General features: G+C 41.7%; 3 protein-coding genes, 3 long non-coding RNA genes and 2 other non-coding genes across 10 annotated transcripts in view; 5 read left to right on the top strand and 3 right to left on the bottom strand.

Annotated features, from left to right (window-relative positions):
* Positions 1-3,526, top strand: part of ccdc22 (coiled-coil domain containing 22) — a 29,643-nt gene extending 26,117 nt beyond the window's left edge. For both annotated transcript variants that reach the window (XM_063208777.1, XM_063208778.1), the window contains one exon: positions 2,352-3,526. In XM_063208777.1, coding sequence (XP_063064847.1) covers positions 2,352-2,465 — 114 coding nt within the window. In that variant the 3' untranslated portion in view covers positions 2,466-3,526. The remainder of the gene's footprint in view (positions 1-2,351) is intronic.
* Positions 3,527-5,007: 1,481 nt separating this feature from the next.
* On the top strand, positions 5,008-25,436 carry nt5dc2 (5'-nucleotidase domain containing 2). The gene is made up of 14 exons (XM_063208779.1): positions 5,008-5,760; positions 6,335-6,519; positions 7,693-7,767; positions 7,949-8,004; positions 8,236-8,329; positions 8,937-9,065; positions 10,380-10,440; positions 11,287-11,389; positions 13,877-13,978; positions 16,025-16,106; positions 16,991-17,077; positions 19,006-19,146; positions 23,656-23,720; positions 24,425-25,436. Exons 1-14 carry the CDS (start codon positions 5,409-5,411, stop codon positions 24,684-24,686), a joined length of 1,794 nt encoding a protein of 597 aa, XP_063064849.1. The 5' UTR covers positions 5,008-5,408; the 3' UTR covers positions 24,687-25,436.
* Positions 25,437-33,011: 7,575 nt separating this feature from the next.
* trnah-gug (transfer RNA histidin (anticodon GUG)) lies at positions 33,012-33,083 on the top strand. The gene has a single exon. It is a non-coding gene; the product is annotated as a tRNA-His (tRNA).
* Positions 33,084-33,967: 884 nt separating this feature from the next.
* tbc1d25 (TBC1 domain family, member 25) lies at positions 33,968-51,070 on the top strand. Of its 2 annotated transcripts, none has more exons than XM_063208780.1 (7): positions 33,968-34,165; positions 40,140-40,249; positions 40,654-40,808; positions 42,391-42,560; positions 43,899-44,087; positions 45,873-46,148; positions 46,754-51,070. In XM_063208780.1, the coding sequence occupies exons 1-7, from the start codon at positions 34,121-34,123 to the stop codon at positions 48,575-48,577; spliced, it is 2,769 nt and encodes a 922-aa protein (XP_063064850.1). In that variant the 5' UTR covers positions 33,968-34,120; the 3' UTR covers positions 48,578-51,070. The 2 variants fall into 2 exon arrangements, with proteins under 2 accessions (XP_063064850.1, XP_063064851.1); XM_063208781.1 differs by having other exon boundaries at positions 42,391-42,524.
* LOC134457042 (uncharacterized) lies at positions 35,648-38,871 on the bottom strand. Its single transcript, XR_010036394.1, has 4 exons — positions 38,601-38,871; positions 37,285-37,367; positions 36,603-36,701; positions 35,648-35,706 (listed from the first exon to the last, which is right to left on the bottom strand). It is a non-coding gene; the product is annotated as an uncharacterized LOC134457042 (long non-coding RNA).
* Positions 51,071-51,239: 169 nt separating the features above from the next.
* Positions 51,240-51,312, bottom strand: trnaf-gaa (transfer RNA phenylalanine (anticodon GAA)). The gene has a single exon. It is a non-coding gene; the product is annotated as a tRNA-Phe (tRNA).
* An 83-nt stretch (positions 51,313-51,395) lies between these two features.
* On the top strand, positions 51,396-53,101 carry LOC134456229 (uncharacterized). Its single transcript, XR_010036267.1, has 3 exons — positions 51,396-51,855; positions 52,457-52,542; positions 52,717-53,101. It is a non-coding gene; the product is annotated as an uncharacterized LOC134456229 (long non-coding RNA).
* An 897-nt stretch (positions 53,102-53,998) lies between these two features.
* Positions 53,999-55,114, bottom strand: LOC134456230 (uncharacterized). Its single transcript, XR_010036268.1, has 2 exons — positions 54,823-55,114; positions 53,999-54,132 (listed from the first exon to the last, which is right to left on the bottom strand). It is a non-coding gene; the product is annotated as an uncharacterized LOC134456230 (long non-coding RNA).
* Between the last annotated feature and the right edge of the window lie 3,761 nt (positions 55,115-58,875).

The raw sequence follows: 58,875 nt of genomic DNA on the forward strand, positions 1-58,875 counted from the left end.
CAGTGGAAACTCTGAAATCAGCCGGTTGCCTTCTCGGGCTGGCTGCCAGCTCTTTCCCCTTTGCCTCCGAGAGGGACATGACGTGACTGGACATTATCAATCAATTTCACCACAGGTGCTGCCCCAGTGCACATTGGTACTCTCACTCCGTTAGCTGACTGGACTCTGGCACACTGGGTCATCTAGTATTGTTTCTAGATGGAATGATGCCTGTATTGAGCCACTGATGGAAAAGCACTCTGTCATGATTTCAAAGCAAAGTAATCTGTCCTCCACGGTTCAGGCACCACTGCCACATGCAGAATAATGCCATGTTATTATTTTTTAACAAGGCAAATTGGAAAGAAGTCTGGAGGTGTCTATGTATGTACAGAAACAATGTTTGCTTTAAATGCAATCTTTTAACATTGGTTTCCTGATAAAGGTTTTCCAAACTTCATAAGCAAAATAAGAATCCCTCAGACCCAGAAAAGGGCTATGCACACCAGCATCCAAAAACAAACAAATTCCCTACAGAGGTGCATAACAAAAACGCATGGATACAAAAACAAACGATGTCTCCCTGTAGCGCAAAAGACAATAGACACACATGGCCCACAAACCCAGAAACAAAACAAATCCATACAGTTCTTAACTGCAAAACAAATCCACAACATGCATATGTTTGAAAACAAATCATTGTCTTCCTGAATGGGAAATGAACACACAAAAAGCAATGCACAAAGTTTGTCAGACAAAACAAACCATGCTTTCCTCAAGCAAAAACACATATGCACAAATAGTGATGTGAAAACAAACCAACATCCTCCTTAGGTACCTGACAACGGACCAGAAAATAGAACCTCAATAGAATCTTAAACGTCCCATCCAGTAGGTGGAGCTCGGGTGTTCTGAGGGGTCCACAACAAAGGGAGATTTGCTGCCTCTTGCTGGTCAGTTTGTATGGTCGTGATTTCCAAGGTTCACATCCAGACAGCCTGTTTTTTGTTGGCTTTTTAAAATGTGTATATCTGTACATTGAAAGTACGTTGAGTTGAACATTTCTTTCTGTATTTTCACATGACGGTGCAAAGCATTCCATTTTTTCCCCCATTGCACCGGTATGCTGGACCCTAAATTAACACCAGCCAACCAGCCAAATGCTGGTGAAAATTCAATTTGGCTGGTAGAAAAGAAAGCTTACTAGCCACTCTGATTGGTTGTAAGTGTATGTTTAGCTTGTACGATTAACATTTACTAGCCTAATTTGGCTAGTGATGAATAATGTAAATTTATAGCCCTGCCAATATGTCATTGAGCACGCTTTGACTTGCAGAGTATATAGGCTATAAACAGAGGGCAGCACACAACAGCTATCTGCTTTGGGAGGTTGTTTTTGTGAGTTGGACAGGACATCATTGATGGGGAAAATCTGTCTTTAGTTTTCACGTAACGGTGCAAAGCATTCAAAAAGGTTTTCCATTGTACTGGACTGGTATGTCATTGAGCACGCTTTTACTTGCAGAGTACAAGTCTATAGGCAATCAACAGAGGGCAGCACACAGCATCTTTCGACTTTCGGGAGGTTGTTTTTGTGAGTTGGACAGGACATCATTGATGGGGAAAATCACAACAGATTTAGATTACATTTTTTGAAGGCTGTGCGATAGATGAAAGTGATATTTTAATAATTTATAGCATGATTTCAGTTGAAGGCATCTCTGCTAAAGTTACTAATAAAGTACTTAAGTCCATAGAGTGAGGACGATTTCTGACTCGATTAGAGCTTTTACATTTAAGCATTGATTTCAGTTTAAAAAAAAACTGTGATGCCGACACATCAAGCTATGTTCAGTCTCAATTTATGACCGAAAGTTGCTGTAAAAATCTGTGCGTTGACGTCTATGTAGCCAACCCTTAAAAAATGTGATGTCAGTGTTTCTCAACCTTTTTTTAAGCGAGGCACCCTTTCAATTCATGAAAAATCTCAAGGCACCCCAAACCAACAAGCCGTAACATGACATCGCATTTGATACCACACAAGCTTAGAAAAGTAACACATTTGGAAACGTCACACAACATACGTTTGAAGTTGCAACTTTATCTCAGACAGGCTATGTGTAGGCCATAGCCTACTGGGGCGATGAAAGATTCCACTGACTAAGCATTAAATTATTAGACAAATATGTATTATATTACATACTTTATTTATTTTGGTCAGTTTCACATACCGTCAGTCACGTTTCTGCGGCACCTCTGAGGGGCACCCTGCTTGAGAAACACTGCTATAGACCAATCTTTATATAATTTCAAATAATGGCGTACTAATTTGTAATGTGTGTCAATCTGTGTTTCCCTCTGCTCACCTGCAGATCGAGACTGAGAACAGCAAGAAGACCCTCACCAACCTGGAGAAGATTCTAGAAGACTACAAGGCCATCAGGCAGGAGAACTCCACCCTGGCAGCCAAGATCAAGGAGGCCTGAGTTCCCATGGAGACAGACGCCCACCACAGTGCCCTTTGAGGATGTTGGTGCCAAACGGCAACAGCGAGGTAGATCGCCCAGAGAGAGAGAAAGAAAGGTGTGCATTTGCTGCATATGGGGACACCACCACCGCGGACGGAAGAGAGGAGAGGAACGACGATTCACTATCTGCACTTACCAGCCACCCTCATCCACCTCATCGCTTCTCCTATCCAAGCACATACTGCACACGCTGGGTGTTATTTTTTGTCCCACAGTGTGTGCAAGAAGGAGAATTTTGTTGTTTTTTTTGTACTGAGGACTTTTTTGTTTTGTTTTAAGGGCACAAACTTGAGGCAATATTAATGCTGGAGATATGAATGAGATTCTGATAGTCTAGTTGGTTCGAATGTTGAATGACAAGAGGCCTAAAAGAGAGACTGCTTTTTTGCATCATCACGCAGTAATCATTTGATTGTCTATAGATTTGTTATGGCAGCAGTTGATCCCCCCCCTCTCTATATTTATCAAATTGCCTCATTAACAATGAGAATGGAAGAATAAACTAAAACCGAACACGTGATGTTAATCAAAATCAGCAGACTCTTGGAAAATGAATTATGATTTTACTTGAATGTTAAAAACAAACAAAAAAAATCTTAACAGTTCTTTCGATCATTGGGACCTTTTTTGTTAAGTAGTGGTTGGATAACATTGTGTTCCTGACTAATCAGCATTTTGACTGTCAAGATGCAGAGCTCTCAACTGCCACGTAGTCTGTTGATGGCTCGCAAATGCCTTAGAAGACTGGAAAGGTACAATGTAAAGACTTATGGTGCAATTAATTCTACTACACCAAGCTTTGTACTCCAAACTGGTCAAACGAATGCTAAAGAGACTACCTTCTCGCTCCTGTTTTGTAAAATTTCCTTGTTTCATGACTCGCTGTTTCCCCCAGTGAAGCAACACACTTACCAGTGAGAAGAACATTCCGGTGCAATTTGCCGAAGACTGTGCCAAGATTTCTACATGTAGTGTAAGCACTTCCAAAACTTTGCAAATGGAGAGAGAAGAAAACAAAACAAATGTAGGGATTCATCTGGCCATTTCATACAAGGGAGTCCCTCCCCCAAAATACACATTTGCTTCTTTACCTCCATGTGTCCATCTGATGACAATTAAACAGTAGTCTAAGCAACCGGAGACTCAATGAAATATGTTTTCTTTGTGTGAAAAATTGTCGTTATGCACATTTGTGGAGATGTTTTTGGGAGTGAGGACAGTATTTTTTTTGTTTTATTTGTTACCATTTCAACGCATATACTGGGGTATTTACCTTATTAATACTGCTCCATTTGGACGCAGCCAACAAAAAAGCCTTAACCAGTTGGCCTACTGTTTTGAAATCATGGTTGGGATATGTTGCGATTTTGAAACAGATGTGATGGTGTATTAAGTATATCAGGTATTCAGTTTCCATTTGTTACAGTTCACCGGGTGAGCTAAAACTTAAAGTATTTATGTTGCTTAAGACAATAGAAGATCAATTGAACCTTTAACCTTGGACGTTAGTTTTGAAGCAGCATTTGTCATTTTCAATAACCTGGCAGAATCATGCAAATATGATGCCAAAAGCTTTAACTTTCATGGTTTATTTTTGTAGTAACCTGGAAAATGCATGACTGACTGGTCACCGGCAGTGTTAATTTCGTCAACCATGACTATGACTAAAATATTTCGTCAATGCCCTTTTTTGATTTTCGTCATTTAGACTAAGACTAAGACTAAATTGTGAAGGCAATGACTAAAATATGACTAAGACTAAAATTGATTTTCGTCATTGTGACTAAGACTAAGACTAAATTTTAAAAAGCTGACGAAATTAACACTGGTGTTAAATAAAATAGAGAAAAAGAGCACAAGTGTGTGAAGAAGGTGTGTGATATATGTTAAAAAGAGAAGTTGTGTGCGGAGAAGGTTTATTCTCTACAGTCAATGGTACTGTATATGTTAAAAAAGAGAATCAGTGTGTCGAGAAGTTCTATTATGTACAGAGTTGACTAAAATGACTAAAATGGACAAAAAATCGACTAAGACTAAAATTGATTTTCGTCATTTAGACTAAGACTAAGACTAAATTGGGAAGGCAATGACTAAAATATGACTAAGACTAAAATTGTTTTTCGTCAGTGTGACTGAGACTACGACTAAATCAAAAAAAGCTGACAAAATTAACACTGGTCACCGGTGTACATTGCATTTTGTTGACCTTGTCTGTCAAGACGGATCTGTAAAGGCACTTATTAAGTGCATGCAAAGAAAACCTTATGTTGATAATGTGGTTGACAAAAAGATTGATTGAAAATATAGTTCCTATTTTCAATCAATCTTTTTATTCTACCAGATAGAATGTCGATAGAACGTGCTGTTCAGATGATGAGCAATGATGTATTGTTTTGATTAAAATGTACACAGTATGCTAAAACATCCTTCTCGGGTGGGGTGCCCTGGGCCCTGTCTGTTCCCAAAATCTTTACTCGAACCCCCCACAGTCTTCCTCGGCGTTTGTCACGTAGCACATGTAGGAGGCGTGAGGTTCCACAGGTTTGGCCAATCGAGCGAATACGCTTCCCGTCTGAACAATTCTTCTAGCCACGTATTGGCGAGGCTGGCACGTAAACACATTTTTGGTGAGCTGGGGCAAACCCTGAATCAGCGAGACTGATTAGTGGCCGCCCATTGGCCAAGAATAAAAAGGAAAACACAGTTCTCCCATTTGATTGGCGAAAGGCAGCAGAGAGCTCGCGCCGCACCACTGGATTCAAGATTATTTCCATTTCAGAGAGGAGTCACAGTAGCAGAACTAGACCGATGACCTGACAACAGCATTTTTGCAGACATTGTCTTTGTCGGAGTTGGTAAAGAGGGATTCAGAGGGGAGAGAGGGGCTGTTTTTAAACTAGAATGGCGTGCCAGAAAATTGGCTTTGTGTTGTGCAGGAACACTCATAGGACAACAGCGCTAAATGCTGTATCAAAAATCCCTGCATTCACATGTGCAAGCCTAGCATCGGGTGGCGCGACTCTTCATGGCGAAAAACCCAGCGAAGCTGTGAGGACCAAAAGTCAAGACAAAACAGTTAACGGTTCTGCAAGCTCGCATGGAGCTTCTGGTTCCCACCGACACCAAAATGTGAAGAAGAGGGGCGAGGAATTGCTCTCAAGATCCGGAAGAGCATATTCTTCCACTGCCCCTCAAGTCAATCCCAAAACGTATCTTTGGGCAAGATACAATGAGATGAAACGACTCGTGCACGGTATGCTGTCTCGCCTATTGCTTTTTTTGTGTGTTTATTATTTGTCAAAAGTTCTGCACCATCTACCAGACAATGGGTTCAGGACGCTACTCAACTAGCCAGATTATGCAATGCAATGGATGTCGTGTGTGTATGAGTTGCATGACAACATAATGCATGCATTCATCAAACTTCAAATCATTCTCTCTGATGAAAGCCCCTGTTAGACTAACAAATCTCACTAACATTATTTACACACAGCTTGAAGTGGAGAATTGACTCATTGGAAAGATCAGCCATAAACAGCAGTGAACTAGATTGTGCTGGTAGTCTACTAAGGTTACATAAACCATTCAATGAACATGTTGCATCCCCTTTATGAAGTACTTTTAGCACTATTGAGTTCCTGATGTGCTGTCTAGAAATAACAGTCATGTGTTGTGTTAGAGAGGATTAAATGTGATTTTATAAATAAACCCACATGATACACTGGTTTATTTATTACTATTATTATTATTATTATTATTGTTAATAATAAGTAGTAGTAGTAAATAATGGTATAGTGTATCATCATACATTCACTTTCTATCCACAGATTTAATTCCTCCAGGGGTCTGCAATCTGCTTAATCCTGCCACTATCTATGCAAATAATGAAGTACATCTAGATGAAGTGGACATCTATGGGTTTGATTATGACTACACGCTGGCCCTGTATTCCAATGCCCTTGATACCATGATCTACAACAAAGCACGAGATTTCCTCATAGAACACTACAAGGTTTGTTTGCAGTTGTCAACACTTTCAATCAATCAATGTCTGGAGTGCCTTTTATATCTCACATAGGCCTATAGCCTACTGTTTGTTAATTTCTTCAGTAGTTGTTGGCAGTTCCATAGATTTTTCATGGATGGGGATTTCAACAGGTTAATGGAGTTTGTCAGTTAGAGCAGTCATTCACAGCCTGCAGGTCATGGATCCCTCTTGATTTTAAGGGGTTCAATACTTTTAGTCTAATTACTGTGTTGAATAAATCAAAACATTTAATTAATATGTGTGACAAATGCTTAAACTCCACAAAGTCCACATTACACATCTATTTGAATAGATCAACAAAAAATTAAGTCAGTTAGCACCAGGAACTGAGCGTTTGTGGCATGAGCGCCTTTCCTGAAGGAAACCAAAATTAATAATGTTAAAAAAACAGGATCCATCAAGTAAATGGTTGGGAACCACTGAGTTTGGAATGCCACCTTTGTTTCATTTAATCACCTAAGCTGAACGCTTGAGATGAAGATGGATGTTATTGATTTTTCTGTTATTTTGCAAATCAATATGATATCATTGCATTGATAGGAATTGGAAAAATCGACTGTGCAAACATCACTTCCCCCATGTGCCTTATCTCACTCTGTTAGCAGAAGAGAATTAGGTTAAGCCAACATTTACAGTACTCCAGACACGGGCACGGAGAGTTGATCACCCATAAGTAGCCATCAAAATGCCCTTATGATGGCCCTTCTGTCAGATACAGTACTACAGTACATGAGGGACTTCAGTTGACTGGTCTGACATGGTGGAGATAAGATAAGACTGACTGACTGGGGCCCAGCTGCTCAAATTGTTAGGCCATTAAAATGGTGAATACTTTTCAAGCTTCTGTATCAAAGATTGGGGGGGGGGGGGGGGTGTAATTAAGTCTAATTATGAGTTAAGATATTGGACCTTAATTGGTACACGAACAGTAAGATCTACTTAAGAACTTGGAAGCGGAATTGTTCTTCTCTCAAAGTTCATGGATGTTGCATGGGAAAGTAAGAAACGTAATTTCAATTCTTTGTATGACCAGCGCATGTAAAGAAATTGACAATAAAACCAACTTGACTTGACTTGACTTGATGTTGTATCAGATACAAGGCTTTTGTTTAAATCTCTTTGTTTGTCCTCCTGCAGTATCCACAAGAGATCAGCAAGTATGACTACGTTCCCAATTTTGCTTCTCGGGGTCTACACTACGACATCCAAAAGGTAACATTCTGCAGAACACCCTTGCCTAACTGATGGTCATAACCATGTCATGACACATTAAGTTAGAGCTGTTGCAGACAGTATTATTTGGATATATATGTTATACTGTAAGATTGTTTCTGATCTACGGTATGTATGTATCTTCGAGCACTGTGTGAAATGTATTCTTTTTATTTTGAAGGGGCTTCTGATGAAAATCGACGCCTTTCATTACATCCAGATGGGAACTGTTTATAGGTGAGAAAATGTGGACTTTTTACTAAACTACTACTAAACTTGATCACCACCATAAACAATGTCTTGAGTTTCTGGTAAATGCATTTCAGGCAATCAAAACCAGGGCTTTTGCCGAAAATTTTTTGCATGCCATTATCAGGTTGTCGGTGTATGTATCTAAATTTAAGCGAAAGTGTGTCGTCTGCTGTTCCATGGCAACGTTGCTGACTTGTGCTTGATGAACATCCTCAGGGGTTTCAAGCCTGTGCCTGATGAAGAGGTCATGCAGCTTTACGGAGGCACCAATCACGTCCCACTTCATCAAGTCAGCGGCTTTTATGGGAAGGTCAGTAGAGGACACCAGCAAAGTGAGCCCACTGGGCCCATGTATTTGTGTGGTGCCTTTTTGCGGAAAGAGTTGCAATCAAGCTTAACAAGGCTCGAATTTTATAGTGTCGTTAAATAAGCACACTTTAGCATTTTCTTTGTTCTTTTGTTCCATGAAATACAGTGGAGATACTGTATATTCAGTTGGTGGTCTTGTTCAGCTGTAATTCCCCTGCTTTTGTGCCCCTGTGTAATTCGAGAACTGCAAAATTAGTATTGCTTAATCATTTAGGCACTGATGCTAGTCTGCTTGTTCGGGAAGCTGAACTGACACACTAGCTGTGAAACATGAATGGAAACCTGTTGGTAGGATTTGACCTAATTGGCACAGCCAGCCGTTGTTTAAAATGCATCAGCAGTAACTTCCCTTGGCATATAACTATAGAGCTATAGGATGCATAGGCATGGCACTATAGGAGTGCTTAATTCAGTCATTTTGTTGTTTTGGAATTCACTTCCCTTCACCAGCCTGTTGACTCGACAGCTTTTGTTTTGTGCTCTCTCTCTCCCTCTCCCTCTCTTTCTCTTTCTCTTGCTCTCTCTCTCTCTCTCTCTCAATCTGGCAGGGCCCCAAAATGAAACAGTACATGGATGTGTTCTCCATCCCAGAAATGACGCTGCTGGCTGCTGCTAACGATTTCTTCATCTCCAATGACATTGAGTACGACCCTGTGCACCTCTACCGGGACGTCTCGGTGAGGATGTTTACTTGTGCACTGTGTTTGCCTTAGCTGGCCTTGGTATGCAGATCATATGGACACAGCAACAGCATACAGCTTCTTGCCACTCTTGTTGTGACTAACGTTTGTGACCCAGTTTATAATGTGTCACTTAAAAAAAAAAAAAACAAAAAACGACTACATTAACTGCGTTTGACCTGAATTTGTTTTCTTGGACAGCTTGGTGGAAGTAATTAGTTTCCTCTTGAAGTTTTAACTTGTTGACCGTGTTCAGAGCCATGTGGGGGAACTTCTCTGTTTTGTAGATATTTTATTCCGCCTGCCAAGGGAGGGAGTGCTCTCCTTTTGACTGCAGTCGCTCAGTCTATGTCAGTGTTCAACCCCAACTGCCAGTGCTATTGAGAAACCCTATTTAACTGCAGGATCTGGCAGCAGACCTCCTTGGCTCTCTCACGCTGCCAGACTGCCTGAATAGTATTATTCTGGTGTTGCACAAAGACTAATACATTACTGAACACTGGGGGTAAGAAAGGAGCGTCCTTCCACACTTACTCCACACGATCATCTTCTTCCTGCTTTAAAATGAAATTTTTTTTGGTGGAAGTGAAAGGAAAAACATACAGAGACCGCGTCCTGCTTTGCTCATGGCAAAAATCCTCTTCAGTGTACTGTACAGGAACAGAGTGTACAGTACTCTCTCTCTCTCTCTCTCTCTCTCTCTCTCTCTCTCTCTCTCTCTCTCTCTCTCTCTCTCTCTCTCTCTCTCTCTCTCTCTCTCTCTCTCTCTCTCTCTCTCCTGCTGAAGTGACTCCCAAGTGGTTTTGCTCTGCGGTGCTATTGGCAGCAGCTCAGATCTACAAGGTCATCTGCACTTCATCTGACATGGAGGGAGGGAGGGAGGAAGGGAAAAGTAAAGAGAGGGAGGTGGAGAAAGCTTTTGACCTGATGACAGAAGGAAAGACGAAAATGTCACGGTTTTCCAAGTGTTTCCGTCTGAAGATTTTTATCTATCCTGCTCATGGTAGCCAAACAAGCAAGGCTTAAAGCATCTTCAAAAAAGTTTTCTCAAACTCCAAAAAGTCCTGTCTTTGACCCGGTCTGTTTCGTATCTTCATCAGAGGTGCCAATGCCAGGCTCAGAAAGTAATAAGAACTCTGAATCAGATGATTGTAATGAGCACTCAAGATAGGCTAGACGAGTTACTCAGTGAGGTCAACTGTATTGGAAGGAAACGGTCAGGCTTTTTACGTCTGAATCGGGGTGTTGACACACTTCTGATTTTCATGTTGTAATAATAAACATGACTGAAGATGTGTGTGCTCTTTGCAGGAGGCTGTAGGAATGGTCCACATCAAGGGCTTCATGTACAAGTGGATCATGCAAGACCTTGGTAAGGACAACGTTGTTTTTCCCCTATTGATTTGCTCCCACATCAAATGTCATTTGTGCAGTTGGAAATAAATACCAAAAAATAAGGTTTTGCAGGACCATGTTATGATACAGTAATAACGGCATGACTTTTAAATCAGATCTGTTTTTGTTTCCTCTGACACTGAACAAAATATGACTCAAAGCATGAACCATGGCCACAGACTGGCAAAGGACAAAGCCCTCTTCGGTGTTCAGAATTAAAATCACAAACCAGCCACTATCATCTCCCCTGATCAAATTCCAATCCGGCTGTGCTTGATATTATTATAATAACATATCATTCTTCCCATGAGAAATAGTACCCTGTTCAATCAAGAGGTACAGCAGTGAGGGAGAGCATGGCTTGTTGTTAGACCAGAAGGATCAGTTTCTTAAATAAATTTGCAGAAGAACATAGTTGCACAATGTTGCCAGGCCTCACGGGAAGGCACATCCCCAAACCAGGCCCATTTCCTCGCCGAAACTGTTGTTTACAGTCCAGGCAATGGCACCAATTTTTATCTTGAAAATACAGCGTTCGGCAAACACGCCCCCGTGGCTTGGCCGACCTATTTCCCACAGTGGTGTGGTCAGGGAGACATTTTTGTCCAAGCCTCAGTCAGATATGTGCTTATATAAACACATGGACATGCAACAGTGCCGAAAGCAAATGTTGAGTTGTGTGTGTGTGTGTGTGTGTGTGTGTGTGTGTGTGTGTGTGTGTGTGTGTGTGTGTGTGTGTGTGTGTGTGTGTGTGTGTGTGTGTGTGTGTGTGTGTGTGTGTGTGTGTGTGTGTGTGTGTGTGTGTGTGTGTGTGTCTCCCCAGAGAAGTATATTCTCCGTGGGGATGAGACCTACGCCGTGCTGCATCGCCTTGTGAACCAGGGGAAGAAGCTCTTCCTCATCACCAACAGCCCCTTCAGCTTTGTGTGAGTGCTCTATGTCAGTGGAGACGAGTGTTGCTACTGCACACACTTTGTATAAAGCCTTGGTTATACGTATGCAGAATTGTTTTCATCCATTTACATATTTTGAATCAGTTCACCCGACATGTGAATTAAAAAAAAACACCATTCTGAACTAGAACATTCTTAACGTACAAACCCCAACTCCGGTGAAGTTGGGACGTTTGGTAAACAGTGAATAAAATCAAAATGCTATCATTTTCAAAACATTCAATCTATTCATTAGATGGAGAATAGTGAAAAGACAACATATTAAGTGTTAAAACCGAGAAAAAATATTATTTTGGGGGACATATGTACTCATTTCTAATTTGGTAAATCCAACACGTCTCAAATAAGTTGGGACGGGGATCAGTGAAATTTAGTAAACATCCAAATAAGATAAAGCAACAAAGAAGAACATTTCAAAATGAATTGTACTGACGGACAATATAGGTGTCCAGGTATAAGATCATCACAGAGAGTCTGAGTCACTCAGAATTAAAGATGCAAAGGGAATAATTACCATGGTTATTACATACATTTTTGAATTGCCTTTGATTTACTACGATTGAGTGTATATAAGACATTTTTTTAAAAATAAAATCATTGTATAGGTTCATGACATCATGAAATGTAAATTGGCTTTAGTCTCACTCTAATTCCTGGAGTGCTAGAGCTATTGAAAATTGACCATATTAAGAATGCTTAATGCGTGCAAATGATACAGGGGTGTAACATTCTCCTAAGCACATGAGCTCACTTGAAATAAACCCAGAAGACATGGGAAACTGTCATTTGCTTACAGAAGTCAGCAGAAGTTGTAGAAGTCCATTCTTTTTGACAATAATAGAGCATTGCACATCCTGTGCTACAGTGAAAATGGACCATCCAACTTGTGTTAGTGCTAGCTTCAAAAGTCAGCCTCCATGATGGCATGCAGGTGCAGTAGTGCATTGGTTAAGATGTTCTCACTCATCTGTAGAGTTAAATACAGTAGTGAATGGTATAAATGGGTTTTAAACAGCATGAAAAGCCACTCATGCATTATATTTTGAAGGGAGATCTTCGATTACTGCCACATAGTAAGGTCAAATTGCATTCTCTACTATGTTTTAACAGTTTGGCTCCATCATAAGGACCAGCAGGTGATAAAATGGTGGACTTTTGGTCAAGACCTGTCACACTGTAAGCACTACAGAAAGGAAAACATTGCAAAACATGACAAGGAATACACCCACCATTTAAGCTGGTGAAATCATGTCCAAGATAGGAATTAACACTGTTTTTTATACAAAATCATCTCATCGGTTAATGTATTTAACTGTTAAGTGTTGTCTTTTGTTTTGTTTTTAGTCTTCCTCAACATTTGCTGCCATTTATTGTCCCCGTCCCAACTCTTTTGAGACGTGTTGGATTTATCAAATTAGAAATTAGTACATATGTCCCCCAAAACAATATTTTTTCTCGGTTTTAACACTTAATATGTTGTCTTTTCACTATTCTCCATCTAATGAATAGATTGAATGTTTTGAAAATGATAGCATTTTGATTTTATTCACTGTTTACCAAACGTCCCAACTTCATCGGAGTTGGGGTTTGTACAAAAACCCAATTGGATGGGTTTACAGAAATATCCATATACACGAAACGGGGTCTAAATTTACATTTGTTTTGTAAATATTCTGGTGGTATGCCCGATGATTGATTTCAATCTCATTGCACATACTGCAAGTGTCATGTACATTGCAAACATGTATGGCAATTATGGCAGGTAGCAGGCTTCACTCAGGTTTCTTGATTCATTTTTTGAGGGTGCTGGCCCAAATAAAACACTTAAATTCGAACAGAAAGTGGTGCACCTTGCATCAAAACTGTTTTTATTTTTGTGCATTTTTATACAAGGTATGCCCCTTAAACATGTATGCCCCTTAAACATGTATGGCATAAATAAAAAGCATTCAGTTCTATTGCACTGTTGATGTGCTATGCATGCAGTTTGTTGTCTGTGCTACTGAGGAAGCCAGAATATAAACAGAAGTGTTCTTTCTCAGCTTATTTAAATGAATCTGGGCCCATAGGGAAAAGCAATGCAATTACAGGATGGTCCTAGTTCATTACGCAATGTGCCCCAAAGTATGTTACATAATGTGTTCTAAATGTCTGCTGATGTGTCCCATACATGATTGAACAGTCACACAGTGATGACACACTCAGCACTGTCAGAGTCTGACATCAACTATAATCACAGTCAGAGAAATTATGTCCCTTTACATTCATATTTATGCGAAATTCCTCAGTGTAGTGTCGGTTTTTCATGCATGAATCAATCTATGTGTTTCAGTTTGTTTTGCACGATTCTTTGGGATATATGGGATATATTTTAGACCGGTTTAATTTGACTTGTATGGAAGGAAAGGAAGTCACGGGTGTGATGCACTGTATTTAATTATTTTTGTATTTATTTTGTAGGGATAAAGGCATGAAGTACATGGTGGGCAAAGACTGGAGGGACTTTTTTGAAGTGATCATTGTTCAAGCGGACAAGCCCCACTTCTTTAACGACTGTGTGAAGTGAGTATCATTACAGTGCAGTAATGCAGTAATAAGAACAGAATATAAAAATATGTAATACTAGTACTTTTTGAAAACAGACACTGCTGCAATGGGTTGTTGGGTTCAAACTAAGATTGTCCCTTTTCCCCCTCCCTTCGCCATTCTCAATCCCATTGGTAGTATTTGGGATACTAGATTTAACTGTAATCCCTCGGTTATGTTACATTGAGCTCATCTCTGCATCTGTACACATCTCTGCACTCCTTTCTGTCCCTGATGAAAAGCCACTGAAAGCAACTGCTGTTTCACTCCCACAATATTTCATCCCGAATGCCCGTGTGCCCATTAAATGCTTCTTGTTATGTCCTTGTTGTGTATTTTATTGATGAGCTGTGCTTGTCTTGCTTGCATGTTTTATGTCCTGCATATTTCTATATGGTTATGTCTTGCATGTATTTATGTCTCAATCTTTTATGCTTTGCTGTCTGTGGATATGTTGTCTTTGTGAATTGTTTGTTTCTGTCTGTACTGTGAGTCCTATGGAGTGCGTTTTGCGTTTTTGCTGCTCTTTTGGCTAGGGCTCACTTGAAAAAGAGGCAACTGCCTCAATGTGTTTTTACCCTAGTAAAATAAAGGAGAAATAAAAAAATAAAAAATAAATATACATATATTTGGAGTGTCTACACAGGCTTACTGCAGTACAATTAGCAGAACAGGATGTTCTAAATCGTATGGTGCTTGAAAATGCATTGAAACAATACAATTATAAGATTCTCTTTAGTCTGTTTTTGGTAGTGGTGGTGCAAAATAATGCTTAGATTTGTTATTGGGAGCATGATTTGTCCAATTGATCATCAGACCATAGAAAAAGCTGTGATGAGAATGGTGGTGGGGGTTATGGTGATTTTAATGGTCCAAATAGATGTGTTTAACTTGCCTGATTATAAATCTCGTACCGAGATGTTGGTCTGACCAAGAAGATAACGAATAATGTTTCCTGGTTAACCTGCCTCCCTCGGTTTGCTACTGGTCGAGGCCAGAAAAGGCTGTGCCGAAGTTTAAACCAAACATTTTCTTAGTCCCAATAGAACGTCTCCGCTTAAACCACGTCACTGCCTTGAACGTGCCTCTACCCAGGGCTGTTGGAGCTGCTCAAAGTTGTGGAGTACCTGATTTCTTCAGAGCGAAACTATATTTGTATTGCTCCTGGCCTGACTAGAAGCAACGCCGAAGGTGTTGCGTCACTAGGAGGGCGTAGCCTGGCTAGTGTTTAACCATTTTGGGGTGAATTTTGCAGGGAAGGCAAGAATTTGAAAGTGTGAAAGTGATTTTAAGGCTAATGTGGCTGAGAAGCCTAGACCAGGGATGGGGAGCCTATGGTTCTGGGGCCGTTTACAGCCCTTGAGACCGTCTTATCTGGCCCCCCAATGTAATTTACTGTAACTAAGAAATTACATTTCTAATACAATTAAGTTATATTTTCAGGGGACCTAGTCAAGGTGAGCTCTGTTGTAAAGATGGCCGCCTTCAATATAGGCCTGAAGTGCAGGGGGAAATCCTGGTTTGTGTTCATAGTACGGCCCCTGGAGGACTTCATAACATTTGAAGTGGCCCCTCGAATGAAAAAGGTTTCCCACCTCTGGTCTAGACAGGATAAAGGTCCTCGTTCCCAATTAACATTCCAGCCTCCAGCCTGGCTTCTTTTAAAACAGTCAAGGCAATTTGACATGGCCATGCCATCTCGAAGAACAGAATAACACGTTTGTTATGTAATAGATGTAGAGACCACTGAGATCACAGCATGGCGGAGAGCTTTCTGCTTTCCTGCCTTCTCTAATTTGCTTGTGTCTGCTTGCCATCTCAAAAATATTACTAAAATGCCAAACAGACGAAGACTAAGGAATGAACTGGCACAGGTTGTTTTTAATCGCATGTGATTTTTGTTGTAACTCCAACCCTTTTCTATAATAATGTAATATTATGATTATATGAACTAATAATATATTTAACTCAGACCCCGATATGTATTTGTCAATCATAACTAAATCATTACGTTTCAAACAGACCATTCAGAAGACTCGATAGTAATGGGGATCTTCAGTGGGACAAGATCAAGAGCTTGGAGAAAGGACAGATCTACAAACAGGTAAAAAAAAACACAAATGTAAATGGAATCATATTGTTTTTTAACATTGTTTATGTTATTTCTATATTTGCACATTTTGATTGACTATTGCATTTTTTTAATCTATATGTTATTGCTGGGGTAAAACAAGATTTACAGCGCGCTATGTCCACAAAGCTCCCTAACTCATCAGTTTGGGTTAATTACAATGTAAACAGGGGCCAAACTGGTTTCCCGGGGGTAGTTGAAGCAACAACAAAGCTTAAATTGTTGGTATTTTCCTGGAGAGGGGAAGTAGGAGAAAAGAAATCAAAGGATCTATGCCTAGATCTGCCAGAGCGGAAGATATTCTGAATTGAACTGTATGTCCCAAAAGATACAACACCGTAGCCAGACTTAACAAGTTTCCACAAGATTTCTTGGGTTAAAAAAGACTGTTGCCAAAGTTGTTTTCCATGGATTCAACTTAACAGACTCAAGTTTGGAGGAGTGAACTGTCTCTCTGTGTAGGCCATCCTGCTTTCGACCTTTTCCTTCAGTTTCTAAGGATGGAATTTGGTCTCACCTCCTCTCCCCTGCCCCATCCCCAAACCTTGCACCAGGGCACTCACTGTTCTCTCATTTGTCTCATTACAAACACTCAAAGACTGTCAGCTCCACTTGCAGAGCCTGTTGTTTAGCAAGTCAATGAAGCTCTCTCTCCAGAATGAGATTAAACTGGCTTGTCTCAGGGTCCCTTTCATGAAACCTTTTTCCACTAAATTCATTCCACTCGGTGCATAATCTATCTTAATCTCTGTATTATTTGGGAATGAAAAAAAACAAACAAACAGAAAAAACAAAATGCAAATGTGATGTGATTTAAAAGCCTTTTCAAATGGTCGTCTCTGGTTCCATGGTTTCAGGGAAATCTGTATGACTTTCTGAGGCTGACTGGTTGGAGAGGATCCAGAGTGCTCTACTTTGGAGACCATCTCTACAGTGACTTGGCGGTGAGTAGTGTTGGCTTTGTCAGTTAATGATTTTTATTTAGTGTGAGTTCATTTTTTCTTTCGTTTTGGTTGGCTGAAGTAAGTTTTGGTCAGGTTTTGACGCAATCTATTTAAAATGCATGCCAGTACTGTTGTTTTAAGGCTTGCACAGACTACTCGCTACCTGCATAAAGTGACAATGATGTTTGTTTTGATTGTGTCATAAAAGCCCCTGTTAATGTCTATTCTACGCTTTTGTGGATTCAAGCAGCATAATCTTGTGTTCTTCTTATCTCCTAAATTTGTTTATTTGTGAAAAAAATATGTGTGTTCATCTTGTCCTTATAGGGTTAAGTGAGGTCTCCTTCTGCTTCCATCTTAGTCACGTTCATGACTCTAAGTCATCATTTCACTAAACTTAACTTAAAACTGAGTCATTCTCATCTCTGTGCGCACAGCATGTTGTGACGTTGTGTCTGTTTCCCAAGACACTTTCAATGTTTCTGTGGGTTTTTTTTGCTGACTCTGTGTCCATGTGATGCAGCCGTGTCTTGACAGCCTCTCCAGTTGTGTGCTCCATTTGCTATTTATAATTGAGGCTTCATCTTAGACACCACCATCATGTTGCTCTAAATATAGCACACAATTACGTACGTACCGGTACCTACTTCTAACGTTACATCTTACACTGCGTGTTGGCCTTAACCATAAGGGGTACCGTGTAAGCACATAATGCAACATTTTGTTCGAATGAAAACTTTTGTTTTCCACTGTACTTCAGGATGATTGTGGACTGTAATCTGGGACTGTTAAAATAAAGTGCAACCTTTAAATGTGAAATGCCAGGAGTCAACATCATTTTAAATAACATAGATTTCTGTTGTCAACAACATTTCACTTCTCGTAGATTAGGTAATGTCTGGTCATGAACTTCAAATCAAACTGCACTGAGGGTGAGCACAGCTGAAAATGTTTGCTCTGCATACACTGTACATTAGTCTGGCTGTCAGACGAACTTCATGCCTACACAGAACTAGGTCTGGCAAAGATCCCATAGACGAGAAGTTGGAATCAACAGTTGTATCAAATTCCAGTGTACCTTACGTATATACTACCGGGCAGAGCCATAACCAATCAAACCACTGCTTCAACTTGTGTACTGTATGATATAGATATGTTTTCCATGAGTGCTGACCTATATATCATGTTTAACCCCTTAACACAGTGACATTTAAGTGTCAGCCTTTGAGTGTAGTGTTTTTATTGCAATCCATGTGAAATCATTGCAGAAACCACCTTCTTGCTTCCCTTCAGGGTCTGATGCTTCTGTAGTTTTGTTTGACCAAAGAAGACCCATATTGTTTTCTTAACATTTAAGCCCTAGATTTTAGCACTGCCCCCTCTTTCTTGTGTGTTTTCTTTTTGGAACATGAAAGTTGCAGACTCTGGCTTGTTTACTCTCTTGCAAGCCAATGGAAAGCAGTGTAGAATTCTACCAACGCCGGTCACTCTAAGCCAGTGTTTCTCAAACCTTTTCAGACCGAGGACCACTTGGTCCCCTCCAAAATGCTCATGGACCACCTGTCAACTGAATTGATAGCTGACGGGTGCTAATTTGACAGCTCATTTAGGTTTGTAATTACTTTACAAATGTAGCCTATTGCTTCAGGTAGTTTGTCTTGGAAAAGCTTGCGGACCACCTGAGCTCTGTTGCGGACCACCAGTGGTCCCCGGACCACACTTTGAGAATCACTGCTCTAAGCACGCACTGTCTGTACTATTTTATCTGTGGGGTGGTGTGCGAATGTCAACGTGAACCTGAAGAAGCACAAATGAAATGTGTTGTTCACCAAAATAAAAACACAACAAATCTACGTCCACCAGTGTGCTGTGATTCATCCTCTATTCTATGGATTACTTATAGCTGCACTGGGGGTGCTGTGTTGCAGGACCTGATGCTTCGTCACGGCTGGAGGACAGGGGCCATTGTGCCAGAGCTGGAGGTGGAGACCAGGGTGGTGAACACGGAGCAGTACGCCCAAAGCCTCACCTGGCTGCAGGCCCTCACCGGCCTATTGGAGCGACTGCAGGTCAGCTCAGGATAAAAAATAACATTTGCTGTAACGTCGTCTGCAAGCACTCTGGATGTTTTCCAACGGACAGACCAAGAAACCAAGAAATAACCATAGAGGCAAATGTTTGCTGTCTGTTGTAAAATAGTTTTGGAAAATAAGGCACCTTTATGCCCTCGTGCTTGTATGAGCACTTGATATTGGCTCTGAAAGGGTATGAGGTTTTGCCAAAGAGGGAAAGTGCAGACATCCAATAAGACAGCACTGTTGTTTTAAGCCATTACTCAAGCTTGAGAACAATAATAATAATTTTAATAATAATAATTGTATTTGTATAGCACTGTGTCATACAAGGCATGTAACTCAAAGTGCTTAACAAATGGGAAAAAAACATTGTTAGAGATAGATTTAAAAGGAGAGGTATAGAGGAGAGGCAGAAAAAGCAGGAAGGCAGAGGAAGAAGAGATAGACAGAGAATGTAGAGTCATAAGGTCAACGTAGGTTAGGACCAGGATTCTTAGATGTGTAAGGTCCATAGTGGCTGGGCCTATCATAAGTCATAGATAGTCACACAGAGATTGGGCGCTCAGGTGCGGCCCCTGGTGGCATCAGGGGTGAGGAAAAACTCCCTTTCGCTTGAATCATAGTTTGTGAGGGGGGAAAAAAAAGCTCAGTGAGGTCTGAGAAAAAAGACCCCCTGTAGTCAGGAAGAAACCTCAGGCAGAGACCAGCGGCCACCTAGGGGAGCCCCCTGCCAGGGCTGGATTGCGAGTAGTAAGGGCGCTGCGGCGGCTGGGACACTATGACGCCTTGGTAGCTAGGAGTTGGCAAGGATGAAGAGGTGGGTCTTCAGCTGCTTCTTAAAGGAGTCGACGGAGGTGGCTGATCGGATCTCGATGGGGAGGGCGTTCCATCTCTTGGGCGCATAGCAGGCAAACGCGGCGTCGCCGATCTTCTTCTGCGGGGGGTGGGGGTCCTTTAGCAGCTTGGCATCAGTGGACCTGAGAGCTCGAGCAGGGGCATAAAAAGAAAGCATGTCTGAGATATAGCTAGGGGCAAGTCCATTTAATGCTTTAAATACTGTGAGCAGAATCTTAAAGTCGATTCTGTATGAGACAGGTAACCAGTGCAGGTCTGCCAAGACAGGAGAGATGTGCTCTCTCATTCTGGTTCTTGTTAGGATTCTTGCCGCAGAATTTTGAATGAGTTGCAATTTGTCAATTAATTTTTTTGGGAGACCAGAGAAGAGAGCATTGCAGTAGTCTATCCTACTGGTGACAAAGGCATGAATAAGTTTTTCAGCGTCTTGTCGGGGGGCCAAGCCGCGCACTTTGTTGACATTTCTAAGATGGAAAAAAGCAGATTTTGTTATCTTGTTGATGTGAGGCTCAAAGCTCAAATCCGAGTCTATGACCACACCTAGGCTAGTAACCTTATCTTTTATGTGTATGCTTAGGTCACCTAGGCTGGAGTGGAGTTTTGCACGTTTTTTTCTTAGGCCCAATGAGCAACACTTCAGTTTTATCTTCATTTAATTTTAGGAAGTTACTGTTCATCCAATCTGTAATGGCAGACATGCATTTAGTCAAGGCATGAATGGCAGTGGTTTGGCTAGGCTCGACAGAGATATATAGTTGAGTGTCATCGGCATAGCTATGAAAATCAACATTGTGCTCTCTGATGATGGAGCCCAGGGGCAACATATAGAGAGAGAAGAGGAGAGGGCCCAAGCAACTACCCTGAGCAACTCCAAAAGGCACATCATACTTGTTGGAGACGTATTCTCCGATGGTGACAAAAAACTGTCTTCCTGTAATATATGTTTTGAACACTCTAAGACGTGACCGGACAAGCCTACCCAAGATTCAAGGCGGTCAATTAGTATGTTGTGGTCTATCGTGTCAAAGGCGGCACTGAGGTCGAGGAGGATAAGTGCTGAAACTTTGTTTGCGGCAGTGTTGAGCCTAAGATCACTTATTATTTTGGTTAGTGCTGTTTCGGTGCTATGGTTGGCTCTAAAGCCTGATTGGAATTTTTCCAAGATATCATTCCCAGCCAGATGTTGATTAAGCTGTTTAAATACAACTTTTTCTAGTACCTTGCTTATAAAGGGGAGGTTTTGATATAGGTCTGTAGTTGTTTAAAAGAATTCTGATCTAAATTTGTCTTTTTTAGGAGTGGCTTTTACCATGGCTGTTTTGAATGAGCTTGGAAAAAATGCCTGTAAGCATAGAGGTGTTAACAATTTGCAGTAAAGGTGCTGCTAAGCAACCAAGTATGTTTTTTAGCAGATATGTGGGGATCGCGTCAAGGCTGCAGGTAGACTGCTTACTTTCCCTGACTATTTTACAGAGGTCGTCCTCTGTAATTGGACAAAACTTTTGGAAGCTCTCAGGTCTCCTAGGGGGGTTTAACCCTCCCCTCGGTGTATCGCCTGAGTGGGCGACAGAGGTTGCTGCGTTTCCACCTTGGATGCCTTCTCTAATGTCGGCAATCTTTTTATTAAAAAAAAATCTAGCAAATTCCTCGCACTTGGCATGTGATGCTGCATTTAGGTTGTTATTGCTATGTGTTGGATTAAGCAGGTGGTCAATAGTGGAAAAAAGAACTTTCGCATTATGCTGGTTGTCTGTTATGATTTTGGAAAAATATGCTTTTCTCTCTGAGCGTACCGCATTATTGTAGGAGGAGATCTCATCCCTAAGGGATTGTCTGTGGACTTCTAATTTAGTTTTCCTCCAAAGACGCTCGGTTACTCTGCATTTTCTTTTTAAGGCTCTAAGTGAGTCATTCATCCAAGGTGAATACCTAGCTCTGGTTCTTGTCGTCGTTCTGATTGGAGCTATGTTATCTAGAATTCCTCTTAAGTTGTTGTTGAAGCTATCAACCATTTCATCAGGTGTGCAGTGACCATTTAGTAGGTCACCTGATTTGATGAGGTCTGAAATCTTAAGCTCAGCAGAGGCATTAATGCGTCGTCTGTGAATGACATTGTTGGGTGTGCTAATTTGTGTTGAAAATGTCAAAATCAAAAAACACACAGTGGTGGTCGGAGAGGCCGACGTCCGTGACCGATATATTGTTGATATCAAGTGCATGTGAAATAACAAGGTCAAGTGTGTTGCCTTTTCGATGGGTAGGCTGTTCTGTAACATTCTGGACGAGACCGAATCCATTTAATGTGTCTAAGAAAGACTTGGCTTGGCTATTGCGTCATCTGATTTATTTACGTGGATATAAAGTCGCCAGCAATTATTGCTTTGTCATAGTTAGTAAGTACGTCCGACATAAAGGTGGAGAAATCAGATAGAAATGACGAAGAGAATTTCGGTGGACGGTACAGAACAATAATGATCAGTTTGAGGTTTGCTTGGACCCTCATTGCCATGTATTCAAATGAAGAGAAAGAGCCCAGATTCATCTTAGTACAATTAAATTTGTTGGAGAAAAGTATGGCTACGCCTCCGCCTCGTTTCTTTGGTCTCGGGGCGTGAAGGAATTTGTAATCGGAAGGGCAAGCCTCAATAAAAGTAGCAGCCCCGTCGTCTTTGAGCCATGTTTCGGTAAGGAACATAAAGCTTATGTTTTTGTCCGAGACCAGCTGGTTTACTATGAAGCTTTTGTTGGTCAAGGACTGCAAGGCCTTAGGGCTTGAGTTTACACAACTCCCTGACTGCACCTTAGTTGCAGTGTCTTTCCCTTCAGCAGGACGTCTAAATTAAAACATAAACTAAAGAACAAAGTCTGCACCCTGTTACTACTAAGTGGTCAAGAATATGGCCTACGCAGAGCAGATCACCACTGAAGCCTCAAGAATAATTTGTCTTTCTCATAGCCTCAGATCAGTTCATTTAATCTAATTCCTGTTTTTCAAAAGCTGTAATGTGCTATAGAATGGTGCTGAGCCAGATGCACATTTTGGACGTGGCAGTAGGACATGTATCCCAACACCCAAAATCATCAATGTGACATCTGAATCTTCTTTATAATGTCTCTGCAAAGATGTTGTGAAACCCCAGTGATGCACGTTGTGAAATTCACAGGAAAGCACGTAGGTTGCGGTTAGAGCATGATGGCAATATTCCCCTGAAGTAATTGCATGCAATTAGTAGGTTACGGTCAAAAGTCTTATCAAATATGGTTAGTGTGGTTATTTTTTGTGCAAACAGTCAACCACTGAATATATGACCTCATCAAAGTAGTGGTAAATCTGGTCAATATTTTGGTCAGCAGTTACTTATTCAGTGTTTTTTTTAATACAAAGCATGTTAAATCCCTAAATGGTTTCTTTTTATCAGTTGTGGTCACACACATAAAGAGGAGCAAACGCCAATTTTGATTGAAAAAATAAGTGGGAGAAATGGCAACCAGGCACAAAATAATTTAACACCACTCACACGACATATCTGCACACACAGATGCATAAGTAAATGTGTCACAACCAATATATGAGGGATTAACACTGAACACATAATAGTGTAATATCTTTATAGTAATATTTTGTCTTATTTTTTGTCTACTCGACAGATGCACAAAGACCCAGAGTCCAAGAAGGTTCTTGAAGACTGGCTGAAGGAGAGGGAAGAACTGAGGTCAGTGAGTCACTCAGGCATGAGTCATGCACATTGGAGGACAAAGAGATCTAGCTTACAGCTTTGAATACGCTGTAAGCTATTCAAAGCTTTTTCCATCAAACCACACTGTCAAAACCAAGTAGATTGTTTGTTGATGTCTGTTGGGGGGGATAAGGGTAGACTTAAAAGGTTGCAAGAGGTTGGGAGGAGATGATTGCGGATTACGTTGATGTTTGGCTGGTCTTTAGTTTTTATTATTATTATTTTATCTGTGTTTGGCGTTTGCTCCTTGGAAATGCATGCTCATCTTACAAGGCCTAGAGTTTACCGTTACCACTCAATTGTGTTCCATTGGAATGACATTTTCACAAATCACCTCTGAAAATACTTTGAACAACCATTGTAATGCCCTCTAACCTTTTTGAAATGACAGAAATTCTTCACAACCTGCTTCATAAACCAACCAGGCATTCTTTAGATTTTCTTTCTCTTATTGATATAGATTCCGGTAGATGTTAGTGGGATATTGGATATCTAGTGGGTTATTAAGGAATTGTGTGCCCACAGTTACCGATATGCTATTTCAGAGGGAAAAAAATGCATAGGAATCTTATTGTGTTCAAAAATTACTGATGGTGAATGATGGGTGAAGACTGGGTTCATTACCATCCGCTCATTATGGGATTTCCCCTTATCATGTCTGTGTGCCTCCAAATCCACAGAGCCGTGACAAAGAACCTGTTCAACCCCCAGTTCGGGAGCATCTTCCGGACGTGCCACAACCCCACCTACTTCTCGCGGCGCCTGTGCCGCTTCTCCGACCTGTACATGGCCTCCATCAGCTGTCTGCTGAACTACGACCTCTCCTACACCTTCTACCCGCGCCGCACGCCCCTGCAGCACGAGGCGCCCCTCTGGATGGACCAGCTCTGCACCGGCTGCATGAAGACCCCCTTCCTGGAGGAGATGGCCCACATCCGCTGATGCCATGGAAATCTTCTTCTTCTTCTTCTTCATCTCATTCCATGGCAACTGTGGTGTAGGAAAGACCTGGTGTAACTCCCCAAGTCATGTGCTAAAGCTGATGTAGAGCCTGAACAGGTGTGCATTTCGGCAGGGGCGGGGCACTTACCGAGCTGGACCCCGTTTCTCAACATAGTTGCCAACCGATTAGCAACTTAGTAGGTTGCCAATGTGAAATTGCATTGCAACCAAGTAAGTTGTTAATTTAGTAAGCAATGACGCTGTTGAGAAACGCACACGCCCCAGTTCAAGATGACAAAGGGGGTGAAACGTGGCAGCCTGGGCTGTGACTGTTTTTGAACTCTGGCGCCATCTACTGGACAGATGGAGATGTAGCTTTTTTCAATGAGATTTCAAGTTCATTATAGTGTTGCATAGGATACTTAATAGTTACATGTGCATCTGGTACTTCATAAGGAGTTTTCCGGATACTGGGAAAACATGATACTGGTATAATATATATTTTAATATAGTTGTAGTGTGTACTTGACATCATCCCCACTAACTTGGACAATTGTGTGAAATGTGCTGGATACGACTGTTACGACCCTTTGTATTGTTTTGATGGAAAAATGAAAAAAACTTTTAATGAAACAAAAAAAAACTTTTTAATTACTTATTTTTATATTAGCAATGAAAAGACAGTGCCATTGAATTCTACTCCTCTGAAGTCTTTAAATTGTGGAGAATAAATTCCTCAAAAATGAAAAGTTTGTTTATGTGCTGATACCATGTAGGCCTATAGGCCCTTTTACATTATGTGAGGTTTGCAATATCTCTCAGTGATATGGCTGTTTTCAAGTTTGAACACATTTCAGTACAATTGTTCCTTTCTCAGTAATGCATTGCACATGACATACATAGGCCTACTACCTTTCTCTTAGGCTGTGGAATGAGGTGAAGTAAATCACCAAAACAGCACACAATTGAGTGCTCGCTCTTTTTTTGAGGAGTTGGAGTCCGTGTCGTTCACATTGATTTGTGACGTGCAAGACATATGAACCATAGTGAAAGCGTTATCACTAAACATAATCATAAATACAATGCAATGAAGAAAACAGGCTGGGCTCTTTTTTACCCTAGCGGAGTCCCAACGCAGTAAAAAGCAAAGAATGTAGATTGGAGAAGATCTATCACTCAATGGAAAATGCATTGGCCACGGTGTAGTATGGGGATGTAGCCTGAGGACACAGTGAGCATGGTCAGTGGGTGCGACGCCATGATGGATAAAAATTGTGACTCCGTAAAATTGGTCGAAAGAGGATATCCGGTTGTCAGTGTTCAGTTTGTGGCCAAATTAGCATTAATTGCGGGGATAATTAAGGACAGCAGACAAAACATTCATGGTGTCCTAGGACCTGTTCCACACTCCAACCCTGGTGGTACTGGCATTGCACTTTACGATCATGCCTCCAGTAGCCTACTGACCGTGGAAGAAAAGTGACTCCCCTGGCGGCCAAGTCGTCTTACGCTCTGATGACGAAAGTACTTCCTCCTATCTCTATTCTCCTTGGTAAAAAGTGACACAGATTGTTTACATAATCATTGTGCTATTTTTGTCTCAGGGGTGGAGAGTAGCTAATTTACATTTACTCAAGTATTGTAATAATTGAGTAGCATCTATGAGTACTTTGAGTAATATTTTGAAATGATTAGCCTACTTTTACTTGAGTAGGGCCTACATTTTGAAGTTTTTCACTCACTTGCACTGGAACCAGGCCAAACTGTTCCCAGTAGGTTGGGAGTATGGAATTGTGCAAAATGTTTTGGTATTCAAAAGAATTCAGAGTTCCATATACTTAAACTAAGAGGCCAAACCCAAGTCCTACAACCCCACAATATAATAATTCGTCCTCCATCAAATTTCACAATCAGTACTAGGTACTGTACTATTCTCCTGGCAACCTGCAAACCCAGATTCATGATAGTTTATAAGTCACTAAATGGCTTGGGCCCTAAGTACAGTGTGGATATTTTAGAGCAATATCATCCTAATAGATGTCTTAGATAGATGTCTTAATAGATGTCTTAGATCTTCAGAGTCTCCTCTACTGGTTTAGTGCCTAGTTGTGCCTAGCGTCAAATCCAGACAGGGGTGAAATGGCATTTCAAATTTCAAATTAGAACCTAGAGCAGGGGTGGGGAACCTATGTCTTGAGGGCTATTTGCGGCCCTTGAAACCTGTTTATCTGGCCCCCGACATACTTTTAATGTTATGCAGCTTCATATGAAATATGACATATTTTGTAAAGGAACCTTAGAAATTCCATTTGCAATACAATTAAGCTATATTCAGGGGACCTAGAGAAGGTGGGGTCTGTTGTAAAGGTGGGCGCCTTCAATATAGGCCTAAGTGCAGGGGGAAATCCTGGTTTGTGTTCATAGTATGGCCCTTGGAGCAATTTGAAGTGGCCCTTCGAATGAAAAAGGTTCCTCACCCCTGGCCTAGAGTATAGGAATCACATTTGGCAGGCACTATCCCATGATCTCTGACTACCAGTAAAGCCTCTCAGCTGTTCCTATCCGGCCCTGACTCTTATCTCTCTAACATGCAGCACTTTGGGTCAGTGGTTGTTCCAGCAGCCGATATCTCTGAAGGTCACTAGCTTGACACAGCAAGCAGCACACATACGATACTGGTTTGTAAAAGTAAAAAAAGCTGTTTGCCATGGTCCTGATCAAAAAAATCAATTGAATTCAAATATCACATATTTTGGAACCAAACAAGTTTACCCACAGTGCATGCAGGACAGCTAGTTGATGCTGCTGCTTCCTAAAAGTTAAATTCTTACCATGCTGAATGCCCTAAATAGACCAGAGCCCTAGGGTCTCTGAAATAGACCATAGGCCTATGATTCAGATAGGAATGCCAATTCCTATCATATTTTGCAACCAAACTATGCCCCATGCAGTAGGCCTACTGACTTCTGGAGGTAGGCCTAGAAATCTGTGCTGCTGCTGTGATAATCCCATACAATTCTGAAATGAATAATCCTTACACATTTGGAACTATAACGTGTCATTTGTAAACGCTAAAATGATCCTACCATTGTGATAGTCTTCTTCGGCACATAACCCTGGTATTTCCAGCCACTAATCTAGTTTGAATGACTTTTCAACTTGTGCACAGCCCTGGTGCTGAACAAAAAGAGAGAATGAATAAACAGCCAAAACATAATAGAAAAAAAGAGTGTGAAGCTTTTTAAAGAGAACTGTATGTTGTTCAAAGACAGAACTTGTTCTATCATTTTATCATGTAGGATAAGAACCTGAATATCGCTCATTTTAAGCGAGGAAATATTCAGTGGATGGCAAGAGACCAAATGACCGGTACGGCAGCAAGAAGTTGCGTTCTAGTCACTTATAAAAGCCGCAGCATTTAACACAGAGCAGTATAGTCTAGGCAGAATTTCTGAAAATGTGCTTATTTAAGGTCCTGAAGGCAAATCATGTTAATTTTTGGTATACAACTGATTTAGGGGTATTCAAGGGTGCTGAATCCAAATCTGCTGTATACCGGGCGCAAAAATGTACGGAAATGCCTCAAACGGGCAAAATCCAATATGGCCGCCGACACCAGGTTAAAATCTTGCAATCCCTTTTCTTTTTGACTAAACAAGGTATGAATATGAAAATAAGACTTATTTTTAAGTTTTCATATATGGGGAACCCCATTCTGTCATCAGATTTAAGGTCAGATTTGAAGAAAATGCTTATATAATTGTCTGGCAGCTTTTTTAAAACAGGGAGCCTCATATTGTCAACGATTTTTAGCATTATGATCAAACTTTCAAGATCCACAGAAAATAATGTCTGATGTCTTTGTGAACACCAATACTACCAAACAATGCACTGAACTGTCTACTTTCACCTGAAAAAATAAGTTTGTGTCTACCTATTTCCATTCTTTAGTTATTGGCAGTAGAACATGGGATGACACCACCAAAAAAACACTGTTCTTTGACCCAAAAATGCTACACTTCTCTGTGTCCATCTTTTTGCTTCCAGGATAAAGTGTCTTTTAAGTGTTCATGTTTGGTTTACAGCATTTCCATGGGTTTTGAAATATGCTCAATTCAAATCTGTCGTATACCAGGTTAAAAAAAATCCTATAATGCCTCAAAATGAAGGAATCCAATATGGCCGCCGTCACCAGAGATATACATATCTTTGATTAAACAAGGTGAACTCTCAAAAACATTAAGATGCTTAACTCAAAAATCTGCTGTATACCAGGCTCAAAAAACCCCATAGTACCTCAAAATGAAGAAATCCAATATGGCCGCCGTCACCAGAGATATACAGTACATGTCTTTGATTAAACAAGGTCAACTCTTAAATATATTATGCCAGCTAGAGGTTTTCATACATGGGGAATTCATTGCTGTGCTCGGGTTTAAGATTTGGATGAAAAGACATGATTTAGACCTGCATACATGCTTAAGACTGGTAATAAATTGATCATTTATATTGGAATATTTCCCCTATTTCAATTTAATTCGGCATTAATTAAATGTATCGGTCTTAGAAAACATACCTTGTTTTCAAATAGGCCCCCGGGAGAGTCCATTACAATACGAACACTGTCACTGAAAAGACAACACTTCATTCACATACACTACATTCACTCCCTCATCCCCACCCTGTCGCCACACTAAATGTAAATAACAATCAAGCATAACATGGCAATGTTTGGACGGACCACACATTGAGAGAGTACATACACACACAAGTGTGGCAGAGAAGACATTCTTATTGGAACACCAACGTACACATACATACGTATACAGGCCCTTTAATATACACTCAGGCAGATTTCAATTCAATAATTAAGGCATTATATCATAATGAAATGTCTCCATCTCAAACCACCTCCCATGCTCCCATCTTTTCAACCATAAAAGTAAGTGCACACACGAGTCTGCCTAAATAATTATTTTTATACAACTTTACAATGGAAATCACTGTTTGCCAATTTTATTGATGTGCTCATTCAATCTATGAATAAAGGAGGATTGAGTGGCGAGCTGATGTGTAGAATGGAATGGAATAGAATAGAATAGGATAGATTGGAATATAATAGAATAGAATAGAATAGAATGGTGTTTGTCATTATGCACATGTTCAATGAGATTGAAAGCAACACACTTCAGAGCACACATTTAATTCACAAAACAGTTTAGGTGACCAGAATATAGGTGTGTGTGTGTGTGTGTGTGTGTGTGTGTGTGTGTGTGTGTGTGTGTGTGTGTGTGTGTGTGTGTGTGTGTGTGTGTGTGTGTGTGTGTGTGTGTGAGAGAATATATACACAGAGGACATACTCATGTATTGGTACTCATGTCATACTCATTGGTATCCAAAAGTTATTGCATTGATTGTCTTGCTCAATGTACGTAGATATTACAGTAGCGGTGGCCCACTCTGTGACAAACACAACCATTTTACATGGCTCATGTTCATTCTGTATCACGGTACTTAAAACCTCAGTTCAATAAGTTGTGCTGTATCAATTAGTCTATTGCAGAACACCAGATGGATGGAAAGAGATCAGTGGATTGAGGGATACCAATGAATGGTCATTCTGTGCATGTGTGTGTGAAATGTGGTTATGGCCCTTTGTTGAGTTGTTTGGTCCTTGCTTTGACACACCTGTACCAAGAGGACAGCAAGGCAAAGAGCTGAGGACCGGGTTGGAGGCTGTCCGAGATAATGTTTTAGCTCTGTTGATGCAGCAGGAGGATTAGAGAGGGGCTAAGTTTGTTCCTCCTGTAGGTGTGCTTCCTGAAGGCCGCAATTATCTCTTTGGTTTTCTTTGCATTCAAAGATACAGAAATTATTCTCTGTATACCAGACTGCCACCTTTTGCTATCCACAGCAACTTCCATCTGGAGCTACGCCATAGGCATAGAGGTCCAAGAGAGTGGATTTATTTAAAGAAATCCTTGCACTTATGACACATTTTATGTCACATTAACTATTCACAGATTCGAAAAGTGACTCATTGGAGCAGCCATTGTTGCTGAAAGAACTGCTTTTTCACTTATTTAACTTCTCACCACCATGCATTTTGACTATTTCACATCTCTGAAAAATAAGTGATCCTGATTGGTTCTACGGCATTGTGGTTTGGGATCAGGGCGAATCCGAAGGATTAGAGGTTATATACTGTACGTGATGGAGTGACCAAAGTGCCTGAAGTGTGATGGCTGCCTTGTGGCCATGGGAGGCACACCCATGAGTGAGTTGTAATACCATGTGAGGGACCCAAGTGATAGGTGAAGCTTAGATGATGGAGCACACTGGATGGGAGAAGCACAGTTGTGTGAGGGACACCATGGGGGTGAAGTGCAAGTAAGGGCAAGGCAGCGTGATGTTGACCATCACTAGGGTTATGGATGTGCTCTGACTGTCCCACTTATGATCCAAGCCCTATGGAGTAGAAGTCAGAGCCCTAGATTAGCTTATTCTCAATCACCTCTCCTCCTCTTCAGTGATTTTGAAGGAGTTGCTTAAATGCTGCAGCTATGTATGCTCAAGACAAATTTATCTTAGGATGAATAAAAAGAATCTTGAATCTGCAGCAACTGAATGACTCCATGTACTCCATGCCTCTTCTTGCAGATCCAGAGGGGGATGAGGCACTCCTTGGGGCAAGCACAAGTTGCGACGTATTTTCATGCTTTGTGAATGGCAGATACAGGAGTAGTGGGACTAATGCCCCATTCAATTTCATCCATCCCGTTTCAGTGACTGACAGGAGGACAGGGTGGAGTAGTATGTGATCCTGCCTCAGCACATTGGCTTGATAATGTGGGGGCACAATATGTCATTGTGTGGTTTCTGATGCAGATAGCAAAGACTCTATGACTAGGACTCATCACTGCAAAACAACTCCATTGCTTTCGCTACATCTGCAGCAAAAGTACAATGTAGTGCATGGTGTTATGTAGTGTCTAAACATGTAGTGGCCAAATCACCAAGGAGGAGGAGCTTGATAATGATTGGGAATAGCCTAACTATCAAGAAAGTAAATATTTCATAATGACATCAACCTGTCTTTTGTTCCACCTTACACCTTTCTACCGTTCAAGGATTCAATCTAAGCAAGGCAATAAAATCAGCAGACAATAACTTCCCAAAACTAGATATTCATATTAGATGAAGGTACATTCAGGCATACAGGCTTATCTGTGTATAGTTTTGTCATAATGGAAGAGGTTGGCTGAGGTGGACACACTTCATTGTGCATAAGCAATTGAAATAGACAAAACATTTCAATAGAAATTAGCCTGTCAGTTAATTGGCATGAAAAACAATGGTTGTAAACATGAATTCAGACTACACTGAACTGCCTGACTACACTGACTACCTTTGATTATAATTTTAAATTTGATTACATTCATTATTTCCCCATGTATGAAAAGAAAACATATTGCTACATAATGTTTTTAAGAGTTCACCTTGTTTAATCAAAGATATGTATATCTCTGGTGACGGCGGCCATATTGGATTCCTTCATTTTGAGGCATTATAGGATTTTTTTGAGCCTGGTATACGACAGATTGGAATTGAGCATATTTCAAAACCCATGGAAATGCTGTATACCAAACATGAACACTATAAAAAGGTACATTGTCCTGAAAGAAAAAATATGGACACAGAAGTGTACTATTTTTGGGTCAGAAATCAGTGCTTTTTTAGAGGCATCATCCCATGTTGTATTGCCAGTAACTAAAGAATGGAAATGGGTAGACACAAACTTCTTTTTTCAGGTGAAAGTAGACAGTTCAGTGCAGTTTTTGGTAGTATTGGTGTTCACAAAGACATCAGACATTATTTTCTGTGGATCTTGAAAGTTTGATCATAATGCTAAAAATCGTTGACAATAAGAGGCTCCCTGTTTTAAAAAAGCTGCCAGACAATTATATAAGCATTTTTTTCAAATCTGACCTTAAATCTGATGACAGAATGGGGTTCCCCATATATGAAAACATAAAAATAAGTCTTTTTTTCACATTCATACCTTGTTTAGTCAAAAAGAAAAGGGATTGTGAGATTTTAACCTGGTGTCGGCGGCCATATTGGATTTTGCCCGTTTTACATTTTTGCGCCCGGTATACAACAGATTTGGATTCAGCACCCTTGAATACACCTAAATCAGTTGTATACCAAAAATTAACACAAAATGCCTTCAGGGTTCATCTTTTGGGAAAACTGACCCTGACTATTAAGGTAGCCTACTTAAACCCATTTTCTTGCGCCTCCGCCACCGCCAGCAGATGGCTCGCCGTGATCGTATAGTGGTTAGTACTCTGCGTTGTGGCCGCAGCAACCCCGGTTCGAATCCGGGTCACGGCAGTCTGAAAAATGGCTACATGTTTTGAAAAAAAAAAAAAAACACAGACTATACATGTAGTTTATAACGTCTGTAAAAACTAAAAAATAATAATACCCGTAATAATAATACTAACGATACAATGGTAAAACAGAAATGCTGTTGGCTATGATGACTATGGCTCAGATAGCCTTGTGTGCGCGCGCGCGTGCGTGTGCGTGCACGCATTGCTTCCATGCGCATCTACTACCACTGCCTTTACTGTATCATTGGCATCCTCATGTTATAAGCAATCGCACATCAGTGATGATTAACCAATATAAATTCGAATTTGTCCACGACATGTCATTTTAACTGTATCCTATGTAGCGTCAATATTGCTGCTGCTGATGGTGGTGTTGGGTTGATGCAAAGGTGCATGGATCAGGATGCATACTTTTGAATACAGTCTGCAATATTATCTCTCTGGGCATTTCTATGTTGCTGTTCCTCACCGTGTTTTCATGCTGCACTCTGTTGATGAATGATGTAATGCATATTTGATGTCATATCCTGCTCAAAGGGGTGGCAGGAGAATCGAATGGTCCTGCCAAATATTTTTCCAAAATTAAAAAAGCACATTATGAAATATGATAGGGATTAAAAGTCTGTTTAGTGGTAGTAGAATTATATTTGAAGCCAGTCAAATCAGACATATCACTCCCGTTTGACCAATTTGCCTTAAGGTGTCATTTCTGCTTAAATAACAAGAACATTTATTACTGGATGGTCAATTATAGTGTGCCTGTGCATCGCCGTCGTGGAGCAATGCATGGCAAGGATTAGATTCTCCGGGGGAAAAATGTGCTGGAGAAAGCTTGTATTTTGAAACCATTTCTGCCTTGAGATACAGGAAGTAACAGTCCGCGATAGCGATGTTTTCACTGTACCAGACAAAGCGTTGCGTGGAGAGAAAAACGGCTTGTCCACAGCTGCTGTTTGTTTTCATCCTCATTTTCATGGCACTCTAACGTAAAGTGAAACAACAAATTCCGTTGGATTATCGAGAGGTCTCCCCATCATGGCAGCAGAGGAGGAGAGGTCGGTTGTTCGTGTCAAAGTCAAGGTGAGGAATTTTATGAAGCGCTATACAGATCAAGCTGCCAGAATCCCTTACGGTGACCACAGCAGGAAGAATTTAGCAGTAGGCTACTGTCAGCTTTTGCGCTGAGATCTTTGGGTCAGATCTTATTACACCGTTACTATTTTGCTATAAGGAAGGTTGCCAACAATTGGTAACACTGGTAAAAACCATCGTGCTAATGGGATGAGCTCCCCCATAAAGTGTCTAGCCGCGCTGTCGATCAGAAATCAAACAGTCGGATCATCAGAAATCAAATCTGCAAAAAGGCTATCTAGTTTCAAATCCCTAACCGGGGAACGCATCGAAAAGGCTAAGGTTTCCTTTGCTGTTGTAATAGACACGTCACTAGCCTAGTGAACGGCCTGCTGGTAATGGACTTCAGAAACTGGAAAGGAAAGTGTTTTGAGGGAGGAATTTATCGTCGATAACTGTCACCCGAACCCGATAACAAGTCGGTGCCACCGACCTCTCTACTGTATCTCTGGTCGGTTCTTCCTTGTGTCAACACAAAACACGACCAAAGAATGTAAACAGTCTCCAGCACGGCGTGGACTGGCCCAGAGATACTGTTGCTAAGGGGAGATAGAACACTCGGCGGCCATCTTGGCTACGCGTCGGGGCTTCTAATTCAGATTAGTAAGACTTTCGTGAATGGGGAGTTAATGGGGAGATCAAAAGTGGGACAACTTATCGATACAGAACTCACGGGGTTGGAATCGCAATGAAAAACGAATTAAAACAGCTGTCTTAGAATGACCGTATGTATGACTGTAACACCGTAAAACACGTTTTTTCTCAAGCTTAATTTTGAACTGCGCATGTGCAAGACTTCACGACATGACGTTCTGCTTTCCAGTCTGTTGGTTGTCTCCTAGATACCATCTCTGCCGGGTCTCTCCACTCCAGACCCATCCACATCTCCTCCATCGGCTGTCGGATGACAGACATCGCTTCCCAGACAGCACACTTACGTCTTGCCAACGTCGCAAGATGTAAAATACATCGACAAGACGTCTATAGAAGAACGTTTGCTCATCGGCAAGATGTTGGGCAGACGTGCGGCGTCCGATGGAACGCCTATGTTTTACCGATGCATTGGCTATCTCGACGTCTCCCAGCATCTGGCCGATGAGCTGCCGCTATTTCAAAGACATCCTGCCGCTGCATTTATTTACATGCATCTCGCCGACGTTTAGCCGCTTTATATCCAGCCAACATTTACCCGATTTAATTACGACCTACTGGACGTACCCCATCTGCGCGAGGAAAGCATCCTGACGTCTCGAGGAACAGCTGATTTTAGGTTGCAGTTATGAACCTAGCATACTAGAAAATCAGCTCTTTCCATAAACAAAAAAGACGTCTGAATGTTCTCACCACTGCAGTGGAATTCCGCCTTTTTTGAGGTCTTCCTGATCAGTGCTTAACCCATATGCCTCACCAATGAAAACACAAGAAACCATAGAAGTTTTTCCATTTATTTTTTTCCACAATTAAGCAAAATGTCCATCGTTGAATCATTCCTGCAGGAGAAAAAAAAAATCTGTGAACATGGGCCGGATGTGAAAATCACCCTTTACATAACATACCCTACAGTTTAGGCTATGACTTTGACATGTCAAAAGTTTACAACTATTTATTTAAACAGTTTTGTAAGCAGGATTTCACCATCTACTGTATGTAGACTAAGTCCTGCCAGTGGATGAAAAGTCTATCATCTATATTGACCCATTTAATTTAAAAGTGTACTCGCTGTGGTATTTTTTATACAGTCATGGATAAGTGGGGCAGTCATTGGTAAGCGGTTAGGGTGTCCTGTAGCCCAGGGCTGAACAACCCAAAGGTTGCTGTTTCATCTCCCAGCCCGCCAGGTTGGTGGAGGGAGTAATTAACCAGTGCTCTCTCCTCCATCCTCCATGACTGAGGTACCCCAAGCATGGTACCTTCCCGCCACACTGCAACATACTGCTCCCTTGGGATGCCAATGTAGGCTGCACCCTTGCACAGGTGAGGCATAAAATACAATTTCATTGAGTACAGTGTATACTTGTGTGCTGTGTCACAATGGCAAAGGTGGGCTTTCACTTATATACACCTAGAGATTTTTTTCCCCTGAGTCCAATGTTTTTAAACAGTTGAAACATGAACATTTCCAGTCAATATTTACAATGGAGTAGCAGGCCTCTGTGTCATATTCCCAAGGAATGGTAGCATCGCATCTGCTGTGCTGTGCTGAGTCAAAGTCATTCATAAGCCTACTGGTTGTGTTTTCCCTGCCCATTCACTACTTTGATGGCCTGCAATTTATGCAGATGTGTTCTACAACTTTTTGATGAAACTTACATTTTACATTTGATACCACAAACTAGGCTTACTTGTTGTGCTGTGTGGATTTTTGTTGAGCAGGGATCTCACTTACCAATCAGCATGTTTTCCTCTTGTTACCAGCATCAGTCTGAACCTGGCTGGACACCTGGGCACTTAACCATATGTGAACTCTGAGGGCAAGTGTAGAAGCCTGGCAAATAAAGACAGGAATAAGTCGGTCTCAGTATCACTGCGCAACTACATTCACAATGTAATATGTTGGTTTAGTTGATTTCTGCCCATCACAATTTAATATTATGGTTTACATTTAGGCATACAACTTTCACAATGCCATATTAGTTACATTTAGCTAGCTAGTGTCCTATTTGGTAAGAACATGTACAAGTGATGTAGGCTGTACAGCAGGGGTGGGCAACTTTCATTATAAGGTGGGCCAACATTTTTGCTTACCACAATCGGTGGGCCACATCACCACGCACTTGAGAGAATTTACAAAAGGATACTTCACTTTTTCTTTATTTATTATACCTGAATGATTACACTATTGATTTATAGGGGGTTAAAAACTGTCCTTTTTCTTTTTTTTAAAAAGTGAGAAGTTGGGCTGCATGTGGCGCCCGAGCCTCCAGTTGCCCATCCCTGCTGTACAGTATCCTAACAGAAAGGCTCTCATAGTATTTCAAATAATGGTCTATATAAAAACTGGTTATAATAGGTACAGTGCAGCATAAACAGGGTTGAGGGGGTGGTTTCTTTTATTTCGTTGTACCTACTGAGCAGTTTAGCCAATGTCTGTGTGACACGTTCATGCTGCCACTTCCACAGCATCCTCTTCACAACCGCGGGGGCAAAACACCTAAAAACATAATAAGGTTTTTTCAGTCCAAGATATAGACTAGAAAATGAGTGACAGCATCACAATCAGTTTGTATGCAAGTGTAGTGGACCCCCCATTTTTGTCTTTTTGTTATTCCCTTATTATTCCCTTATTCTCATTCCCTGTCTTTTTGTTGTCCTGTCAGAAGTTGTTTTTTAGTTTAATTATGCTGTTGCACGTTTTCGCCAATAGATGGCATCATAGGACCAGCAATGAGTGCAGAGACTCTCTCTGGTGCAGTAGCCACTTCGGCCACATAAGAGGAACGAAATGTGGAAGTGGCAGGCTTTGTTATGATACAGAAGGCAGCGGTGTCAGCTGTACAGTTATGCTGAGGAAAATGTAAATAAACAACGAACTCAGCGAAACTCTACACACTTGAGGACCTTATTCATTAAGTGTGCAACATAAGCATTCACGCAATAATGCCACAGGTCACATTTCAGTTTATAAGCAAGATTACGATATGCACTGTGCTCGAAACAAGCACAGGACAAAACTGTGAGTAGCTCTATGTAAACAATAGCAGGCACGATAGTTGAAATATGCTACAGTGCGGTTCGTGTGGAGGATGGACATGTCAAAGACTGAGGCGACCTGACACACGAAAACACTTTGCCGTGTAACATTAGCCAATCTTTATTTTCAGATGTGACTTCCGATTATTATTTAAAACACGACTACCTGTCAGTCACCTTAATGAAATTGTTAGCCAATGAATGGTTGGTGCAATTTCGATCCCACATCTTCAAGAATAATGAATGCAGGCAGCCAACTAAAATAGTCAGTAGGCACAGTTTGTAACTCATCGGATTTTTTAAATCTCACTTCAGGAGAAGTGGGTGGACTGCGTACCCCTGCGTACCATGCCCACTACACCCCTGACAACAAGCTAGTTCTAGCCAGAAGTTCTAGCCAAAGCAAGATGCACAAGCAACGTCAGATTACACAGACTGACAATATATCTGCCAAGACATTGAACGATTAAAGCAGCCTAGAATCAAACGCTTTTGTAAAGTTGAGCTCATGTTGGAAAACTTTGTCAGGTGAGGTGAAGTAGTTTTAGCATACAGTAGTAGACCTACCTACGGATGTCATGGAGTCTGAAACACCACATTATTAACACACACGACAAAAAAAAACAAATGTGGAAGCGGAGGATAAAGTAATATACGTGCCAACATTGACATATATTTCCTCCAAATCACGTACCTTTAGTCTGTATGAGGATTCCCAAGACAGTTGTACATCTAGCGGGTAGATCCCATTACCTGGTTACGGTACGGTCGGAAAACGGGCCACACACATGGCAACAGCTGATGAGGAACGAGCCGTCGTAAAAGCTCATTTTTGCGCTTGCGTCGATGCGATGAGATGATTGGATCAATGATGGCACAGCTCAGCAACCGATTGGCTCTTGTTGCGGGTAGGCGGGAGATAAGCAGGCATTCGACGTTTTGGCGTTACGATTTCACACCGTTTATTCCTATACTCATGAACGGCGTGACGTTTTCCATGTGCGTTACGCCCATTTGTGGGGGAAAACAACACATGCAAGTCAATTGGTGATGTTGGGGATTAATAAACGAAAGATACGGACCTGTAGACTAGCGTTGTTCACGCGCAACATGCCGAAAACGTGTTCCGTTGCCGGTTAATCAAATAATATAGCCAAACAGCCGTGGCTGAAGCATGGAATGTATTCATTTAGGCTAGCCAATGTAGCATGTAAGTCAATGAGACATTCGGTTTGTTTTCACCCATAAAGGGGCGTAACGCAAATTTAAGAGCAAAGTACCCGGATGACCGTTCATGAGTATGGAGACATTCGTCAGTGTTCTATCTCCTTGTTAGAGTACCTCTGACTGGCCTCACGAATCCGGGTTTCGTGAGTCATTTATTTAAACATGACGTCACTGGAAAGAGTCAATTATTTTATCTACCTCTAACCTTGTGTGTGTGTGTGTGTGTGTGTGTGTGTGTGTGTGTGTGTGTGTGTGTGTCACACAAGATATGTGCCCCAAATATTGTGGCCACATCCCTTTGGAATGGCTGGCTAACAGCTGATATTATCAGTTGTGATTTCAGCTGAACAGATCACTCTTTCTTTGTGTGGTTGGACTGTGGAACTTCTATGAACAAGGCACATAGACATGTTTTTATTACTGAAAACATGCAAGCTATGTCACTTGGTTACATTTAGATAGAATGTAGACAGAATGTAGATATTTAATAGGAATTTAGATATTGAATTTTGTGTACCCCCATTGGGCACCATTCCTTGGGAATACCTCAAATACCTTTATGTTGTATCAGTGCTAAAATGTCTGACCTAGTGTACACTCTCTAGGCTCTCTAGCTGTTGGCCTATGGTGAACTCTTCTTTGTTTTCACTTTTCAGTGTGCATGACTACCTTTCCTGCTTTTCTCTGCACCACATTCCATTCCAAAGAAATTGCACACTGGGTAGCATTGCCAGCCATGGCCTAGTATGGGTCAAGGGAGTTGTCTTGGTTTTGGAATCTTAGGAGGTTGCAGGTTCGAATTCCACATCATCTGTGGCTAAAGCAAGGCACCTAACCTTACTTAGCTACATGGACTGTAATCAATGTCATGTACCGTTGTTGATTTGAATTTTACTTGGATAAAATGTCAGCTAAATGTGATGAGTGTGATACAATGTAAGACAGTTGTTCTAACAACTGATGCATGTGACAAACGCAGATGAACTTTTGTGGGTCTTCCTTGTAGAAGTGTGAGGGGATGCTGCCGGTGGAATGCCGCACGTTTGCTGTGGACCCCCAGATCACCTCGCTGGAAGTCCTACAGCACATCCTCATCCGGGCCTTCGAACTCAACGGGTCAGTACTGGGAAGGGGGGGGAGAGGAGGAGGACTGGATGACTGTATTTTATGGTTCCTTGCAGAGCCATATGTCTTGAGAAGGGTCAATCCCGGGTTCAGAAAGTAAAATCTCTGCCATAAATGTTATCCAACCAGCTGTGAATCAGCTGACGGCACTCAAGACCGGTAGACCAGATGCTTGGTCAGCTATGTTGGAAGGAAACTGTAGCACAGTGTTTGCATTGAACCTCAGGTTTGATCTCTTCTGGAAAAAATCATATGAAAATGTACAAGTAGTAAGCTTAAATGTTTGATACCACTGTCTTTCTGTCTTCGTTTTGTGGCCATGTTTTTTTTTCTTCATATGATATGTGGTTTCGTTTCAGCTCTGAAATAATGTTTGCTGTATGTGTTTTTCACAGAAAGAGGAATTTCGGCATCAGCTACCTATCTCGCGATAAAGCGGGGGTGGAGGTGTACCTTACTCTCCTGTCGGACTGGGATTTGGACGCTGCCTTTGTCTCGGCAGCTAAGCCACACCTGCAGCTCAAGATGGACATCAAACCATCAGAAGACAGTAAGTGTCAAGTTCTGGTGTGTTTTGATTGTTTGTTTGTTTCCCTCAGTTATGCTTGAACTTGAAAAAAGCCCAGTCGTGCAAGGAACAACTCGAATGCCTTCTTTACTTTCAGTTCTCTGTGTGTGAGATGATGGACATAAAATATTTACATGAATGTGTCTGCCAGACCATTTTAAAGACAGTCAAAGGCATAGGCTTTTGTCCATCTGTTGCTAGGCCTTTGGGACATCAGTTTTCAAAAAGAAGAGTGCAACACTGCTTCTGACCAGCAATTGAGGCCTTTGGGGCATGAAATAAAATGTATTCAAGAAGTTGATTGAATTGTTTAGGTAACTTTATTATCAGCTACTTAGATTTTAACTTTTAGATTTAACTACTTAGATTTTAACTTCATAGTTTGTGTGTAGCATCAATATGAACACACCTGGTGTTCTACTAATTGTGGCCGCGGTTATAAATATGCTCTTGCTTCTTGCTCAATGAGCAAGACGTAATGTGTTTCTACAGGCACTCTGTAATGTCATAGTAGTGTAGTGCTATGGTAATAAGGCCTTTTAAACAACTAGTGTAGTGTTCCACTGGCGAAATAGTGCATATCATGAGGCTACATACATCATTCACTTGTAATAAACTGAGTAAAGGGTGTGGTGTTTTAGCTCTTTCCTGCCTTATATGTAAACAGAGAAGTTAATCCTGGGGCCAGAGTAAAACCTCAAGTCAAAACTTCCTTGTAACACCTCCAGGTGACTTGAGTTCACCAGTAGCTAATTTTCCTGACTGATTTTCCTGTTTTAAGAAGCATATTCATTACGATCAGCTGATTCAATGCTGGTTGGATCCAATTTGTGCCAGGATATTTACTTCCTGAACCTTGGCACCTCTGTATTTGAGAGTAGAGTAGTAGCAGAAGAGTAGAGTTTAGATACTTTATTAAACCTAAAGGCTGTATTGAAACCTCACTCACCTGCACCAACCTTGTTATGTGCATTCTGTATTGTACGCACATGATGTATGGTGTTTGATTCATGTACCCTGTTTTAAATTGTTTTATTGTTAAATTGTTTGATTAATTATGTAATATAGTATAGTATTGTGTACTATTATATACTATTATATACTATTGTATTAAAGTATTTCTAATCTTCTATTTTATATATAAAATGTGTATATTGTAATATTTATATCATTGTGTTGCCTCATAATGTGCACCGTTCCACCCATAGAATGCTGCAAAAGTCATTGAAAAGAATTACATTAACTACCGTAGTACTACACTACTACAACATAACAGAGAGCCTTTAGCAACACACCAGGACTTGGTCATTGCCAATCTGTTAAAAGCAAGTTTATAACAGGGGCCTTGTCTACGAGTTTATCTACTTAGTGCAGAGCCTCTGTTATAACCGTATTGTCTCCAAACTGATAATGACCAAGTCTTAATTGGTTACTTAAGACTCTCTGCCTTGTCATAGCAATGCTGTAATGATGTAGTTGAGTGTTTTCAGCAAGGCGTGAATAGGCCTGTTGACGGGTCCATCTGCAGTAAGAGGTTACTATGTGTTGTTGTTCCTCTTGCCAGGTCCCGTGCTGGAGGACTGGGACATCATCAGCCCCAAGGACGTGATTGGCTCGGACCAGCTGACTGGCGAGCAGCAGAAGCAGCGTTCACTGACGTCGGCGGCGCTGCCCTTCACCCAAACGCTGCTGTCCCAGGTCACTGAGCCCTTCACGCAGTCCCTGCTCTCCCAGGTTACTCCGCTGCTGCCAGCCTGCTCTTTTCTTTTAATTGGTGTATGGCATCTGTTCATTATGTCTAACTGTTAACGAATAACTTGAAGGTGCACCGTGTAATACTTTTTATAGTTTATTTCCAGAATTCATGCTGCCCATTCAAAAATGTTACTTTTTTTCATGAATACGTACCACCACCATCACCAAATTTTAAGTATTCATTATGACTGGGAAAATTGCACTTTTCATACAAAGGGGGATCTTCTCCATGTTCCGTCATTTTGAATTTCCAGCTAGCTGCAAAACTTACTGTACTTTGGTTATACTAGTAAATATTGGTTTGTTATTTAGTAAATATTCATGAAAAGATCAAATTTGGTAATAGAGGCAGCACAGTATCAATGAGCAGCATAGTACCCATTCTGGCCACATTCTACACAGTGCACCTTTAAGTTTTTCCTATACTTCAGACATTGCATTACATTATATTAAACTTAGCTCACGCTTTCACTTATTCAAAGCAACTTACAACAATTATTTTCAGGGTATTGGTTACCCTCCCTGGAGCAATGTGGGGTTTGGTGGCTTGCTCAGGGCACTTCAGCCATGGATAGAGATGTAGGGAGAGGTCAGGGGGGAATCGAACCGGTAACCCCCAGTTTGTAAGACCAACTCTCTAGCCACTAGGCTACGGCTGCCCATCCATCCATCTTTTACCTGACATGTTTCAACGGTATACGTATCTTCTGCTATACCATCGAAACATGGCAGGTAAAAGATGGAACTTTTATATGTCTGAAGTAAAAGGCAAACTTAAGTTTTCTTTTCCACTCAGCTTTCACTCGCTGCCCCTTTCAGTCAGGCTAATCTCTGTCCTCATGCCATCACGTTGTCCACGTCATCCAAAAATCAAACAAACAAACAACTGCTTACTACACGCTGCTTGCAACCAACTGCTTACTACAGAAGCTTACTGCCTTACTTTCTGATGCCATGGTCGTAATCAATCAACATCTGTCAATCTCTTGCTCTCTTGCTCTGTGTGTGTGTCTTTCTCCCACTTTCTTTCTCTGTGTGTTTTACGCCCTTTCTCTATTGCTCTTTTTCTCTCTCCCCTATTTTCTCCTGTCTTTTCTGTCTGTGTCCTCATCTTTGTTTCTTTCTCCGTCTCTACGTTTTAACTCTTTTTATGTCCGTCTCTGTATTGTGTATTCTTTTTGTGTTTTATTTCTCTCTCTCTCTCTCTCTCTCTCTCTCTCTCTCTCTCTCTCTCTCTCTCTCTCTCTCGCTCTCGCTCTCTCTTCTGTTGCCCCTCTCTCACTCAATCCCTCCCCCTCTCTCCCTCCCTCTCTTCAGATGGGTCGTACGTTGTCGCGAGTGCAGCAGGCCCTGAGCTGGTCTTATGGGGAGGAGGTGAAGCCCTTCAAGCCTCCGCTGAGCGACACTGAGTTCCACAGCTACCTGAACGGCCTGGGGCAGCTCACGCGGCCCGAGGAGCTCCGACTGCGCATCTACCACGGCGGAGTAGAGCCCTCGCTACGCAAAGTAAGTCTAGTCGGAGAATAACAATATTTAATAGGTAATCTATATTGGCTAATATATATTAACATCTATACTGATATCTAATAGCATAGTATCTACCACGGCGGAGTGGAGCCCTCGCTACGCAAAGAATTATGTTATTCAATATATACGGATGGCCCCTATACTTGCTCATTATACGCGTACTCCTTAAACACTTGCCGATACCAAGCACTGGTACTGTTATTACACGAAACAACGCAACATCTCATCACATTCCGTTGCTTTGAAAAAGCAAGCATGGGAAAAAAGCATTGCCTCATACATTTACTAACATTTAAATATAGATGGGATATACAGTACATGTCAATGGACAATAAAACAAATATCACAGGTGGAAAAAACAAGGTTGTGCATTTATTTTCATTGTATGATTTATGTACTCGTGCTCACATTGTTTTTCAAAAAAAGTGGTATCTTGCATTCCTATTAATATCTAATCTATATTAACATCTGTACTAATATCTAATAATATATGGTATCTACCATGGTGGGGTGGAGCCTTCCTTTAACAAAGCAAGTCTAGTGTGAGAATGTTCATGTCTAATCTGTAATAATATCTGTAATATTATCTAATATCTTATCATATCATGATATCTACCACGGTAGTGTGGAACCATCGTTACGCAAAGTGAGTCTACTGTAGTGTGGGAAAGGGAAGAGAAAGGAAGAGAGAAAAGAAGAGAAGATAGAGTGTGCTGTCATCATTAATTAGGCGAACACAGCAGAACTCACTCTCAAACACAGCAGAACTCTCTCACACACACACACACACACACACACACACACACACACACACACACACACACACACACAGAATCAGCAAATAGGTGTTGTAGAAGCTTATTAAGTATTATTTTTCTATAGTTTCTATATGTGGCATTTGTATTGATCTTGCCGGTCTCTTATAAGAGGAGTTTATATTTTTTTCTACTCGTGTCCCTGTATGCATCTCATACTATGCCCGTTTGTTTTCATTTTATTCTATCATGTTGTTGTGCTGTGTCATTGTCTGTTTTTTTACATTTAGAAATGGAATGGAATAGCACAAAATAAGCAGAGTAATGTAAAATATCAAGTAACCAAATGTTGTGAAAGCTAATAGTGGTGTAGGCAAGGACCATGACTTCTATATGTGGAACATTTTGTAAGTGCATAAGTGTAAGATTATGTACGTTTACATATAAAAATGTACTAGGAATGTACATGGCATCATGTCAATATGTGATGTGTTATTATCTTATTTTACATGTATTACCTTGCCAGCTCCATTCTGTACACCCCTAGATGGTGTGCCGATATCTCAGTAAAGTTTCTCTTAAGCATACAGTCAAAGAACCAAATGCATTGATTCAGTATGTGCCACCTATTTTTTTTAGCATGTTTAGTATATATCAAAATACAACAAAGAAGGCACCATATGTCAATGTCACTTTTTCAATATTTTTTTCCCAGGAAAGAAAGGATGAATCACCGCACACTGGTATTCTTTGCTGGTAGTTAATTTGGTGAACAACACGTTTTGCTGTTGCTTCATCAGGTTCAGCGTAAACCTCATAAAGCAACAGCAAAATGCGTAATAAACTACCAGCAAAGAATACCAGTGTGCTGTGATTCATCCTTCCTTTAATTGGATTACTTTTACTGCACATCACCAGCACCTGGACAGTGGTTGTGCACAGGGGCTCTACTTTGAATATTTTTTTCCCCATTCGTCACTTTCTCTATCCCCTCTGTCCCCTCTCCCAGGTGGTGTGGCGATACCTCCTGAACGTGTATCCGGACGGCCTGACCGGTCAGGAGCGGATGGACTACATGAAGAGGAAGACGCGGGAGTACGACCAGCTGAAGCGGGAGTGGACGGCCCGGGTGGGCGGCGAGGACCTGGAGTTCATCCGGGGCAACGTGATGAAGGATGTGCTGCGCACGGACCGCGCGCACCCCTACTACGCCGGCTCCGAGGACAGCCCCCACCTGACGTCCCTCACCGACCTCCTCACCACCTACGCCATCACACATCCACAGGTATACATAGACTCTAGAACTACGCCATCACACATCCACAGGTTCACATAGACTCTAGAACTACGCCATCACACATCCACAGGTATACATAGACTCTAGTACTACGCCAAAAGTAAGTTACCCCGCTGCCTTAAGTTTGTAAGTTACATCAACTTGTGAAAGCCTCGAGTTGAGTTTAGCCACAAGTTGAGCAGGGCAATTTACCTTTTTACGTTTAACTGGCTTTGCAATGTTTTACAGTATAGACTTGCATCACACATCCGCAGGTACACAGACCTTTGCTTATGATGTTGCTGTCACTATTGACAAACACAATGATAGTGACTAATATATTAGTTATAATACTTGAATTATTATAAGATGAATGTGTACTGTGTAATGTGTAGCATCTTAGTGGACATTGGCGGGCATTCAGTCTTTGCTAAAAAAAAAAAGCTTGACTACATCAGAGCAATATTGCTATGGGATTACCACAGGTCACAGGTCCGTTTAGTCGATTAGTCGGGGTAAATGATGGCCACTGGCCGACGAACAAAATCCTTGGTCGTGGACAGACCTAGTGTGTTCTTATCATCCTGATGTCTGTTCCTTGTGTGTGCTCGTAGGTGTCTTACTGCCAGGGCATGAGTGACATCGCGTCCCCCATCCTGGCCGTGATGGACAACGAGGCGCACGCCTTCATCTGCTTCTGCGGCATCATGAAGAGGCTGGAGGGCAACTTCCGGCCCGACGGCCAGCTCATGTCTGTCAAGTTCCAGCACCTCAAGCTCCTGCTCCAGTACTCCGACCCGGAGTTCTACTCCTACCTGGTCTCCAAGGGCGCCGACGACCTGTTCTTCTGCTACCGCTGGCTGCTCCTGGAGCTCAAGCGGGAGTTCGCCTTCGACGACGCTCTGAGGATGCTGGAGGTCACCTGGAGTTCGCTCCCGCCCGACCCCCCGGAAACCGAAGTGGAGTTGACCGGGCCGCCTCTCGAGCCGTCGGAGCAGGGAGAGAAGAAGACGTGTAGTTTGAATGTTCCGTGCGGCGGTGGCGGCGGAATGGGGGAAGGCGGCGTGGGTGGAGTGGGTGACGAGGGGACGGAAGGGGAACAGACGGAGAGGCAGAGGAGACGCCATCATATGCTGCGGCCCTCGCGGGATGAAGGGGACGGTGAACGCAAGACGACGCCGACGGCTTTGGAGGACGAGCCCAAGGTCAACGTTGCGGCCAGTCCGAGGCGAGACGGCGAAGGCGACTACTCCCCCGAATTTGAAGCGAAAACAAACGGCAATGCTTCTTCTGCTTCTCCTCCAGTAGTGGTTCCCCCATTCGAGAAGCAAACCAGCTTCGGGGAGTTCAAATACTACAGCGCCAGGAACGAGGACAGCTTTGAGCTGGCCAAGGAATCCGTGGTCTCCACCCCAGAGTTCCACTCCTGCAGCTCCCAGTCCCCCGTGCCCATTCGTCAGTCGACCGAGGACAGCGAGGAGGACCCTGGTGAAAGGGCACCTCTGATTAGGAGCCCAGAGTCTTTGACTCAGGAGACCGAGCACAGGAGCTCACCCAACGGCCAAGCGTCTCCAATTGTCCCCTTGCCTTCTCCTCAACTGCCCTCCTCCAAGAGCGCCGGCTCCAGCCAGTGTCTCACCACCTCCCCTTCCATGTCCAACTGGAGAGGAGCAAGCTCTCCAGAAAGCCCGCCATCCCACTACAGTGCGACTACTTTGGTCAACGGCAGACCAGCATCTCCAGAAGAACCATCTAGAAGACTTGCATCGCCCACGCTACCCGCTAACGGGGCATCGGCGGCTAACTCTCCTTCCACACTGCCTGGAAAGTCTATCCTCTCCTCCCCGACGGTGTCCTACCCTCAGAACCGTTCGTTACTGTCCTCTCCCGTGCTGTCGTTCGCCAAGTCTCCCTCGCTCCCCAGGCCCTTTTCCAGCAACCTCCCCTCGCCCTGCTCCAGAGCCACCACCGCCGTCAACTCCCCAAACACTAGCGGCACCCCCATCAAGCCTTGCTCCCTGCCGCCCCCGCAGGAGTTCGGCAAGGGCAACCCCTTCATGCTGTTCCTGTGCCTGTCCATCCTGCTGGAGCACCGCGACCACATCATCAAGAACAGCCTGGACTACAACGAGCTGGCCATGCACTTTGACCGGCTGGTCCGCAGACACAATCTGGGCCGGGTGCTGCAGCGGGCGAAGGCTCTCTTTGCTGACTACCTTCAGAGCGAGGTGTGGGACTCGGAGGAGGGTGACGAGGTGAGTCTAGACTCCCCGACTACGGCCGACACGAGTCTGCACTCGCCCACAAACAGGTCGGCAGTGATCGGCCAGCAGTCCCCGACGCAGGCCATGACGCCATCCAACTCCACCTACAACCTTGCCTCCACCATTCCTTCGCCTACAAATCCCACAATGCCTTTGGCTTCTCCCTCTTCCTGACTTGCGTCTCCAGCTTCCTTTTCGTCCACAGCCCAAACGAACAGATGTGCATTACAGATCAAATATTACTGGTGGTTTATCTGAGTTTTGTCCCTTCTACAGCGTTGGAATAAGCGGATTCCTACTTGATCACGGCAAAACGCCCCATCGCCCTACTTGTGTACTCTACTTGTCGGCCATGTTGTCACAAAAGAGCTTCAAGTCCAGGACTCACTTTCTTTTTCCAAAAATATTCATTGAGCTTCACCCACATCTTCTTGCCTTTTGCCTTTTTTACATTTCAGCCTTGTTGCATCCGTGTTATTTGGTGTGACATTTGCTGTTGTCAGATGTTTGATTTTCAGGTTTACAGATGATCAGCAGTGGGTTTTGTTGATTATTGTTAATGCTTCACCAAAGTCTACTGAAGGAAATCTAGTGCTTCTTTAATTTGACTGCTCGGAATATGGATGTGCTTTGTGTTTATTTTTTGGCTAAGTACTCAGAAACGTCAATGTGAATATGCACACATATCCTAATCTTGATTATTTTATTGGGTCTACAAAACAAATTTACTTCTGTTTTCAAATTTATATTTGTGATGAAACTTGACTTGTTTTTTTTCCTGATCACATTTACTGCTGTACATCTCTGTACATTAAAAGGAATGCATATAACTGGTATTTGCCTTTAACGCTTTTAGGATCTTAGACATATTATTGGAGCATTGAAATAGTCCATTCCAAAGAGAAAACAGTGTTTTTAGCTGTAAAAATATATATTTAAAAGTCTGACTACGGTCATTGGCGAAAGCTGTTTAAAACCATCAAGTAATGTAAGTCTGGGTTTACCTTGAAGGGATCTACAATACTATATTTCAGTATTTTCTTTTTGCTTTGTTTTTTCTTCTTCTGTGAAACGGTTTAGACTGTAGCAATATGTGGCAAGCTGGCTTATAAATGTGAAAACATGCCTTGCCACACACATACAAATACAAAAACACAGACAGGAGCTTTTGTATTTCCTGTTGTCTCTGATCTCAAATTGAATGACTGGAACACTTTGACTGTGTAGCTCCACTTCTCACAGCATACCATTGCTACTGAAATAGATGTCTGACTACAGACGGCTTATTTCAGTTCTCCCTTTGTACCTGGGAACAACTGAAGGTCGCCTGTCTCGGAGGTTACACAACTATGATCTACAATGTGATGATGTTACTTTGACACGTTTTCCTTGTTCCTTTCTGTGTACTGAGACGGTGCGCATGACTGAACAAAGTAATCTACGGAATATATTTAACTACATAATCAGAAAAGCAGATTAATCATACTTTGCAAATTTAGTTGAAATGATCTATTGTGTAGTTAACTTTCGAGATGTATTACTTTCAATGTTATACCTTCTCATGAGTAGAATCTTGGATTATCACATAGCTGATAATCAATATAAAATGTCCAGATTTTTATGTCACTTTATTTGTACAGGGACCACTGAACTGAACAAACAGACATATGGCATTGGATACAATACAGTAAAGAGTAGAGGTGGTGACCCCGGGTCCGAAAGTAAAAACTCTGCCAGTGCCACAGTTTCTCTCCAACACAGGTGACTTCCATGAGGTCATCGCGAGTGCTTGTTACGATCAGTTGACTCCTGATATTTGTGGCAAAGTTGTTATTTTCTGATTTTGAGATTGACACCTCAGGTAATGAATGGGCCATTGTGTCTTTCTTTAATGCGACTTCCTTACTTGTGAAGTCTTGGCAGCCAATTGGGATTCTTGTTAAAGCCATAGATGCACAATGTATGGTATAGTATGTTATATAACTACACAGCCCACCCATGGGCGCAAGTCAACATCCTTCCTCCTGTCTTTTCCTGTGACCTCTGACTTTGTGGCGTGAGGCTCGACATCATTGAGGACCACAGTTTTTATTTAATATCTTGCAAAACACACAGTTGAAAGATCTTTGATTTACAATTTGGGTTTTGAATGGAGGAAAGCCCCACTAAGGTAGCTCTGTGCTGGTTGACAGCGGGGAAACCTTATTGTTTTCCTCAAAGAGGCAGGGTAACACCGCGTCAGGAGAACAGAGGCCACTGGAACAAACAGAAGGACATAGTTTGGCTTGCACACAAAGTGTTGAAATGTGTGCTTTGCACAACTGCCCCAGGTCCTGTGATTGGGAGAATTCCTGACTGAAATGATTTACATGTCTTAACACCAAGTGTTCTTTTGGTTTCTTCAATTATTTTCCTTCACATTTACAAGTGCTTTTCTTTCAGTAGGTTCCTCACATGGACCGAAAGTATATATCCTGAAATGGGAGGTATTAAAAGGCCTTGTGTTTATGTGTGATTATTATATTATTTAGTAATGAACATATGTGAGTATATCTTTTTTGTTTTGTATATTTATGCATTGGAAATGTTGCTGGAGTGAATGCTAGCAATACAGATATTTGTACAATAAACTACTCCAATGTAAATATTGTGTTAATTTGCTTGTCTTCAAATTCCATTTAAGTGATTTTTTTCTCGTACTGTCAGTATGGAAATGTTGTATTTGGTTCCTCACCCTGACTGTCACTACTAGCCTACCACATTGTCTTGTTTTTAACCCCACGTATTGCCTTTTAGCTGACACTATAGCCACTGTTTCTGTCTTGCAGGTACAAAATGCCGAAACCCGGGATCGAACCAGGGACCTTTAGATCTTCAGTCTAACGCTCTCCCAACTGAGCTATTTCGGCTGGTGAGCGTACCTACAGCGACCTCTAGTTTATAAAGGGTGTAATTGCCGTAGGTCTTTGGTATCCATCATTTGCATTGACGTCACAATATTACGTAATCGATTTTGCTGGACGGCAGAAGTACACATTCGTACATAGGAATTATATGCAGACGAAGACAACTTTGACCATAAAATACCAAAGAAACACGTAGTTCTTGTATTTTTTTTAAACGGGATATGTACCTGGCGTTATCAGGCTAGGTTGGCCACGGTGGATGTGTTCAAATCATAGATTTATTCAAATGTATTCTGCTCCACTAGATGGCATAACCGGGACGGGCGGTACGAGAAACTGGGAGAAGAAGAGAAAGTTGTTGCTTGCTTTCAGCCATGAACTTACTCTGCCTGCGATATATTTTTTTTATCCAGTGTTTATTTTCTTCAGTAAAGTTGTGAACTTAAACCAAACCTCTGCATTGGCAAAATAAGCACATTTATGCACCGTTTCTTCATTGGTGGCTGGGCACCGCGGCTGCATCCTCTTCTTCGTGGCATGGCACAGGTAAGATAATGCTGCTAACCTAACTTACTAGGCTACAAGACGCACGGTACATTTTGTGTCAGGCATTTCGCAAAGTGGTGTTTTGAATAGCATATCTTTTCATCTCAGATGTATCTTGTAGGTTAACTTGAATTCTCTCGCTTCGTTTCATCCAAGTGGATTTCATTGTTTCAGCCACGTCTGCACAATGTAGGCAAATATGAAATATAATTCTATATCTTATCTTCTGTTTACATATCCAATATGTTCATTTGTACTGACCACTTATGTTACCAGTCCATCACTGCTACCTGTCCTGTCTTGCACTTTCTGTCTGTCTGTAATTGTCAGTCCTGTCCTGGCATGGTAGAGAGAAAACGTCGTTTCCCTTGTATGACCATAAGTGACAATAAAAGCTGACTTGACATACTTCAATGTTTCAAATCGGTGTTGCATTACATTGCACATGTAGAAACACATAGGACAGAATGTCGGTTACATACTTTGATTAAATAATTTTGATTTGATTTGATTAAATAAATCATTTGTAAAGATGACCTTCACAAGAGAAAGAAAAGCACAACAAACCTGTTATTTATCTTTTATTGTTTTTATTGTTTAGTAATTGCAGGTTCATCAGTCAGGTGGTCAGCACCCAAACTAAAACCATGCGTCATGGTGGCCAGGAATTGCATCCCAGCAGCACAGGTAAATACATGACTAGTAAGTTGGGATGAGTGTTATTTTCTGACATTTTACATCACATTTTAATTCAGACAATATTGCCAAGGGAGTTAATTATTCAGTACTGTACCAGTACATTACAATGCATGGCTAGATTCATTGACATAGCATGTTTGTCTTTTCTTTTTTTCTAATTAGATGGGGGAGCCAACATGAAGAGGTGTCCAGAGAGGCTTCTTCCTCTTTGGCTTTGCAGCAGCACCAGGACCTCACCATCAGTGATGCTGTTCATCCATCGGGCCTACCCTTACATTCCTCCCCTGATGCACTGATCACCTGTACCAGTTGTTGGAGTTTTCAGAAGGGCTCTAAATTAACTTTTTTTTATTCACTAGTAGCCAAAATGGCTAGTATGTTAATCTCCAAACATACCGGTACATTAAATAATGGGTCAAAGTGCCAAGTATGTTTTCTTTTCTACCAGCAAAACTTAATTTTCCCCAGCATTTGGCTGGTGAGCCCTGGTTGTCATTGATGGTGAGTAGCTGTGATAATAAATAACTGAAATGATGAAGTCCATCCAGACATGTCTTGCTTATTTTATTGCACTAATACAACAACGTAGAACATTTTCTGTGAAAGCCCAACTGGGAAACTCCAACTCCCATTGACATTGTGACACAGCACACAAGTGTTCACTGCACGAAATTGCATTTATGCTTCACCCGTGCAAGGGGGCAGCCCCCAATAGCGCCCCAAGGGAGCAGTGTGGCGGTACCATGCTCAGGGTATGTCAGTCATGGAGGAGGATGGGGGAGAGCACTGATTACTTAACTCCCCCCACCAACCTGGTGGGTCGGGAGTCCAACCGGCAACCTTTGGGATACAAGGCTGACACTCTAACCACTTACCCATGACCGCCTGTCAATCTTCAGTCTAGTCTAACTAATTATATTGTCTCCACTAAATGTATATCTCAGGTGACATGGGTATACTGGTATGGGGATAGTGCTGTATGTAAATAATATTAACCCATTTCAGCCGGCACCAAAATGCCAGCTAATTGCCTATGCCCCTTTTAAGAAAGGTGTCCTCATCCTATAAAAAAAAACCCAAATAACTAAATAAGTCTCTGAAGCACATACAGACATGATATGAGTTTTAAAAGCTAAGACCATCCTCTTGCATTAGAACATGTTAATTCAGCTCTAACATACCCACATTTTTAATCTAAAAAATCTAATATGTCATGCCTAAATGCTGTGTCGCTCCAGGCACCTAGGTCAATGCAACGAGTACACAGCATCCAGCATCAATGGGTTGACTATTACAGGCCTAGTTCAGATAACCATTTATTAATATAAATAAGTGCTTGCACGTCTATTGTACATGTCCACCCCACAATAGATATCCCCTCCCATCACCTACAAAACCTTGAAATGTATTTGTACTTTGTGTCTAAAATAAAGTCTTTGAGCCATTGAATGAACTGATTACTACATTGAGTTGGTGTGATTAAGAGGTTGAAATCGGCTAAACTTGACTTGGTGTGCTGGACCTCTGGCTCTTCCATACATCCAATGTGTCATGACATCAGATCATCGCTCTTCTCATCTGGAGAAACAGAAAGATAACACTTAGCTGACACTTATCCAAAGCAACTTCGTTACTCACAGTGAATTGTCCCTGCAGCATGGGGCTTGGTGCCTAGCTCATAGGCCTACTTCAGCCTGGATGGGAGGTGAAGGGAGAGGTGTAGGATGGGATTTGAACCTGCAACCCTCCAATCGTAATACCACCTCCCAAACCAAGCCTCTGATGTGTGTGACTGATTTCAGAGGGCAGACAATTTGGATGACAACACAACAAAGTGGTGGACTTCATATTAACAACATCGACACTGGTGGGCCTATGCATGTCATTATAAATAGGCCAGCATGGATAAGGTGATTGGCATTTCATGACAGCATCATGCTGGAGAGTAGGCCTACTACTTGGGAAATCAGCGCTAGAGATGTACACATGGTTTATTTTTACATTTGAACCTTAACAGTATGAACGTCATAGCCTTGCTATTTCACCTAGAGCTTTATGAATTCTGTGTTTATGTTACAGCCTGCAATATCTTAGCATACGTCCATCATCATAGCGTAATGATGCTGATAATTAACGTTAATCATGGAAAGCATCTTACATTGACCTCACAGAAAATGCCACTGAAATTGCACATTAGACTTAAATTAACTAGCGTTCACGAATTAAGAGACAAATGATGATACAAAGGATGGCAAATGAGAAACTTACCGTGGTGCTCATCCAGCTACTTGAGTAGGCTAGTTTGATGGTTTTCCAGTTGGTTGCCGCGATTCACCTCAGCTTTCTCGTTTTATTTTGAGATCCAGTGAAAAGTCACGCCTGGGTTGTAACCCTATCTGTTTTTGTAACAAACAGCACAATGGGTGTTCACGGTGTTTAGTTTATCGGCGATCTAAGTTACGTTATGAGTTACTAAACGTTGCGAGTCCCATAGGAATCCATTCATCAATGCGGCACTCTTGCCGTCCAGTAGCCGTCCACTAGAACGTTTGACGTCACATGCAAATCATGGATTGATAGTATCAGCTCTCTCTGGTATCAGTGTCTTACCCATCAAATCCAATGCCGCAGCCCGCCACTAATGATATATTTTCCCAACTATATTTCAGTTCTCGTTACAAAACCAAAGAGCAAACGCATTGAACGATTGCTGAAAATTGGTCCAATTTGACGTGAAATAATTTCCCTCACTGACGTCACTTCCAAACATTTCGCTGGTTGACTTATTTCACGAACTCACCACAAGAGGGGGTCATCCCCTTATTCAACACAGAGCCGTAGCCTACATAAAGTCTTTATAGGCTACGGCTCTGATTCAACTCTCAACATCAATGCATGATAACTTCAACGCACAGGCTTGTTTCACTCAATCTTTTGGCTGAAAGGTGAACATGAAATGAAAATAAGTCTATTTATGTATATATATGTAGGACTGGCTATAAGAAATCACTGGTCTAGCGGTGTGTTCTTGGCACTGTCAATCTGGGGTTTGGCCTTGATTTGACATCTGACCTCTGTGTAGGAGTACTGGAGCAGGCTTCAAGATCCATTACAGGTGAGTGTCACACCTTGAAGTGCACACATGACACCTCTGAATGGCTGATTTAGGACTAACCCAGTAGCCGGGAAGGGTTGGATTTCACATGAGCAAACACACAAACATTTGAGCACACACACACACACACACACACACACACACACACACACACACACACACACACACACACACACACACACACACACACACACACACACACACACACACACACACACACACTTTCGTACTGTATGCATTCTATGCAAGGATTCACAGGCATCCAGCTCATGTTAGTAGGAGATTGACACTTGGAGCATGAGTACATCCATATTCACACACGTCGACATGACCAAGCACACATTGCTTACAGCTGAACTCATCTGCTGACTAACGTGACCCAGACCCCGACGTATGGGCTCCTATTGGTTTGTCATATTCTGCACAGGGCCAGTTGGAGACTGTGCTTGCTACTAGCACTATTTCTGGCAAGGCAGCATACCTTGCGTGGCACTGAGCCACCTGTTTTAACTGTCCTACATGATGCGTTTTTCAAAATGGGGAAAGTGTCTGTCTGCTGTCACTATGGTAGCAGCAGAGTCTGCTGGTGACTGCCAAACTTACTGCTCAGTTGAGAAATTTCTCCTTTGAGTAATCATAGTCTTTGCCCTGTTTTTATAGCCTGATTATCATAGACTTTCAAATCTCTTCGAGACTTGGTCTGACCAAGAGCTTAACACTTAATCTTTCCCAAACAGCATAGTTGACCCGCCTCTACCCAGGGCCATTGGAGCTGCTCAAAGTTGATTGGGTCCCGACTAAGTGGGTAGAGTGATTGTTCGGGAGATCAGAAACGGTGGCCTGACTAGAAGCAAGACTGAACGTGTTGCGTCACTAGGAGAGCATTGTAACACAAATAGGTTCAAATTTCCAATGGTCCCCTGGTCAATTAAGTTATTAAATAGTAGGTCTTAGTGTGTGTGTGTGTGTGTGTGTGTGTGTGTGTGTGTGTGTGTGTGTGTGTGTGTGTGTGTGTGTGTGTGTGCGTGTGCGTGTGTGTGTGTGTGTGTGTGTTGGGAGGTGGGGTCCTCTTTTTGTCTTTTATTGTTACAGTCCCAGGAAAAAGTTTGTACACCCTTTGAAATGTCTTACATTTCTGTCAAAATTGGTCATAAAACATGGTCTGATCTTCCCGGAAATCTCAAGAAGGAACAATCAGAATCTGCTTTAATTAATTCCACCCAAACATTTACATGTTATCATATTTTTATTGGTCATAAGGCCATAACATTCACAGGAGAGCAGGGCATAAGTAAGTACACCCTTGCATTAAGTAGGTTTTAACCCTCAGTTAGTGGCAATATCATCAACCAGACTTGTCCTGTAGTTGCAGATCAGATTTAAAAAACAATCTGTTTGTATCTTGTCTCCCTCTTCTTTAGAGAACTGCCTCTCGTCAGCAAGGTTTGTGGGATGTCTTGAGTGCATAGCTTTCTTGACTTCATGCCATATGATCTAAATAGTTTTTTTTTCAGGGCTTTGACTGGACTATTCCAGAATGTGTATTTCATTATTATGAAGCCTTTCTAAAGTCGATTTGCTTCTAAAGTATGGGTTGTTGTCACATTTCAGGACCCATACTCTTGTGTGCTTCAACTGTGTGACAGACTACCTCACGTTTCTTCTGTAAAATATCACAATAAACTTGAGTTCATTGTTCCACTGATAATAGCAAACTGTCAAGGGCCTGAGCCAGCAAGGTAGCCGCATATAATGATGCTCCCGCCACCATACTCAGAAGAGGAGATGTAACCCAGAATCGCTAAAAATGGGATTCATTCTGCCAATCTAAAATGAATGGGGTTTCTGTCCAAAAAAATATTGCTGCACCTTTGAGGTTTGCGAAAAAGCATTTATATGCTTCATAGAATTACTGCAAATATTCTGTAGACCAACGTTGAAATCAAAGTTGAATTGTTCAACGGAACACAAAATGTCATGTTTGGAGGAGAACTGGAGAACCACACCTTCACCAAAACATCATCTCCACCTTTGAGTATGGTGGCGAGAACATCATTATATGCGGCTACCTTGCTGCCTCAGGCCCTTTTCAGTTTGCTATTATCAGTGGAACAATGAATTCAGAAGTTTATCGAGATATTTTACAGAAGAAAAGTGAGGTAGTCTGTCACACAGTTGAAGCACGCAAGAGGATGGGTGCTGAAATGTGATAACAACCCATACTTTAGAAGCAAATCGACTTTAGAATGGCTTCATAATCATAAAATACACATTCTGGAATAGCCCAGTCAAAGCCCTGACAAAAAACAATTGAGATTATATGGCATGAAGCCAAGAAAGCTATGCACTCCAGACATCCCACAAACCTTGCTGACGAGAGGCAGTTTTGTAAAGAAGAGGGAGACCAGATACATCCAGATTGTTTTGTTAATCTGATCTGCAACTACAGGAAACATCTGGTTGAGGTTATTGCGACTAACTTAGGGTTAAAACCTATTGAATGCAAGGGTGTACTTACTTATGCCTTGCTGTCCTGTGAATGTTTACATCTTATGGCCAATGAAAATATGAAAACTTGTAAATGTTTGGGTTGAATTAGTTAAAGCAGACTCTGGTTGTTCCTTCTTGTGATTTCCGGGAAGATCGGACCATGTTTTATGACCAATTTTGACAGAAAGGTCAGAAATTTCAAAGGGTGTACAAACTTTTTCCTGGGACTGTATATGTAATATTTATTGTTCTTTACTAACAGCTGCTGTCAGTATATGTTTACATGTTTCTATGTTTAGTAGTATACAAGTCTGTCACCTGTCTGTCTACTGTGCTGTGTTTTTTTAGAGTTTTTAGTGTATATCACACTCTCATGTCCAAGCAAAATTTCTCTCTTGAAGAGACAGTAAAGGATAATCTTATCTTATTATCTTGGCCTGGCTACTGTTTTTATGTCTTTTGACACATCCGTTTACATTGCATTAAGAATCATAATGCCCATTCATCATTATTCTGATTAAGTACAGAATATATTTTCCACAGAGAGCTTCACATTTTTTTTTTAACGTAGGCGCTATTTGTCCAAACCTTAATCGCCAATACTCTAAAAACAGACAGGTTACAGCACTTAACTATAAAATGGATGGCAGCATTTTCAACACATATTCAACAGTCAGATTGAAATTAACAGCACCATCTGGGTGTAAATGAACACC

The sequence above is a fragment of the Engraulis encrasicolus genome, chromosome 10, assembly GCF_034702125.1.
Source record: "Engraulis encrasicolus isolate BLACKSEA-1 chromosome 10, IST_EnEncr_1.0, whole genome shotgun sequence".
Classification (NCBI taxonomy): Eukaryota; Metazoa; Chordata; class Actinopteri; order Clupeiformes; family Engraulidae; genus Engraulis; species Engraulis encrasicolus.

Excerpts from the sequence above, each read along its gene's own strand:
- nt5dc2 (XM_063208779.1), top strand. The coding sequence starts at position 5,409 with ATGGCGTGCCAGAAAATTGGCTTTGTGTTGTGCAGGAACACTCATAGG. Across the intron at positions 8,005-8,235 it reads CAGATGGGAACTGTTTATAG|GGGTTTCAAGCCTGTGCCTG; the intron begins GTGAGAAAATGT and ends GAACATCCTCAG. Across the intron at positions 16,107-16,990 it reads AAGGACAGATCTACAAACAG|GGAAATCTGTATGACTTTCT; the intron begins GTAAAAAAAAAC and ends CCATGGTTTCAG.
- tbc1d25 (XM_063208780.1), top strand. The coding sequence starts at position 34,121 with ATGGCAGCAGAGGAGGAGAGGTCGGTTGTTCGTGTCAAAGTCAAG. Across the intron at positions 40,250-40,653 it reads CGGGCCTTCGAACTCAACGG|AAAGAGGAATTTCGGCATCA; the intron begins GTCAGTACTGGG and ends TGTTTTTCACAG. Across the intron at positions 44,088-45,872 it reads TAGAGCCCTCGCTACGCAAA|GTGGTGTGGCGATACCTCCT; the intron begins GTAAGTCTAGTC and ends CCCCTCTCCCAG.